The sequence below is a fragment of the Rattus norvegicus genome, chromosome 2, assembly GCF_036323735.1.
Source record: "Rattus norvegicus strain BN/NHsdMcwi chromosome 2, GRCr8, whole genome shotgun sequence".
In the NCBI taxonomy this organism is placed as follows: domain Eukaryota; kingdom Metazoa; phylum Chordata; class Mammalia; order Rodentia; family Muridae; genus Rattus; species Rattus norvegicus.
In genome coordinates, this window is record NC_086020.1 from 31,679,490 (window position 1) to 31,748,769 (window position 69,280).

General features: G+C 46.2%; 1 protein-coding gene across 3 annotated transcripts; it reads right to left on the reverse strand.

Moving 5' to 3' along the window:
• Window positions 1-15,561: 15,561 nt before the first annotated feature.
• On the reverse strand, window positions 15,562-59,330 carry Tmem174 (transmembrane protein 174). 3 transcript variants are annotated; one of them, XM_063282345.1, is made up of 3 exons: window positions 47,670-59,330; window positions 42,422-47,489; window positions 15,562-15,797 (listed from the first exon to the last, which is right to left on the reverse strand). In XM_063282345.1, the coding sequence occupies exons 1-2, from the start codon at window positions 48,293-48,295 to the stop codon at window positions 47,384-47,386; spliced, it is 732 nt and encodes a 243-aa protein (XP_063138415.1). In that variant the 5' UTR covers window positions 48,296-59,330; the 3' UTR covers window positions 15,562-15,797; window positions 42,422-47,383. The 3 variants fall into 3 exon arrangements, with proteins under 3 accessions (XP_063138415.1, XP_063138414.1, NP_001019469.1); XM_063282344.1 differs by having other exon boundaries at window positions 42,422-59,330; NM_001024298.1 differs by lacking the exon at window positions 15,562-15,797 and having other exon boundaries at window positions 46,791-47,489; window positions 47,670-48,322.
• Window positions 59,331-69,280: the final 9,950 nt, after the last annotated feature.

Here is a 69,280-nt window from a genome sequence, read left to right on the forward strand (position 1 = left end):
AGACAGAGAGAGACAGACAGAGAGAGAGACAGGGAGAGACAGACACACACACAGAGAGACAGAGAGACAGATAGAGACAGACACACACACACACAGAGGCAGAGACAGAGAGACAGAGTCAGAGACAGAGATTTACTATTGATTGATTCTGGGGACAGTTTTGCCAGTCTACATCTCTCCCCGGCAATGGCCTCCAAGTCCCTGTGCCACCTGGGTTGACACTGAGCCACTGAGCCATGCTGGAGAGCCGTCCACAGAAGGTTTATCTTGCTGCTCACTGAGCTTCAGTAGAAATTGTACATTTATTTTTCTCGGTGACAGTATAATTAGCTTCCTCCCTTGTAAGAAATGAAAGGGCAGCACGCTTCTGACAGCTGTGGGAGCTGCCTCCCTGCCCGGATGAATCCAGTCTGCACCGATGCTCTTACACCTGTTTAAACAAGGAACAGAATAGGTATTTATTTAAAGTTCAAGAGGCCATATGAGCCGTGGCCTAAATCTAGGCCTGGGTATAATTATGAAGATACCCCATCCTTTGTTCGGAAAGGCTTTGCAGCCCACAGTCTCTCAAAGGCTTCGGCAGTTTGCCTCAATTCTCAGAGTAGGTACCTCCCACAGCAAGAAAGATGGGGTGAGCACGACCATTTATGTGGAACCCACAACCAGTGAGCTCACAAGGACCCCGGACTGTGATGTCCCTTAAACTGTGTCAGTTGCTAGAACCATCCGAGGGGACACATGATAAAGGTGCCAGGAGCCAGGCCCTCTTCCATTCATTTGTGCTTGGAATGGGGCCCTGGAGTCTGTGTTTTCTAAAGTTCTCTAGCACCATCCAGATGGCTCATTGAGTGGAAGGATCGGCTGCCAAACCCGACAGCCTGAGCTCACTCAGGTTCCTGGGCCCCAGGTGAGAAAGCTGACTACGTACACCCGAGACACTAAGTAAATAAGTTAAAAGAAGTCCCCTGGGGTAGTTTGGACCCCTCTGACCTGGGACCTGAGGGCAAGAGTGGGAGTGTTTCTGAGACAGGACAGGGACACTAAAGCAGTAATTACCACTTTCTGAGCATGCACACACACAAGTGCCTCTCATTAGGCCACTTGATGAAACAATTGGGCTTTCACGGGCTTCTCCATCATATTCCAGCAGACCAGGGTCAGGAGGTTTCCCTGGTTTTTAGGTCATAGCTCATTTGAGATGAAAGAAATCTCTAAACCCTCTTACCATAAAGTTGTGTGTGCCAAAGATTTTGCACAATTCAGAGGGCTTGTAGAGCCCCCTTAAGCCCTCTTAAGGGTTTCAGATTGAGAATGGCCGTCCTGGAGGACAGTCCCTCGGGGTGTCCATACACAACAGCCTGAGTTGGAGCGTTTGAGCACTTCCTGTATGCAGAGTACATGAGAACTGCTGTAGACGCAAGAGGGGATGACCCTATCTCAGAAAATAAGGGGGACAGAAACTGGAGGAGGCATTCAATGTAGACTTTTGGCATGTGCTTGCGTGTGAGTGTGTGTGTGTGTGTGTGTGTGTGACACACCAATTTCCAGTTCTGACAAGACTCAACAAAGTTGCATGAGATGAACTTGTTGATTCTCTTGCTTGCTGACGACAGCAGAAGCCTAAGCTTGCAGCAGTTTTGGGGGGGGAAGAGATGGACTTTGAGGTGAACACTGCACACACCCCAACATATACCCACTATGGAGTAGCTGGAAGTCTGTACAGGAGTGTGTGTGCGTGTGTGTGTGTGTGTGTGTGTGTGTGTGTGTGTGTGTGTGTGTTTGTGTGTATGTGCGCGCGCATGCTTAAGCCTGGGGGAAGGGGGGTTCTCTCTTGAGAAGTCTCTAGGACCCTAAGAATTCCCTTCTTTATCCTGTAGAGGGAGCTGTTACAGTTTTGAGGTCTGCCTTTGAGGCCTTCCAGGGTAGAGGGCAGGGAATAAACTCTGTGCCAGGAGACCAGCCGGGAAAGAAATGCAGAGGACCAGATGCAAGGAGGGGCTGGCCAAGGGCCAGGAGAGAGCAGATCCCCGGTGAAGATCTATCCAGACCCAGGAGCCGGAGAGAGGATGGGTGGGCAGGACAGTAGCTTTGTTAGAGAGTGGCTAAGCCCATAGAATTTAGAGGGTCTCATGGTATACAACAAGCTCTGAGGAGTCATATGAAATGGGGTGTCTGTGTGGTGTTGGGAACCCATGCTGTAAGGAGAGGCCACTGTCCAGTTGGCACTGCCACTCTGAGTGATATTCAGACTCGGAGACATATCTGCTCTCTTCAGCTGTGCCCAGGACCTAGAACTATAATGTGAAGCTTGCGTATTGAAGTGGGCAAGGATTTCAGTGACCCCAGGCTCTTTGCAGATCTATGCAGTGTTTTAATAATGCGCAACACATGAAAGTCAACTTAAGAATAAAGAAGGGTGAACTTGTACTGGTAGGTGTTGAAGGAAATAGGGAAAAGTGTTGCCTAGAACAGGCCTGAACTTTTGGGGACCCCCCACAGGACAGCATTGAGGAAGTGTGGGATCAGACGGAAGGATCCCAACCTGGTCCAGGTCAGTAGGAGTGCCGTAAATGTATATCATCACTGTCTGGAGAGAAAGCCAACTTCTTAAGCAGAATATAGTTTCCTAGTTCAGAATGTAATGTCTTTGCATACCAATGAGCTTACTAAACAGACCCAGAAGTTGTTACAAGGTTCTACAGCCCTTTTAAAACAATGGGAAACACACCACAAATATGATTTTCCTGTTTAGACAAAGCCACACGTTTCAAGAGCAGAAGCCATGGAAGGTTCACTTAGCTCTGTTCCCATTCAAAAGGACACTGTTGTCTTCATTCATGAAATTCTATTACTGGGTTTCATTCTCTGCTTTACATGGGCATCCCTTAGTGGCCAAACGGACGAGGAGGTTTTAATTATCTACTTTTGTTTTCACTGGTGAAAAGAATCCAATTTCATACTGACTCCTCTAAATCAATCAGCAGCACACAGATGGTCTTCCGTTTGCTTTCCTCGTCAACGAGAGCCGTGCTGGAGTCCACGGGAATCACTGCGGTCTCGACTCTGAGCTTTTACTGGCTGTCAGTCACCGTCCTAAACGATGCACCGTCACGAGTCACCTAACGACAGGAATTGGGGATCATTCTGAAGCGTGTCATTAGGTGACTTCATCATTCTGCAAACATCATGCAGTGCACTCTTATACAACCTAGAAGGCACAGGCCACTCATGAGACACGGGCTCCTGGTACAATCATCAGGAGATGTGGTAATCACGAGATGCATGAAAGCACAGGCCACTCACGAGACACGGGCTCCTCCTGGTACAATCAAGAGATGTGGTAATCACGAGACGCACGAAGCTGCTGTTGGGAGAATAGGTCATACACCTTTACAATCCACTTTTAAAACTATAAGTAGTACTCCACTGTAGATAACAGGTAAAGGAATGGCAGTTCGGAGGCTGGGTGTGGGGCACACACCCATAAGTCTGGCATGGTGTGCGACTAGGGCAAGGAGAGTCAGGAATTCAATGTCATCCTCTGATACGCGCTGAGTTCGAAGGGTTGCGTCGAGCTCTGTAACAAATGAACTATAGTGGAGACGCCATGAGAGGTCTGGTAGCACAAACCCTGAATCCCAGCACAAGCAGGTGTATCTGTGTGAGTTTAAGGCCATCCTGATAGGGGTTGGGGATTTAGCTCAGTGGTAGAGCGCTTGCCTAGCAAGCGCAAGGCCCTGGGTTCGGACCCTAGCTCCGAAAAAAAAAAAAAAAGAGAGAAAAAAAAAAGGCCATCCTGATGTACATTTAAAGGTCCAGGATAGCCAAGGCTATATGTTAAAAGCATATCTCAAAGACAAACAAAAAGGAAAATTTATAAAAAAAAATCAAGCATGATAAATGCATATGTCTGCGACATAGATGTTCACGGTCGTTGTGAAGTATTATGGTCTGCATCTGCTATACTTTTACACAACCAGCAGTGCAATTCGCACCACAGCACTAAGGAAGTGTAAACAATGAGTCCCTTGGCATGATATCGATGCCATCACTGGGAAAAGGAACTTACCAGTCCCTTATAACCTGAGATCACCACAGTGTGCGGGGGAGACACTATTGACCCCGACGTTGGCACACTGTGTGCTAACATTTCATCCTCAAACAAAATCTCAAGATAGCAAAAAGTTATTAAGAAGGAAAATATAAAGGAGGAATATGAATAAAATTATGTATATATATATAAATTTGTGAATGATGACTAGTAATTAACAAGTTAATTCATCTAAGAAGTTTGAGCTGACAGTATTAAGCCATCCTCAGATGAAGAAACTGCATAAAGTCAGAGAGTCAGTAAATGGTGGGCTCAAGGAAATGTTCAGAGCCTACACCTTGACCACCGCTCTTGTCAATCATGTAGTCTGGTGAAAAGAGCTAGACTCAAGCTCAGACATGACAGAGCCAGTGGTATTTGTCTTCTGTTGAAACGTGGCCCTGAAATGAGTGAGCAGGTAGGGTTCGATCATTACCGTACCTGCATCACTAGGCATTTGATATGGTGTCCGATGATGTCTGCCACTCCAAACCCAAGAGATGCTCTTAGACCGCTGGCACTGTGAGAATCACAGCTTAGATCTAACACAGGTTCAAATGTCAACACATGTTCTTCCTGGTTCATGGGAGCTTTGAAGCAAGGTGCATGGTGGCAGTCACATTAAGGCACAGGTAACTTCTTCTCTGCCAGATCCCCATTGGGCTTCTCGGAAAGCAGTCAAAGATGCTATTTTAATTCTTTCCTTTTGATACTCTACTCTGTATCCAACATAGGAATGGCTACTCGTCAGAGGAACAAGGACAGTCAGTCCAGATCCAGTGATTCAGTGTAGAGATTCCAGAACTTCTGTAACGTTCCAAAGATGATAAGAACCTCTTAAAGCCCGGGGCATAGGCTGACCAGAATTTCTTTATTGGGTGGCCTCAGGTTTCTTCCTGTAGGGGACATGCTTACCACCTCACCTTCCTGGGCACGACATACCTTCTGCTTTCCAGAACTGTCATAGGTAGAGACCTGTATGCGAATGAATCTGTCCAATAGAATGTAGTAGAGATGTTATGTGTTACTATCGAGCCAAGGAAGTGAAGACCGAACTTTTCTCTTCTGTCACGGCTTGAATAGAGGCCTTAGGTTGAAGAGGGGGGATAGCACAGTATCTGGAGAGCCATTTGAGTGTGCAAGGGACTTTGTATAAATGAAAAGAATAAATTAGCATTTGTCATTAAAGCACTAAGATCAAGGTGGTGGTTATCGCAGTAAGAGCTAGGCCACCCTGACCAATAGAGATGCCCGTCTTAGTTTTCTAGGTTTCTTTGCTTTGCTCTGGTAATGTATGGGCCCCTAATAGTTTTTCAATACAGATGACTCGTATGGAGCCAAGAGGTATGTGGGAGTGCATCTAGATTTCTTCTTCCTCCCCATCCCTTTTAACACAAAATGCAAAACAACAACAATAACAACAACAACAACAACAACAACAACAACACACACACACACACACACACACACACACACACACACACACACCCCTTTCAAATAGCAACAACAATAACAAATCCATAAGCACTCTAGCTCTACCACCCAGGAGCCACAATGATTGAACTGTTGTCACCGTTGTCACCGTTCGCTTGCTTGAGTGAGCCTTTTGTTTGTCTTGTTTTGCAACATCATGGGCTGGAACTCTCTGTACAGACCCAGTTAGCCTTGAGCGTGCTGTGATTCGCCCCACCCTCGCCTCCTCGGTACTGAGTTTACAGCACAAGCCACCTCACCCAGCTTTCAGAGCAACCTTTTGAGAAATTAAGTAAAATGTTAGGGTCTCAGCTGGAGTGCTCACCATTTACCACCAGCCTGCCTAGTTCTGTTATTGTCACAGAAGTGACCCTACTCTTGTGCCTGGAGTAAAGGGATGTGGATGAGGGCACACACACACACACACACACACACACACACACACACACACACACTCACACAACACACTCAGACACTCACACATACACTCACACACACACTCACACACTCACACACTCACACACACTCACACATTCACACACACTTACACACACTCACACACTCACACACGCACACACACTCACAAACTCACACACACACACACACACACACACACACACTTGCTAATTATGTTGGCTCAGTATTAAATCCTAACCTTTGCCACAGGATATGTGGATACACATATTAGTTTCTCAGTGAGTAGCGCATCCCACGGACGGAGCACATTTACCATCCTGTTCCCTGTAGAGGGTGCCATTGCCTCCAGTTCCCCACCCTAGGCTCAGTGCTGGGTGACATCTTTGCAAAGAGCTGCTCTAGGGTCAAAGAGGAGCATAGAGATGGAGCTGTTTGGGGCAAAAGGAATACGGACGTTTGGTTTTCCTTCATGCAGTCTTGTGATTCTTTTTACAAATAACTCATTTTTGAGATTATAATATAATTGCACTATTTCTCCTTTCCTTTGCCCTTTCCTCCCTCTGAGCCCTCCATATACCTCTGCCATACAGTTCTTAAAGAGCCAGACCAGTGATTACCCCTGGAAAGGTGTTTGAAAAGCTCCTGTGTGTACTCACATCTTGATCCTGTGGCCCGTTACAGAACAAGCTAACGCACTTCATGCTTGGAAAACTTCTCAGCTGACCTCACTTGTCCCAGATGATTGCATTTTATGATGCTTTCAGGCATTAAGGGTTTTCTTTCTTTCTTTCTTTCTTTCTTTCTTTCTTTCTTTTCTTTTCTTTTCTTTCTTTCTCTCTTTCTTTTTTTTTTTGTTTGTCTGAGAGTTTTTGTTTGTTTTGTTTTTGGGGGTTTGTTTGTTGTTTGTTTTTGTCAGAAGACATATTCATCATAAAACAATTCCCAAAGGAACAAAGAGTTGGAAGTCACTTAGCACAACCGTAAGTGCCTTCCAGGCCTTCCTGATGGCAGTGGCTGTGAGTGTCCCACACATGGGAGCTCTGCTACACTCCAGTCTTCGTTTTTTTTTTCACCCAGCAGTATGTTAGGAACATGGGACACAGTTCTCTAACACTGTAAAACCTGTGTTTGCTTTGGATTGAAGGTTCTTCTAGGTTCAAAGCTGAGAGAAAGGGAAGAGAGGTTCCCATTTCTCAAATGACTCTAGCCCCATGTCATGCTGACATAAAGTTAGGCAACACAATGTGTTGGTCCATTTTGTGCTGCCTGAAGCTAGGCATTGAAGCAAGAGGGTTACTTAGACCACAATATGGAGAACTGAAAGCCTGAAACAGGAAGCGGAGAATTCAAGAACCAAACTGTCTCTGTGGCAAGCATTCCCTCTTGCAACAACTCATTCATGCCACAACAGCAGCATTAATCCCTCCTGAGGGCCACGCCCCGGTGAGCTCATAGCGTCTCACTAGGCCCCACCTCTTAAGTTCTATGCTCTCATGGTGATAAAGCCTCCAGTACATAAATTCTTTAGGAACAAATCATAACCAAACCATGACAGTCACCCAGCCAGGAACATAAAGCACCACATACCAGTAGGCGTCCAGGATAGTGGGGAGAGAGTGACCTAATTTTTTTCGGGCTAAATAGTCTTCTATGAGTATTTTGCCTGCATGCATGTATGTGCACCAAACATCCATCCATCCGAATTCATAGTTCCCAAGGGGGCCAGAAGAGGATGCTGGATCTCCAGAATTGAAGCTATAAATGGTCGTGAGCTGCCTCATGGCTGCTGGGGACCAAACTTGGGTCCTCTGCAAGAACAGGCACTCTTAACTGCAGAACCATCTCTCCAGCTCCAAGCTGGCCTTCCGAAAATATTAAATTACATTTTACTTATTTATAATTTCTTGTACATGGTGGGGCCGCACTCATTCCGTTCTCCAATGGTTTTTAAAAGGTATTTGTTTGTTTGTGAGAAGGGCGTACACACACCACAGCACTGAGCCATCTCACCAGCCCCAGGCTAAATTTTGTTTTGTAAACATAAAGCAATTTGCCATTTCTTGAACTTGACTGTGTGGTTCAGAGGTGGAACTGACGCCATAAGACCCAGGTCATCCCACTCGGAAGAGCTTCGAGCTCGGCTCCATCTTGAAGCTTTTCGTTGTTTCAGAACAGGCACTTTGTGTTTTCATTCTGCAGATCTGTGGAAGTGCTAAGCACTGAGTCCATAACACTCTTCATAAGCAAGCTTATCTTCATCAGTGACCTCTGGGTGCATCTTTGAGGTTGTTTGCAAAGAATATTCTCCCAGGAAAAAGAACCCAAAATGAGTGTGAACGTCATCATCCCACAGGCTGACATCCAAGACTGCACAAAAAAAAGAGAACGTAAACAGATCACCAGTACCCCCCATGGATCTCCAGCACCCTCCCCGCCACGGGTCGCCAGCAGCCCCCACGGGAGCACTGGCATCACCAACGGATAGCCAGCAGCCCCTAGGAATCACCAGCACCCCCCACAGAGCACCAGCATCACCCACAGATAGCCAGCTTTCCCCACGGATCTCCAGCACCCCCCCCAACGGGTTGCCAGCGCTCTCCCACCGGTTGCCAGCACCCCCACGGATCACCAGCACCCCCCACAGATCGTCAGTATCCACCCCCCAGCACCGGCACCCCCCACGGAGCACCAGCACCCCCCATGGAGCACCAGAATCCCCCACAGATGGCCAGCATCCCCCTCCTTGCCCCCTGGCTGCAGACTCGATGAGACTAGCTGTCTCATCCACCTGCCACTGAATCCTCCCTGCTGTCATAGGCTCTATCCTCTCTTTTCTATTTTCTTTGTGTGTAGGAGAACACAATCATGGTGTATGATTGGAGGTTGGAGGACAACCTGTGGGATTCAGTTCTCTCCTTCCATTATGTGGGTCCTAAGGATTGAACTCAGGTCATGAGGCTTCGCTGCAGGCTCTTTACTAACAAGTAAAAATGAGCCTTCTTGGGGCCCTCCCTGTTCCTTCTTCACCAGATGAACCCTTCGGTGCTAAAGCTGACTGACTTGGTCAGGTATTTTGTTACAGTAACAACAACAAAAAAAAGTGACGAAAGCTCTACTGTGTCTGAAAAAAGCTTAATCGCCCAGTGAGATGTGGTATACACTTTCCCCAGAAAGCAGAGCAAAATGTAAACAGCATGTGTCGTGAAGCTAAGTCTTTCGGACGGAAGCTCTCCAGCATAGTATCAGATGTTCGAATACCTGGCTCCCAGAGTGGCCCTGTCTCAGAGAAGTGACATGGTGGCTTTTCTGGAGGAGGCGTGTCACTGGGGTAGGGCTGGGAACTCTGAGAGCTTAAAGACTCACCCCCGACTTGTTTGCCTTCTGAACTTAGTGCCTAAGGTTGAGATGTGAGCCCTCAGCTCCCTGTTCCTGCCGCCATGCCTGCCACGGGCTCCTACGCTGTTCTGACCAGATGGAACCTTACCGCTCTGGAACCATTAACCCAAAGAAACTCTTACCTTCCATAAGCCACTTTTGCTCATGGTGGTCTGTAGCAAAATGTTCAGAACGAATCACGCGATAGCGCACAGTGAAGATGTCCTAGACAGAAACAAAGCTGTTCCTGGGGCCACTTTTGAGTGCAATCCAGTAACAAGAACTCTGAAAGTGTGGAGGAGCCCTGAGAGGTAATCGAGCCCTAACAACAGCCCTTACCCAGCATGTACAGCGCCAGGGTGTTTGCCCAGCACAGCCAGCACTATCCTGTTCTGTGGTCTTTCCTTTGCACAGATCTGTAGGAGCCGTGAGTCCGTCTGAAGTCTTTGTACATATTTGGGACTGAATAATTTCCATTCGAAGGTTCAGAGGCTTAGGGTGTCTGTGTTGCTTGTTCCCGGGCTCTGTCACAGAGCAGGGATACTTCTTCCCATTTTGTGACACTTGCGTGTGAGGTCTGTGGCGGTGCATCCAGGCATGGGGGCTCATTAGATAAAGGGGGGCCATGAAGCAAGAGGCTGGGGCGTTCCTCCCCCAGTACAGTCACTGCTGTGCCCCCCCCAGTACTCATTTTCCTCCACCACACACAGCTCTAGCCTTCTCTCTCTGTAGCAGACAGAGGTACCATCCGTCGTTCACCAGATCTGCACTCAAGCCGCTGCCTTGGCTGCCTTTGGACAATCACCAGCAGTTCTCCTGGGCTAACTGACGGCTGTGAGGTGAGCCCACACTCCCGCAACACTTCCTTTAAAGGATGAAGAATGAAGGTCACCCAGAGCCTCCCCAGTGTGAGTTACATGCATGTACCAACAATACCTGATGGCGAGTTCCGATTGATCTCCCTGAGATTTCTGCAGCTCCTACCACGTATGACAAGAACATGCTCTGTGGTTTGAGCACATCTCTGTGCTGCTGGCTAGTCAAAGGGAAGTATGGTAGCTCACACCTCACAGGCTTTGCCTAGGAGTCAAGGGTCAGGAAGCACCTGCTGTGGGGAACACTGCTGTGTGCTCTCCCTTCTGTCTTCCTCTGCACCCTCTGTTTCCTCCTCTCCCCTCCTCCCTTCATCATTCATTTTCGTTTCTCCCCATCTCCCTTTCAGCCTCGGCCTCTCTCCCCTTCCCTCCTGAACACTGGTTTCAACTATCTACTCCACACCACCACGGTGTGGCAGAGGAACCAGCACTTCTCAGACTCTAGTGTGCATGCGAATGACCCGAGGACCTTGGTTAAAATTCAAACACTGACTCGAAAGGTCTGGAGAGGAGGCCAAGATTGTATTTCCAACAAGCTCTGGGTGATGCCAGTTGCAAGTCAGCACGACACTTGGAGACATGAGTACCATGATCCCTTGATGTCCTTTTAGCATTTCCAGGACTAATGAGCCCTTGAGCGTGTTCAAATGCAGTAACTTTTCTTTTTTTTTTTTTTTTTTGGTTCTTTTTTTTTTTTTTCCGGAGCTGGGGACCGAACCCAGGGCCTTGCGCTTCCTAGGCAAGCGCTCTACCACTGAGCTAAATCCCCAACCCCTACAGTAACTTTTCTTCTGGATTACCTGTTAGGTAGCCTAGTGCCCTGTCCCTTAGGAAACATAATCCCTTACTTCCGTGGGTAAGGTCCTCTGCCCTCTGGTGCTTCTCTGAAATCATGGCATTTGCAATCATCGCCTGGGGTCCCTGGTTTGACGGAGTTTTGTATTTAACATGTTAACATTCACGTCCAGACGCCTACACACAGCCAGACCTGGGTGTCAAATGAGGGCTGCAGACAACAGAGAGCAAGACTCCAGAGTCTACTTTAAATTCTGCACAGAACTGAGGCCCAAATGATGACTTTGAAATGTGGAGGGTGAACACACGCTCCAGATGCGGGGACGGCATCCATATGGCTTAGCAGGACAGTGCCGTCTCTCCATATATAAATACACGCTCCCACAGGACGTGGGATGTCTCGGCGAATCGTCAAGTGTTCAGAGCTACGCGTTTTACTCATTCCTCATTGGTGGAGCGATCTCTGGGCTGTGATGTGAACCCACTGGGACACGAACACACAGGCTGCGGGCTGCTCGGCACCACCGTGCCCACCATTTAAGCAACATGTTTATCTCATCTGGCTGCGTTCTGAGGGCTCGCAGCCCCTGCTCTATTACATCTGAAGACTATTATTTGTCATGGAAACATTGATGTGAAATGGAAGTGGGTGGGGCTCGGGCCATGAATAAACACAGGGTACTTCATCCCACGGGGTGCAAGTTATTATTGGGTCTAGGAGGTGCCGGCTGTGTGGGTCATTCCTCACAAGCTTTGCGTTTTGGGTGGCACAGTCTGGCAGCCGGCAGGGTGGCTTGCTTAGGAGAAAAATGTATGTTTAAGTAGCAGGAGCAGCTTGGGATGAGTGTATGGGCCCAAATAAGACACTCTTTACCCATGTGCATGTGGGCCTGTGTATTGGAGGCTTTCCACGGAGATGTCTGGCTTGGCCAAGTGCGAGGGTTCAGGCGAAGGGGAGAGAACTCAAGCAGGGAGGGGGAATTGCGTCCGTCCGCTGCCCGCGGCCGCCTCCGCTGTCGGTGCAGCTCCACCCCCATCTCCGATGCAGCGGTTCCAAGATGTCAGCCCGCCAGGGGGGCTGACTAGCCAGGGAGGGGTGCAAGGGATCTTCCAGCGGCAATTTTGGGAGAGCAGATCTCTTCCCCAAGCAGCAGTGTCACAGCTCTTATGTCAGAAGCTCTCAGACGACGGCAGAGTAGTTTTAGAACACACGTATTCCTTCTGAATAGGATTATTATATACAGTTTTGGGGTGGGTCAGGGTCTGGCAGTATGTACTTCCTGTTGGCTTGGTCTGAGAGCTTGGGGAGACCTCATCTACATGTGGGGGTGCTGCTCCTCCATGACCAATGGTCACAAACCTCTCTACAGGGGGCTGTAGCTACGTGATGGGGTCTGGTTTCCTGGGAGTTTAGGGAAATGCCTACCATCCCTTAGGGTCACCAGGGTTTCAAACTTCAGCTCAACATGGAATCAGGATATTTTTCACAGTTCACCGCCCCACATGTGGACAAGGGAACAGAGAGCAGTGTAGGCTTAGATTTTTCAAAGTCTACTTTAATAAGGGTTCTTAAATGCTTTAACCTCCCTTCTAGCCCACTACCCACCAAAAGTAGTGGAAAGGAAAGGAAAGGTTAGTAGAGCAAAGGGAGATGTGGACCTGTTCTTTGGTGTGATTCCAATCTGTGTTATCAGGATACCTGCAGCTTAGTGCACATAACTCCAGTGGGAGTTCAATCACTTGGCAAACACTATTTATAAATCAGCAACAATGGCAGTTCAATCCAGAAGAAACCTCAAGGCTCTGCCAATCTGCCCAAGTCTGTGTAGAAGCAACAAGAAGACACCAGAGTATCACGAGTTCTTGAATGTGTTTCTCTGAAATCACAAGTGATGATCTTCGAAGATGGTGAGGTAAACCAATTTCACACAGCATCTTTAGTGAAGACCGGTGTCAGCAAAGACCAGTAAAGAGTGGCAAGGTGAACCAATGCCACGGCACCGTCCACTGTCTGTTGGGTTATACGTATACGCTTTCCAAACATCACACATCTTCTCACACATCCAGCAAAACACCCTCTCATAAGACAGTTTCCAGGCAAAAATATCCCCTGACACAACTGAGTCTCCAACAAAACCAGAAATTTCCACTTCAAAGCAGAAAGATAACTTGAAATGATTCTAGCATTAAAAGAAACTTTGTTCATTTACTTCTTGCTAGTGTAAATGTGAGCTATTTATACACATGTATATGTATTTTCACCTCTGTGTGGGTATATGTGCAGGCACATGGTTAACACTGACTGTCTTCCTCCAACTTGCTGAATTTGAAGCTTGCTGTATTAGACTACTCTGGCCTCCCAGTTTGGTCTGGGGATTCCTGTCTTACAAGGTAAGATTACAGGCAGGCCGCCATGCCTATGTGACTTGTATGTGATCTGAGTTCCAGTCCTCACAGTCGCTCACTCTTCACCAACTGAGCCATTTCCACAGCCCTGGTTCTAACAGCTGACCATCTACTGCTCTACGTGGCGAGACAAGTGATCAAATGTTACAATCGTTTCAAAAAGGACTGGTGCCTCTCTTCCTAGGCACCAGCCCTTCCATCTTCCTCCACACCCTCTGTTTGCTTTTACTAGATTCTTGAAACTCACAGCATGGCCTGGTGTCAGAGGACCCATCAGGTCAGGTACCCAAGCCACCAGTGATCAGGCTCTGTCTTCAAAAGTGGTGGCAAAAAAAAAAAAAAAAAAAAAAAAAGTCACAACAGACAATAGCACCCATCGCATCTCTCTGGTCACCTACCTGGGCTCCAGGCCTATTTAAGCCCTGAGCTGAGCTGACAGCTACAGCAAGGGGCTGCAACTATAGACTCCCCTAGGCAGAGAGATCATAGAATCAGACATGTGACCCTTTCCAAGGACATTTCCAGATCATTCAGCTTGCACTGAGCAGACTCTCTTGGTATCAGGAGCCAGGTCTTGTCTACCCTACTTCAATGCCTATAGACAGAGACACAGTGGCTAGAGCTAAGCGTGAGGCCACATTCACACTCCAGAAGGGGGCTTCTACTTGCTTTTGATGAGGTGGAAGCAGGCTGTGGACAGAACAACATCTACTGAATCAACCATAGAAACACACAGGGCCGGAGTTTAGTGATAGAACCGGACATGTGCAAATCCCTGGTTCCATTCCAAAAACAGAGGGGTGGGGGACCAGGGGCGGGCAAAACTACAGAACCATCATGTGTTCAGCTCTTTTGTGGCCACTCTCTCAGTCCCTAGAATCTTTCCTTCTGCCCACTGTCTCCCGGTATGTTTTCCTCATGTACCATTCGCTCATATCGGCTTCACCGAGCGTTGTTGAGTGTCCCCTTGAGACACACTCAGAGCCTTTGTTGGGATGAGCAGTCCTACCTGACCTGGGTTCCTTGAGGGTGCAGTTCAGCAAGAGTGAGACCACATCGCAAATGTTCATCTCATCCCTGTCCCCCTCCTCCAAGTCTTTCCCTAGGAACTGGAGATTCAAAGGAAGAGAAAAAAAGAAATCTCGTCACATGCCATGTGTGGGGAACCCTCTGTGTAGACACTCATGGAAAACCTCAGTTCTCATGGTGTGTCATAGCTGGGGACAAGGGCTTTGCCAGCTGGGCAACCCTGTGAAGAAAATGGACATGAAAAATGCTTTACAGACTCTGGAGGAAGACTTGGGCCCCGGCTATTGTTTCAATTACGTACACAGTTGGGGGTTGGAGTGCTGTTTGTGTGCATGTGGAGGCCAGAGTTTGATGCTGCGCGTCTTCCTCGGTTGCTTTCTATCTTATGTTAGGTGGTGTGTTTTTTTCTTTTTTTGTTTTTTTGTTTTTGTTTTGTTTTGTTTTTTGTTTTGTTTTTTATTGTGTTGTTCATTTGTTGTTTGCTTTGGAGACTGTCTCTCCCTGAACCTGGAGCTCACACATTCAATTAGGCTAAGCTGGGTTCCAGAGATCCATCATCTGCCTATCTGTGCCCTTCCCGTGCCAGAATTACAGAACGGTACCTCAGCGCCCAGCTTTTTACATGGATGCCGGTGGTCTGAACTCAAGTCCTCACCCACAGCACAGCAGGTATTTTACTGAGTGAGTCACATTCACAGCCCACCACCAATTACATAAAGCACCTCTCTTTAAACACAGAGTGGGTGGGGGAGACAGACAGAGACAGAGACAGAGACAGAGACAGACACACAGACACACAAACATAGATATACACAGATAAACAGACATACACACACACAAATGGGAGAAATTTCAGAATAAGCAAAGTTGAAATCATGCAAACCACAGAACTCAAACCATGTGTCTGTCCGGGGCTTAGATCTTTCAGTTACTCTATGGGCAGCACTGATCATAGGATACAGGATAGTCAACTTCTGAATTACTTCTCAATTTATTTTCTTTCTAGAAGTCATCTCTTTCTCCTACCACTATCTCTTTGCTTCTCTACCCTTTCTTAGTCAGGGTTTCTATTCCTGCACAAACATCATGACCAAGAAGAAGTTGGGGAGGAAAGGGTTTATTCAGCTTACACTTCCACATTGCTGTTCATCACCAAAGGAAGTCAGGACTGGAGCTCACGCAGGTCAGGAAGCAGGAGCTGATGCAGAGGCCATGGAGAGATATTACTGGCTTGCTTCCCCTGGCTTGCTCAGCTTGCTTTCTTATAGAACCCAAGACCACCAGCCTAGGAATGGTGCCCCGACCCGCAGGACAGTCGACGAGGGTCTGGGGTCCACCTAGGAGAGAATGGGGGACAAGAGATGCAAAGAACGGACAGTAAGTCAAGAAGTCTGATCAAGCTGACAATTTCTAATTTTTCTCGGGCTGAAGATATACTGGTAGAAGCAAAATGTGGGGAGGGGTTGGGTGACCACAAAAGAATGGGCCTGGCTTGATAACCAGGATATTGGCTGGGTAAATCGGCCAAGCGGGGGAACAGCAAAGTGGGTTGCTTAGTGACTGACCACCAGTGCCTGACCACCGGTACTCAGTGATCTGACACCTAGATTTATGCTATCTATTGAATTTATGTAGACCTGCAGGTGCTGCTTTGATCTAACCTAAGGCTATTGCTTTTTGTTCTAACATAAGGCTAAAATACAATTGCTTTTTAACTTGAAGGCTGCATTCGCCATCTCAAGATTGCTCCCAACAGAATGGCACCACCCACAACGGGCAGGGTCCTCCCACCTTGACCACTAGTTGAGAAAATGCCTTACAGCTGGGTCTCATGGAGGCATTTCCACAACTGAGGCTCCTTTTCTGTGATAACTCCAGCCTGTGTCAAGTTGACACACAAAGCCAGCCAGTATAACCCCCGATTCAGAACTGCACAGCTGTCCAGCAGAAAATAGACCAGGATCCTTGTGAATTCAAAGATCGGCTCTCCTAACCGCAGGCAGGAAATACTTAGGGTGACCCTAAGCATTACTAGTGTTCTGGTGTCCCCTTCATATAGTCAAATTTTATGGACCTAAGATGCACTCTATAGAAAATTTTTTTTATTTTTTCCATATTTTTATTGGTTATTTTAGTTATTCACATTTCAAATGTTATCCCCCTTCCCAGTTTTCCCTCCCCAAACCCCAAGCCCCTTATCCTGCCCCCTCAAAGAGGGTGATCCACTATCTGCTCACCCACTCCCACTGCAGCACCCAAGCATTCCCCTACCCTGGGTCCTTGAACCTCCACAGGACCAAGATGCTCCCGTCCCATTGATGCCAGATAAGGCCATCCTCTGCTACATACACAGCTGGAGCCATGGGTCCCTCCATGTGTACTCTATGGTTGGTGGTTTAGTTCCTAGGAGCTTTGGGGGCTCTGGTTGGTTGATATTGTTGTTCTTCCAAGGGGGTTGCAAATCTCTTCAGCTCCTTCAGTCCTTGCCCTAACTCTTCTATCGGGGCCTCCATGCTCAGTCCCATATTTGACTTTGTGCATCCACCTCTGTATCGGTCAGGCTCTGGCAGAGCCTCTCAGCAGACAGCTATATCAGGCTCCTGGCAGCAAGCACTTCTTGGCATCAGCAATAGTGTCTGGGTTTGGTCTTTGCAAATGGGATAGATCCCTAGGTGAAGCAGTCTCTAGATAGCCTTTCCTTCAGATTTTGCTCCATTCTTTGTCCCTGCATTTCCTTTTGACAGGGGGAATTCTGGATAATTATTTTTGAGGTGGGTGGGTGGCCCCATCTCTCAACCGGGGGGCCGTGCCTCTCCACTAGACATGGTCTCTACAGTCCTATCTCCACTTTTTTGGGGGGAGGGTAATTCAGCTAATATCCTCTCTGTTGAGTCCTGAGAACCTCTTGGGTCCCTGGCATCTAAGACTTTCTAGTGGCTACTCCAGTTCCCCCTCCCCAGTTGCTTCGGACCTCCTTTCAAATACTGACCCTCTGTACTCCTTCCCCATCTCCTCCAGGTAGAGAGGGGTCTGGGAGGGAGAGAGGAGGGGGAGAGAAAGGGAGGGCAGTTCAGATATGGGTTGGAGATTTTAAAAGCTGACTTAGATTACTCTACCATGCAGCCACAGTTGAGAATCGTGGAGCCAATGCTATGAATGGCACCCACTGGGGACATGTGGTCCTCAACCATCCTTGAGAGGTGTTACCGGTATGTGACCTGTGTAGTCCTTCCGATTGTCTCTGCTCACCCCTCTGGACCCTGCACAATCCCCAGTGACTTAAGAGATCACAGCCTGAATGCGTGGTCAGGCCTCCCTCTCTCCCCCCTTGGGTTGGAGCTGGGGTTGAAGACAGTGTAGATCTGGAGGCTCAACCTCGAAGGATGCCCTCTGCTTCCTCTTCCTTTCTGACAAAGGAGAGGCGGGTGAGGGTCAAAGACCTCTGAAAACTCGGAATCTTTTCAGGCCCTGTCTTGGAGGCCACCCAGTGGTCTGCCCGGGGTGAACATGCTGCTTTGATTGCTTGACGGAGAGTGATTTAGGCTCTGGGAAGAACCTGGCTCATTTCCCCTGGTAGCCAGGTTATTCGTAAATCAGCCACTCATGCAGCTGCATTTTCCTCTCAGGCCACAAGGGAACTGTGCCTTTTTTTTTTTTTTAACTGAATTAGTAATTTAATTGCACTGAACTCAGTCTTAAAACCCCGGTGAAGTCCTGGCAGCTCCCCAAGGTGTCTGGCCTCCTGCCCTTCCCTCCTGTCACCTCCCCAACCCAAGGAAGGAGTTAAACTCTGGAAAATCAGAGCCCATTGGATCTCAACCATTGGAATAGTCTTTATTCTGCGTGTGTCAATATCATTGGATCCTACCACACGGATGCTAATGACCAGATGGAGGAGACCAAAATCCCACAAGAATTCAGCAAGACGGGACAAATATGTGACACAAACAAGCCCTCAGTGTTGCGCTGAGTCAAAAGCTGGCATTCTACAGTTTATTTCTCTGTAGCTCGCTGATGTCCTTAAGCTGGTCAGTGAAGCTGTCGTTGAGAAAGAACAAGGTGAACCTTCTCAGTTAAAGTCTCGAATCTGCCGTGTTTGTTTATTCTCGGCATCCCTGGCATCTCAACTGCTGTTTTTGGTTCAGCGGTGGGATCAAAATCAAACTTTTTCTTTTTAAGTCCCAAATCCTGGAGCAGATATTTGAATCCGGACTGAAGTAGAAGAGACACAGAGAAAGGGGAAGAAAAGAGAATGCTAAGAACGGGGAGGAGAGTATCCGATGCCTATTGGATACCCAGGCAACTCTGTGTAGCAGAACAGTAACAAGAAAACACGGTTTTTCCAGACTCCCTTGCAGCTTAGTATGGTTCCTCAATAAGGAAGAAACAGTAGTACAGTTATTCTTGAAAAAGAGAAAGGGGGATTTATTTCTTTTTATTTTATGTCTAAAAGTGTTTTGCCTGTGTGTGTATGTACATATGTATATATGTATGTATTTATGTATATATGTATATATGTATGTATGTACATATGTATATATGTATGTATGTGCACTATGTACTGTCTGGTGCCTTAGGCATTTAGAAGAAAGTTCTAGATTCCTGAAACTATAGTTACAAATGTTTGTAAGCTGCCAAGTGGGTTCTGAACCCCAGTCTTCTGCAAGTGTTCTTTACAACTGAGCTGTTTCTCCAAACCCAGTGTAATCAGTCATTCTTCAGTATGATAGGGGATTGATTCCAGGACACCACACGGTAGTCAAAAATGCATAGATGCTCAAGCCCCCTATTTTCCACAGCACAGTATTTAACCTGCAGCTATGAGCAGAGTCCTTATGCTTTAAATCACCTTGCATTACTTATAATGTCTAGGACATACACTCCATGTAAGGAGTTGCTGAACACCGTGTTTAGAGAAGAGCAGCACGGCAAAGGAGACAGCCCACCATCACTAGTAACAGATTTAAAACATATTCGTGATCTGTGATTGGTTCGAGGGTATAGAACTGACAGACTCATAAAGCCAAGTCTACAGTGTGGAACTTTCAGGAACACTTTCTGGCAGAGTTGACTCAGCTGTAAGGCCTACCCTTCTCCTCATCCATAACTTAAAATGCAGCGTCAGCATCTGTTCCAGACTACGAGGTTACTTTGAAGAGGAAAGCCGTATGCTGAATGAGGGTGTAGTGAAGAGACAGGAGCCTGAACCAGCCCGTGGTGTGTTTCCTTGACTCCTTACCTGTGACAGAAAAATGAAGTTTCCTCACTTCAAGTTATCTGAGGCTTTTAGTTGCATGAAGTAATTTGAGGGTCTGGCGTGTAACTCTGTAGGCAAATATTTTTGCCTGGCAAGCACACGAAGTTGGATTTGATCCCCAGTACCAAAAACAAACATCAAATTCCAAATGATGCATTAGGTTAAATTTTATTATTTAAAAAAGTCATATTAGTTTATATAATTATACACATACATATATATGTATGCATATATATGTATGTATATATATATATATAGAGAGAGAGAGAGAGACAGACAGACAGACAGACAGAGAGAGACAGAGAGACAGAGAGATAGTTAGGCAGACAGATTATATACTAACCACAGTAAGGGGCACAAGAAATCTCCTTTTGTATGGTTAGTCAGGGTAGGCCAAGTGACTCCCAAAACAATGTAGGCTATTGCTGTAGTCCTTGGTGGCCTCTCAGGGGTTGAGGGTGGCTTCCTGTTCCTGTTCCAGGATGGGAGCCGGAACAGATCTGAAGGCCTCCTTCCTGCAGTCTAGTTTCCTGGGTACCAGAAAATACTATACGAGCTGCCAACGGAAGGAAGCAAATAACAGCCCTACCAGCCGCGACACCGATGAACCACAACAACGACCAGCGTGGCAAGATATGTGTAAAGGCTCAGCAAGAGGCACTCACATGGTAATGGCGACCAACAGCTCTCTGATTGGACTTAGGTCCTCTCAACAGGAGGGAAATGATGCTTGGTGCTGGGAGCCACCTAGGTTTCCAAATCCTAGAAGAGAATCTACTGCTACTACGTTGCTAGAGCAGGGAACCTCCTTCCTCCGTTCTAACTCCTATACCCACCGATGAACGTAGCTACAGCCAATGGAGACTGTCGCATTAAACCACAACTGGATACAGTGCAGAGATCAACAGATCCTGGGGAGCCCAGCCCCAAAGGATACATTTACATCACAGTCCCTGCATCTATGGCTTAGAAGACACAAGGAAGAGAGAATAGAAAGATGGTAAAAGCCAGAGGGACAGGAAGTCTTCTGTGAAACTGTGTCTCGTAGAAACCAGAACTGGCTGCATAAACAAGGCCAGAGCACTGGCAGTATCAGGGGACATGCCAGTGTGGAGGGGACAGCTCCGTGGAATTCTGCACCTATACAGAGAACTGTAGACAACTAATGATTGCTGGGAGAAGAATTAGCCTCTCCCAGGGGTGAGCCCCCAAATATGTGGTCCAACGCAAAGTGGTCAGCCCTAAGACCGCAAACACACAGACAACAAAACCAGACTCAGCAGGGAGTACACATATATGTGTGCATAGGTGTGTGTGAGAGATAGAGAACTCAGAGATGAGATTATCAGCTGCATAGTGGGGAGCACGGGAGGGGCTGGAGATGAAGAGGGAGGGGGAAGTGAGGTAATTCTATTTCAATTAAAAATATATGTGTATTTTTTTATTTTTTTGTGTGTGTATTTTTTAAATACATCTCTTAAACTATGCTAGAGTATTTCTACTCATGTTAGCGGCTAGAATGAACAGACTCCTTTAAAAATCATGTACTTAATTATTGAGCTCAGTAAGACTTACTTAAAGTCACCCGGTTAAGGAGCAAAATAGCTAAGCTGTAATCCATCCCATGCACTGGCTTGAATTTTGCTTAAGAGTAAATGCCTTGCATAACTGCAGCTGACACGCACAGCGCCCCGAGGAAGTTGAGTTTTTAATGAACACATACTACCATGTTTAATGCTTACGAGGCTGCGTGTAAAGACTGGATTCAGGGCTGGAGAGATGGCTCAGCGGTTAAGAGCTCCGACTGCTCTTCCAGAGGTCCTGAGTTCAAATCCCAGCAGCCACATGGTGGCTCACCATGAAATGAGATCTGATGCCCTCTTCTGGTGTGTCTGAAGACAGCTACTGTGTACTCACATACATACAATAAGTAAAAATCTTTAAAAAAAAAAAAAAAAAGGTTGGATTTACCCCAACCCCATACAGATTCAAAACATCTAATAGCTATTTCTGGGGTTGGTTGTTTTCAAAGATCTCCCTTCCAGATTCTGCCAGGGCATCTTTTTTCCTTCTGGTTCTCACCCATGTTGCCTATGCTGGCTGGTTTTTTTATGTCAACTTGTCACAGGAGCCATCTGAGAGGAGAGAACTTCAAGTGAGAAAACGTCTCCAAAGTACTGGTTCTCAGCCTTCCTAATGCCGAGACCCTTTAATACAGTTCCCGGTGTCATGGTGACCCCAACCATAGAGTTACTTTGTTGCTACTTCATAACTGTAATTCTGTTACTAATATGAATTGTAATGTAAATATCTGATATGAAGCCACCAAAAGGATTCGGCCACACAGGTTAAGAAAATACAAGCAAGCCTGTAGGCTGTAGGGCATTTTCTTAATTAGTGGTCAAAGGGGGGTGTCGGGCCCATTGTGGGTGGTGTCATTCCCTGGGTCCTGGGTTCTATAAGAAAGCAGACTGAGCAATCCATGAGGAGCTGTTTGCAAGCAGCACTCCTCCATGGCCCTGTATCACCTCTGTTTAAGGTTCCTGCCCTGTTTCAGTTCCTGCCTGACTTCCTTCAACAATGAACCAACGTTGAAGTGTAAGCCAAATAAACCCTTTTCTCCTCAACTTGCTTTTGGGCCATGGTGTTTTATCATAGCAACAATAACTAAGGACAATGCCCCAATTCATTAGTAACAGCCCTTATGAGCCAGAAGAGAGGAGACTGTAGGTGTTGGTCCAGTGCTCCTTGTATTTAAACACTAAATCCTGACTCTCAAGCTCTGGTTGCCCCCAACGAGCAGATCCTCATATATACCAGGTGGTACTATATAAACCTTGCTCCCAAACTTAAAACTATTAATTAAATAAAGCTGGTGATAGCTATTTACTGAGGGAAATAGAAAGAAGTGGAGTTTGAGTTGCTGGACTGGGGTCTCAGGTAGGCACCATGAGGAAGAGGAGGGAGAGAGAGAAGGAGCACGGAGAAGAGTGGTGATGGGCTAATGGCATGTGCCAGAGTGATATACCTCCCTGGGACACCAGACTGCTAAAGCAGAAATAACTCAGAGACTTTCAAATAGCAAGTGTTTGGGGAGCACAGCTGAGCCAGTAGCTAGACGATCAGTAAGGGATTGTGATTAGGGATAGTCCCCCAGTAATTGCACAGAGCTTATTAAATAAATATCATAGTTTAGGTCCTCATTTACTTAAAGTTAGATGGGAATAGGGTTAATAAATATTTAACATGAGGCCACCTAAGCTTCTACACAATATCATACTTGCTTAGAGAGTTTGGCTTTCTGGGTGGTTCCCATGGTCAAGGTTGACTTTCTAAGACTACACTTGCACAGTCAGCCAGTTACTGTGCTGATAACGTCTCAAGAGGTGCAAGAGAGCAAGCAAAACCCAACAAGATCATCCGTGAGATTAGCTAGGGCAACCCGCCAGCGCTCAGGAGAGCCTCTGCGTTTATTTGAGCTGAGCTCATTCCTGGAGTGATGATGAAATTAATTCAGGAGACTTGGTTTGGGGGTAATTCTGGCATACAGCTAAACAAGCATAAAACACTGAGTTTTGCTTGTTCTGTCCCCAGCTTCTGTAACAACGCTTAGGGCATCTGAGTCACTCTTTCCATTTAGAACAGTACGCTATCTTACTATCGGGCCTGAGCCATGCTGGGCCCTGGAAGGGAGGTGAGTACCCCATGGACAGCAGAGCTGGGAGAGCTAATAGCTCAGAGCCTGACTCAGCCTGCCCATCACCCAGAGTCCTTAGATGTTCTTCAGACAGCAGAACAAATGTCAGAATCCCTCTAACACTAATCTTCAATGTTCTTTCAACCTCAGATTGAGACAGTGGTGGACATGGGAATAAAACCCAATCTTAAAAACACATAAGACCGTATAAGACTGCATCCTGGGGCTGGAAAGAGGGCTCAGTGGTTAAGAGCATTTGTTGTTCTTGCAAAGCACCTGTGTTCAGTTCCCAGCACCCACATGGTGGTTCACAACCTTGTGTAACTTCAGTCCCAGAGGATCTGATGCCCTCTTCTGACGTCTGCAGACACCAGGCACACATGTGGTACACAAGCATTTTGCAGGAGGAGCAGGAGAAGAAGGAGGAGGAAGAAAGGAGGAGGAGGAAGAGGAAGAGGAAGAGGGGGAGGAAGAAGAGGAGGAGTGGGGGAAGGAATCAAATGTAAAAATAGCCAGGTCATTTGTGTTGTTGTGAGTGTATTTGCACATTTAAGGAAGTGCACATAGTGCAACTGTGTTCTAGTGAGTGCAGTTCATAGAGAATAAAATGATGTTGGTTTAAACAAGATTTACTGAATAAACAAGTTTGTTTTTCTGTACCTTATCAGAAGCCTGGGGTAGGCAATCGGGCAGAATCAATATTATTGAGGTAAAGGCCTTTCATTTTTCTTCCTTTTGCTGCTTAACAATCGTCCCTTGGCTACTAGTGGCTCCTGGGGCCCCCTGCTATGACATACAAGCCCATGTTCTCCGGCAAAGGCAAAGTTTCTCAGCCCTTCAGGTAGGCATTCAAGAAGTCTCATTCCCAAATTTCACCTTGTATCCAAAAAAGCCAGAACTAATCTGAAGAGCCAAGTGTAGCTGCATTTGGGAAGTGTAGTCTGCTGTTTGTTTGTTTGTTTGTTTGTTTGTTTGTTTGAGACAGGGTTTCTCTGTGTAGCCCTGGCTGTCCTAGAACTCACTCTATAAACCAGGCTGGGCTTGAACTCAGAGATCCTCCTGCCCCTGCCCCTGCCCCTGCCCCTGCCCCTGCCCCTGCCCCTGCCCCTGTCCCTGCCCCTGCCCCTCCCCTACCCCTGCCCCTGCCCCTGCCTCTGCCTCTGCTTCCCAAGGGATGCACCACCACCACCACCACCACCACCACCACCACCACCACCACCCAGCAAGAAATGTTGCCTTTAAACTGACACATCTCACCTGTCTCCCATTGTTTTGGGGGGACATAATCTTAGAAATATTTCAAGGTTTAAAAGGTATTGAGGACTGCCAAGAGGCTTTCCTTGTGAGTAATAACCTTCAATTATTTACCATATTAGAGTTTAAAACAAGACACAACAAAAAATAGAAAATAGTTATTTTTAAAATAAAAGATTATTTATATGTTTGAGTTAGCAGGAGTCCGTCAAAGACCCTTACATCTGCTTTTACCTTTAGTCTGTTGTGATACTGTTTTGGTTAAATTATATTAAGTGTTCTCTCCCCCACACACAATTGCACGATATCATAGCTCAGTCACACAGAAAACATTCGTACTTCAAGCCGTGCAGATCTTTCGAACCCTGACACTGTTATGTTACAGGTGAGTCCACTAGGCTCCTACCAGGGGACCTAGCAGCAGCTTACGTCATCATCTGCCACCGCCAGCCAGGTGCACCAGGTGTGGGCTGCATATAGGAAGACTGCCCACCACCCCAGCCCCCAGCCTGCTCCCTCTGTTCCCACGGTTTTTTCTCTCTCTCTTCCCACATTCTTCTCTCTCTCTCTCTCTCCACGTCCTCTTCTCCTTCACCAGCTCCTCACTCCTCTCCCATTCCCTCACTAAATCCCCTTTATACCAGATCTGTTGCATGGTGTAATTTCTCAGGGGGACACCTTGGCATGAACCTGCCAGGTACCCCCTCACCCCATTATATTTTACAACATCGGTGCCAAGACTCAGTAGCCTCCCCTGGTGCTTGTGGTCCTTCTCGTGGGTCTAAGCCACACTCCAAGACTCTAATTCCCAATCCACTGCCACCGGCAACAAATCCGCGTTCCGGCTCACTGATCGCTCAGTGCTGGTCCACTAGCGACAATTAGTTAAGTTTCCTTTTTAATCTGTGTAAACGTTTCCCAGAGTCCGTGGAAGTGGCCTGACAATGTCTGTCACCCCTCTGTTACTCTTGGAGTCAGAGGCACTCCCAACCACGCCTTAAAGACTGAGGTGCACCCTCATCGCCTGTCCCATTTACCATCCTCGGAGCTGCAGCCCTGCAGCTGAAACCCTGTTTCCTTAGGGTACTGAGCCCCTCCGGCCCTGTTCTACCACCCCCCACTTTGGAGCTTTGCACATACCACAGCCTTCGATGCCCTCGTGGCTTTCCTGATGCTGTTCCTCAATCTTTTCCTGTGAATGAGAGCCTACTACTAGAGCTCGGTGTTCTTCCTCTCCTCCTAGCCTCTATGAAAGCTCTATGAAAGACTCCTCTGGCTTACCGGGGCTAAGCCGCTGACCCCGGTTGAATGTGGTGATGACCCACAATGAACAGCTTGGTCTTCATTTGGTCCTTCCTGAGTCCTGGGGACGCCCATGACTGCAGGCTGCAGTGACATTTTCCTTCCCCTCATCCATGGGTCGGTGTCCAGGTCTTCTCATTCCTTCTTGAGATCCCTCTTAGAAAACTTGAAGTCTCATCCAAAGGGCCCTAAATTCATTTGCCTTTCCAATCAAATTCCTAGTATTATTCCGGACCTTCACAAATCCTACGATCAATGAGAAAATGAAAAGGGATTCCCTATTTCCCTTTTCTCCAAGCCCTGTTTCTTTCTGTCTGGTTCTTCCCATGCTATTTAAATACCTTGTCTGTAATTGCAACAGGTCAGGGCCAGGTGGGACCAGGGACTGACTGTCTGTCTGTCTGTCTGTCTGTCTGTCTGTCTGTCTCTCTCTCTCTCTCTCTCTCTCTCACACACACACACACACACACACACACACACACACACACTTCCTTCCACTGCAGCAGCTGCTCTCAAATCCACTCTTGAAGTATATTAGGATCATTGTGTGTGGAATTTACTCCAAATTCTAGCTAGAGTCCAAGTCCTTCACTGACTCTGACTCTCAGCCTCCCCATGCGGTCCTGTGTGCCCTTCCCTCCTGCAGCTGGCCTGCTCTGAGCCAAGCACAGTCTAGTGCACCCCTTCAGGAACTCAGATTTTATTAAAAATTGGCACACCTGCTTTCCAGATTCTCACTGACATAGTGAAATGATTCCCAGATACCTAAATTCTCTCTGCCCTATGTTCTCTAGGTTTCTTAAGTGTAAGACTCTACTTCCCCAGTCTTAAAAAAAATCTTTTATCTCTTGATTTCTTTGCACTCCACTCCCCCAAAAAGTATATCTTAAGAGTATGCTGTAAACTCTTCTCTAAGGATTTATAGTTTGCTCACTGGGTATGGTTTAAAATATATATAACCTCCAATGATGTTTGGCTTCAAGCTTATATAATAAGTTAAAATTAAATATAACAATTAAAATTATGTATAGAAATTAAAATCTACCAGGGACTAAGCCACTACCCAAAGACTATACATGGACTGACCCTGGGCTCCAACCGCATAGGTAGCAATGAATAGCCTAGTAAGAGCACCAGTGGAAGGGGAAGCCCTGGGTCCTGCCAAGACTGAACCCCCCAGTGAACGTGATTGTTGGGGGGAGGGCGGCAATGGGGGGAGGGTGGGGAGGGGAACACCCATATAGAAGGGGAGGAGGAGGGGTTAGGGTGATGTTGGCCTGGAAACCAGGAAAGGGAATAACAATTGAAACATAAATAAGAAATACCCAATTTAATAAAGATGGGGAAAAAAAGAAATTAAAATCTATACATAAGTTCAACTCTTAGGACACATGTACATACATATATATGTATGTATGTATTATGTATGTAACTCCATGTATATGTGCATGTAACTTGAAAGCAACTCTCATTTTAAAATACATATCTATAGAAACACAAATGTTTTTAAATAGCAACCATGTTGGCCACATGACTTGCAACCTACCATGTGATTTCGCCGTCTTACGATGACCACAGAGTATAAAGCAATGATTAGAAAACGTCTCGGGTCTACTGAGCCCGTAGTTTATTATTATTCTATCTCCTCTTAGACTTAGAAACCAACAAATTTCAAATACTTTAAAGGAATATGGATTTTTATACGATGGTAGAAATCCAAAGTTGCGTCTTTACAACATGCTGTGTAGATCATTTAACCCTCGTTTAAATTGTTCTTTATATGACGATGACATTTCAAGGTTAAAAAGGGCCTGCTCTCCTTAACAAAACCTAATTTAAAATGCACGTCTAACTATTTCTGTCTTCTCTGACTGGTCTTGAATGCATGAATAAATGCTGTTTCTTTTTTTTTTTTTTTTTTTTTTTTTTTGGTTCTTTTTTTCTGAGCTGGGGACCGAACCCAGGGCCTTGCGCTTCCTAGGCAAGCGCTCTACCACTGAGCTAAATCCCCAATCCCATAAATGCTGTTTCTTTCTCCTGCCGCCAGCCACCACAATTCATCTCTGAGCTCTCCGGCCACTCCATCTAATAGAATAGGGATTAAATACTCTCTAAATAGGGATAATATTAAAGTTGTTTTATACCGCTCTACTTTTTTGCCAGCTCTGAAACTGGGATCTCGCTCAGCCCTTTCAGATCCAGGCATGCTTTTAAAGTACACAGTCAAAACCAGGATTACTATGGTTAAAACTCATCACTTGGGGGTTAGCATTTGAAAGCTTGTGCTTGATAATCTTAAACCATGTGATATGATTCTATCCTGAGATGTTAACAACACACGGCTGGTTGCCATCTTGACTATGGGATAGAGAAGGTGACGTCATGGCTCCACCGCCATCTTGGCTAAGAGCGGCAACAGGTGGCAAGAACTGGCCAAGGAAACAGGTCTCTAAAGGTGCTTCATTTTAATATTACAAAAGCACAACCGAGAGATTTTAAACATCTTTTGAAAATTTTGGAGGTTTGCAACATTGAAAAGGCTAAGAATCACTGCCTTGAAAACATGTTTAGCCTTGTTTTTGCTAATGTTATTAAGCTATAAATATAGCCTTAGACTAAGGACTGCATGCTTACCACTGAGCAAGACTGCCCAAATGCCTGAACTGTGGACAAACAGGACACCCAGAGAGTCAATTGTCCCATGTTACTTAAGATAAGGTGGGATGAGTCTCTCCCATGTAATTCCTCCACAGAGAAGCCTCTCATCTTCTGGACCTGATGGTCAAGAACTGCTTCTGCCCACAGTGAACCTGTGACAACTGTCTAGGAAACGGACTATGGACTAGTCTCTGTCATCTTAATTAATGTATGGGCCGTTAGATTATAATTTGTCCTTCTCAGGTGTCCTATCATATTGCTGCGCTAAGCTGATTACAGCTTGACAGCTAGAGAACAGGTAACTAGTTCCTTACCTCGAGGTAATCCACCACTGTGTTAGTTCATTAATCAATTAGTTAGCTAGTTAAAACTACTGCGTCTTTTGTTTTAAAAGGCAAGCCGGCTTTTTAACCTTGCTCACGGGCTTCGTGTTAAAAGATAAGCAGGTTTCAAATGCGACTTTTTACTATTCCTTTATCTAACGGAACTCACTCTACAGTCATCTCTCCCTGTAAATAATTGGATAGGAAAAAGATGTAAAGTTTATGTAAGCCCTGAAGACACAGAAGCTTAAGTTACGAAGAGCTAAGAAAGTCTTTTAGAGTCTGAGAAGGTGTTTTAAGGCTGGTAAGTACAAGTGAAAACAAGCATGATAAAAAGTGGTTTAAGCTATGTAAAAAAGAAAATGAAAAGGTGCATCAAATCTCTTCCCTTCGCTATGCTACTGTCATAGTAGGACTTCAAAAGTTCTGAGCTTTCACACTGATCAATGAAACTCTGATAAATTATTAGCCTAATTGTGGTAAAGCCTTCCACTTTCATACTCACGAGTTTGAGATTTTATATTGCTTTTGTCTATTAAGTAGAGACTTAAAAGTGTTTCTCGTTATGCTAAATTTATACACATCCAGTCTTCCGGAGAGCGGAAAGAAGTCCCTCTTTTACGGTCTGTAGTCATATTGAAAGCTGAGGTCAAGTGAGCTTTTGCCCCTTCTGTCTTCCCTGGGCTCACCTCAAAGAGTGTTCAGGCTTTTAACTCAAATATACTTGTTCCAGGGAGTGGCACTATTGGGAGGTATAGCCTTGTTGGAGGAACTGTGTCACTATGGGTGTGGGCTTTAAGACCCTCATCCTAGCTGCCTGGAAGTCAGTCTTCTCCTAGAGGTCTTTAGATGAAGATGTAGAACTCTCAGCTCCATGCCTGCCTGGAGGCTGCCATGTTTCCTGCCTTGATGATAATGGACTGGATCTCTAAACTTGTAACCCAGCCCCAATTAAATGTTGTCTTATAAGAGTTGTCTTGGTCATGGTGCCTGTTCAGAGCAGTAAAACCTAAGATAAATTGTTTCCTAAGTCTCTACTATGACACAAAGATGTATGTCTACTGATTTTTTTCTACAATGTGGTTTTCAGTGCAGATTACAAACAACAGTAATGCTAACGTGTCTAACAATGTATCTCTTTTTGTAAACTTAAAAAGAGTCTTTTAAGCCACCACTCATGGGTCAAATGGACTCCAGATAAGTGTCTCCAACCAACAGCCTAAGTTTCCTACCTATTGCCTATTGATATATATATTCCAGTATCCTGCCAAGTCCAGGTGTTTCCTGGAGGTCTGCATCCAGTACAGCTCTAGAGTAGCTACCCAAAGGTGCTCTGGTCTAACTTCAAAGATGCTTCAACTGGGCCTGCCCTTTCCTAGCTGCAGATATTCTCACAGATCCTGGACAGCAGTGAAAAACAGCCAGCTCTCCCAGGACTTGGCGAGCACCCCAATTTTCTTAGGGTCCCTAACAATGTCACCCTAGACAGCAGGATGCAGTCTAAAGAACACAGCACCCTAACTCCTGCCCAACCACCACCCCTTTCTAGTTCCTCATTTTTAATTAAACAAAAAGAGAGGAATGTTAGCTTACAGGCTATTCCACCAGGCTTTCTTAGGGACCTAGCAACAGGTTCTGTCATCACCTGCTCCCACCAGGTGTACCTGGTTTGGGCTGCATATAAAAGGGTTTTCTCTCTCTCTCTTTCTCTCTCTCTCTCTCTCTCTCTCTCTCTCTCTCTCTCTCTCTCTCTCTCTCTCTCTCTCTCTTCCTGGCAGTCTCTCTCCCTTTCTGTCCTCTGCCTCTGATCCTCATGGCTCTGGCCCATTTGTCTGCCTGTCTACATGTCCACTGGTCTGCCTCTATCCGTTCTCCAGGTCATCATTCCCTTCCCACCCCCACCTCCCCACCCCCCACCGCTGAAATAAACACCCTTTATTTCAGATCTGTTGCATGGCATGATTATTCAGGGGCATACCTTGGCACTGGCCTGCCAGGTACCCCCTTGCCATATTATATTTCAGAACAGACACATTTCATTGTATACTATTTCTTAAATCACATTAAAAAAATCACTTCTGATCCTCAAAGCTAGGTCTACTCTGGGGATGCTGTCAAGCTGATGGCAAACATTGGTTCTTGACATTCTTGTTTTTGAGTAAAAGGTTCAGTTATGGTTAGTCACAAACACTGTCAAGCATTCCATGTGCAGTAGCAGATTCATTGCTCACAGTGTCTCCAGACACAAGTCCGAGTTACTAGGAGCTACCTATCAATCTTTGCATTTTTATTTTTAAAACTAGCTTTTACCACACAGACCAGACTGGACTTGAACCCTTGATCTCTGTACCTCTTCATTCTGAGTTTTGGAATTACAAGTATGAGCTGACACCCCCTCCCCCCCGTCCAGTCAACATTCTTTAAGACAAATGTCCCTCCAGAGAGACGCTGTTGGCTCAGCAGGCCATTCAATCACAGGTCTGCCTTCTTCAGAATGACACACAACAGAAGTGTGTTGTGTGTGTATGCCTTCTCCCAGACTACTAAAAAGATATGCTCTTGATGGTTAACCCTTTCAGTGAGGCGTTTTGTAGTGAAACTACCTTTTGGATCCCTGTAAACTGAGGACTGACCCTGAGGCAGCCATGTGCACTGCCCAGCTGGATCTCCAATGTTTTTCTTAAACTTTTTATCGTCAAACAGGTTCTTACTAACAGACCTTGAACTTTTTTTTTTGGGGGGGGGTTTCACATGGAAAGGTTTAATGAGAGAAGAAGAGTAGAGGAGGGGAGAAGTAAAGGCTGGCCATGAGCACGGGAGGGAAGGGGGATGGGGGGTGGGAAGAGAAGGGATAAAGAAGAAGAGGGTAAGAGAGCAGAGAAAAGAGAGAACCAGACCTTGAACTTCTAGCCCTTCTGCTTCCTGAGTTGGGTACAGGCTAGGTTTAGTCTTTCTTTGCGCTTACTGTAAGTACTGCTGAAGAAGAGAGCTATTTTTAAAATATAATTTAGTTCATTTGTTTCCTCAGGTTTTGAGACATGGTCTTACTGCATAACTGTGGTTCCCACCCTGCTCTCCTTCCCTGAAAGGCACGATTGCCCGCCATCAGACCTGAGAGGAACAGCGAGATGAAAGTAGCCAGGGGTGATGGAAACCTCAGGTCACTGTGAGCTCTACAAGAAACAGACTTCTTGGGAGGTAGGCTTCATGGAGCAGTTCATTTATTTGGGGGAAACAAAGCCTATTTAAACCTCTTGGGGGGGAGTAGGATCTATGAGGTGAGTGTGTATCACTGATCCAAGCCAGGACTCTGAGGATGTTCAGCATGGCCTTGGTAGGGGCGGAATGGTTCCCACCCCTGGGACAGGGCCAGCATGCGTGGGCCTCCATGAGTATTGATGGCCACAGTGGAATAAGGCTTGTTCGTATAATAATGTACATATTTCATGTTCCTTTGAGGAATGTCCTCACTACTAATGTTAATGACTCCATGATAGTCAGAGAACATGAATCCAGGAGGTGAGGGAGAGTCTTATGCCACAGGAAAACCTTCAGAATAGCCCTTAAGGCTGTGAGAAAAAACTCTGAAAACATGAGTTCGAAACTATATAATTTCTCAACTATGCAAAAATATAAAGATGCAATATGAATTATTTGAGGGGCTTCATGAGTTTAAAGGAACAAAAGCAGCTATGCTGTGAGCCAATATGTCAGAAATATATTAAGGAAGGTAATAAAGAGATCTGGGGAGTGGTGGTTGCAGGAGATTGCACTCTGCTAAGATTTTTATGCTTATAAAGGCAGACAGATTCCTGAGTTCAAGATCAGCCTGGGACAGAGGGAATTTAGGTCCAGAGCTAGACGTGGTAAAAGTGGTCATTTCAGGGCAGGCTTCTACCCAGATAACTTATCATCTGTGCTTAACAAGGGCAGACAGATCTCTGGATTCTTTTGCAATGTTTAAAAAAAGAAAAATGTGTGTGTGTTTGCTGTCTCCTAAGAATCAAGGGCCAAGGTCATGGGATGATCAAAAGGGAATCTGGGGTAATGACTAAATTAATATGTAAAATAAAAACCGGGCTTTAGATCTGCAAGAGATGAGCTATCCATGGAGATTTTAGATTACTAAGAAATGGCTGTCTTTAACACAGCAGACCACAGAGAGAGAGAGAGTCTGGAAAGCTGTCTCAGGCAGAACATAGACTGCCAGCTTGGATATCCAGGATTTGACTTGGAGTCATTTGTTTTGTTGCTCTCAAACACCCCTTCTTTTAAAACCCCTCTCCAGGCTGAGGCTGGTCCTTGGCAGGATGCCTCATTGCATGAGGAGAAATTCCAGGTGCTGCTGGGCATCATCTTCTAAGGGAAAAGGAAGTTTAACAGGGTTAGCAGGCTACTGACCCCTAAGGTGGGGCAAAGGTGGGGACGAGGGTCTACATGTGTGAGAAATGTCAGGCCCGGGCAAGGAGGGAGGAGGCCTACTCCTGCCAATCTCGGGATGGAGATTTCCAGAGTTTGGATGTGCCTCAACCCTACTCTTATTCCAGGACTGCTCCATACGACTCCACAGCTCCCCCAGGCCCACATATAACCCAGATTGGCCTTAAACTTAACAGAACTCCTGCCACGTCCTCTTAGGTGCTAAATTACAGGTGTGCACCACCACATTTGGTTAAGAATATAGCTACTGCTTGGTATCGTGACACTCATTACTTTCCTGTGCTTACTCAACAAACTACCACAACTGGGTGTCTTAAAACAACAGAAACTTACTATCTCACAGTCAGAATCAACATGATTCTGGGCCCCCTCCATCTGGAAGTTCCTGGGGTATAGTCTGTTCCTTTCCTCTTTCAACCCCTGGTGGCTGCTGCCATTCCTTGGCTGATGGCCACATCTTTCCAATCTCTGCCAGCATTACAAGTTGGCTTTTTCTCTGGCTGAGAAAAATCTCCCTCTGTCTCTTTTGTATAAGGAGACCTGTGGTAAGACTCACTCTGATGACCCAGGATGAATAATATCTCAATCTTGAGGAGTTTAGATCCATCCTATCTGCTTAGACTTCTTTTCCAAACAAGTTAAAGGTGACAGGTTTTAGGGGCTAAGGTCTGATGTCCCTTTGAGGAAGACAGTTTTCAGTCTAGCACAGCACAGCTGCTTTGGCTGGTGCCAAACCACTGATATTCTGAGCCACTCACTCTGGCTTTTACAGCATCAGTGAAATGGCTACAGGATTGAAAAGAAAATGGATGTTTTGGATGGATTATTTCATTAAATTTTACCCCATGAGGTCACTGCTCCATCAAAAGAAATGTGTGTGTATGTGTTTCAGGGAAAGTGTCACAAGAAGCCCCAGGAGGCTGTGGAACATATTCTGACAAATGCTGGTATAGGTGAACAGAGAGACAAAATTTCCCCATAACAGCAGCCAGGGAAGGGAATTTTGTCTTTGTACTGGCTTTGGCGGGGAGTGGGGAGAGGGGAGAGGCGAATTTCCACAGGACACATCCTCCCCTGAAGGGTGTGAACAGTACGTAGGAGGATCAGAATCAGATTCTTGAAACAATCAGGTCAGTCTGGGAAGGAAAGCTTCTGGTTCGAAAAAGATGGGCTGGGCTAACAGAGAAGACAGAGCTGGGGATGACCAGAAGCCTGCAAAGGACACAAGAATGACGTAGGCAGGGTTTGACCAAAGTCATAGCGGTCAGAGGGTTAGCCTGTCCTGTGCACCCTGCCCAAGCTGTTTGAGAGATAAGGCTGTCCCTTACAGAGTAGCCAGGGTCACACCAAGCCGGGAAATGTCCTGGTTGGTTCAGCCAGATTGCCTCTCGGGTGCCCCACCCATCCCTATCACTCCTCTAGGTGTGGAGTTAATTACCCAGCAGCTCCGAGCCTACAGAGGAGTCCAGTTGCTTAGGCTTCTCCCAGCTTCTCCTCTCTATGCCCAAGGTCATGGCTCGGGACAACCCAGCTGCCGCTGGCACCGCACAGTTTTCCAGGGTGCAGCAGGGAAATGACCAAAGGAAGAACCATGCATGATAGGTCCATGTGACTTTCCCAGAGCATGCGGCTGTTGCCCTGGACATGTCGGCAGAGAACTCCAGCCACATATGCACATGGGGAAAACCAGACATAAGCTGCTCATGAGACCGGGGTCTCTGACTGTCGTTAAAATTGCTGTGCACACCATGGGCGCGGCGCTGTGTATACATCGGTGTATGTCACTCTTGTGTCTACGTCATCTGTATTTCTACTCCATAGACCGCAGCAGTGGCCACAAAAACTATTCATAGCAGAACTCTAGAAGAGACTGGGAAGGTTGCACGGATCCAGAAACCCCAGTATTTCCCCGATCTGAGAATGATAGGCGTTTCATCTACCCTTGACCCGGTACCTGTCCTGGAGCACGTGACCATGACACTCCACTTGAGGATCATGATCACAGGTCGCGTACGTAACACAGAATTCTCCATGCAAACCTCTAGATGGTCCGGCCCTAAAGGGTTAGCCAATAAGCTTCCCTTCTCATACATTCCTTCCTGCAAACGGCAACTCAAACACAGCTATTTTCCACTGCGAATGATGAATAAACAGTTCAGAAAAGCAAGGACTGTCTCTCTCAGCAAGAACTGCCATGGGGGAAACCTTCATCATACAGAGCCAAGCCACCTAAGTCACCCACTAAGGGCCCCTTCGTGTTCCGTATTCCAGACACTCACCCCTGAGCTAAGCCTGAGTTCCCCCTTTCCCTGATCCAGACTCATCGCTGGCCCACTCAGGACCCCTCCCTCCCGATTCCACGCGGTTCCCAGGAGCGACTAGATACCCAGGAGTTAGGGAACCCCTGCCTCCTCGACCTCAGCCAGCACAGTTTCTCACCCAGGCTAGGGGCCCCCATCTTAGACTGCGTTCGGCCACCGGGTACGGCTATGGTAGTGAGGTTGGAATGTAGCTTAGCGCCCTCCTGTTTCATCGGCCTGAGCAGGAGTTCATACACCCCAGCCGCTAGGCGGAAATCACAGGTCAACACTGGGTGTTCACAGAGAGATGCCATTCTTTTTCTTCTCATTTGCTCTGGTTAGTTTTTTGCCACCTCAACACACACTAGAGTTACCTGAGAAGAGGGAATCTCAACTGAAAAAACGCCTCCTGTGTGCAAGACTGTGACTGATGTGGGAGGGCCCAGCTCACTATTGGTGATACCATCCCTAGGTGGATGGTCTTGGGTTGCATAGAAAAGAAAACCAGGAGCTGGAGAAATGGCTGTGTGGGCAAGAGCAGACAGTGTTTTGTGACAAGGACCTGAGTTCAATTCCCAGTACCCACATAGAAGCTGACAAACTCCTGTAACTCTAGCTCCAGGAGGATCTGACATACTTACATTCACTTACACACACACACACACACACACACACACACACACACACACACTTAAGAATAAAACAAAGGGCTGGAAAGATGGCTCAGCGATTAAAAGCACTGACTGCTCTTCCAGAGGTCCTGAGTTCAAATCCCAGCAACCACATGGTGGCTCATAACCATCTGTAATGAGATCCGGTGCCCTCTTCTGGTGTGTCTGAAGACAGCTACAGTATGCTTATATATAATAAATAAATAAATCTTTTTTTAAAAAAAAGAATAAAACTAAATCTAAACAAAGGGAACCAGCCAATGAGCCAGCTTATTGGCCTTCCTCCTCTATCTTAGAGATGACTATAAATGGATGATGTATGAATGTAATTTTGGAAAGTCAGTAGTCACACCGCAATAACATGAAAAATGAATCTTCCAGTTTCCACGCCAGAAATAATCATTACCAGCTTTTATATACAGTTTAAGGGATTTTCAATGTATAAAAATATTAAGTATATGAAAGTATATTGTCATATTTATGCATGTATGTATGTATCTATTGGGTTTTTTTACTCACAGGGGAAATGAGAGAGTATAGCCCAGGCTAGCTGAGAACTCATGATCCTCCTGCCTCTGCATCTTCAATATGTCTACCGGAGCATGCCACTACATTGAGCTATTAATGTGCCTTTGAGGTAGAATGTCTCTGTGTAGCCCTGGCTTTCCTGGTCTAGAACTTGCCTGTGCCTTCTTAGTGCTGAGGTGACCAGCATGCATCACTCTTGGGTCCATTTTGAAAAAAAAAATTTTTTTTTTTTGAAGAATGAGAAAGTTGGACTGGGAAAATATTCCTCTCCTTCCACCTCATGTTCAAGAATAGGCTGGAGAGCACATTCTAGTTTGAGTCTGTGATTTACACCCGGGTAGGTTTTGCAACACAGGGCGGATTCCTTGTTAGAGGAAAACTTCGGAAACCTAGGGAACGGATTTCCTTACCAGTTCATCTGGTCATTTATCATCTTAAAGGCTCAAGACAAACAAAATTCCCTGTCTGAGACCTCTGAGGCTTCCGGGGGCGGGTGAGAACGGGTCCCGAGGCGGGTGAGAACGGGTCCCGAGGCGGGTGAGAACGGTCCCGAGGCAATGCTGCCTTCTGGTTTGTCATCGGATCTTCCACAGCAGACCCCGCGAAGCTTTATTCACTGCCGCTTTCTGTTGATTTTACAGCCAACTGCTGACTGCTTGGGGCATAAAAATCTTGATGATTTACAAGCAGTAAGTGGGGAAGAAATCTATCAATCAGACGGCATAATAAGAGAATACAGGTGGATGGATGTGTGCGCACCCCTGAGAGTCCGACACGCAGGGCAGTATTTTAATAAAGGGTGAGCGAGAGACTTGACTCCTGCTTTTGAGGCGCTCAAAAGAGTTTTATGATTCATAGACAGAGATTTTTAAAGAAAAAAAAAAGTTGTATTGACCAGGTCAAAGACGTTGAAGCTTGTCCAGGGTTTCTGATGCTCCCCGAACTATCCTGTGGAAGATAATTCTCTAACGCCCCAAATCCTTTCTCTTGTCATGGATCTTGTAGAGCTCTGTTGGGACAGGGAATCCAAGAATGCATTTAAAGTAGGGCTCAAATCTACAGACTCCATAGAAACCCTACAGTTCTCGAAGGCTGACAGATAGGAAATGGAAAAACTTAAAAAAAAAAAAAACCCAAAAAACAAAAAACATTTTTGTTTGGAAAGCAAACTCCATTTGCCTCGACCTCCACCCAAGATGGGGTATAAAACAGCTAGAGGTTTAGGTAGGTAGGAGTTGAGTAAAAGCATCTTATTGTATTGGGGTGTATGCAAGTCAAGGGAAGTGTCACGATTAGAAAGAAAAGAGGAGGCAATTGTTTAAGGACTAGATGCTTGATGACCCCAGGCAGTTACACACTCTTAAGTGTGATGAGGGGTGTTTAGAATATTATAGTTGTTTATGAGTCTGTTCTTTAAAGATACACAATAAAAAATACTTTTTTTTTTGCAGTCTTTCAAGACAGGATTTCTCAGTGTAGCCCTGGCTGTCCTGAAACTCCCTCTGTAGATCAGGCTCTTGAGCACAGAGATACATTATCTTTGTCTCAAGACTGCTAGGATCAAAGGTGTGAGCCACCACTGCCCAGCTTAATAAAATATTTCAGAATAAATAATTTGACAGATTTTTTTTAAATATCCAGGTGACTGTGCATGGTGGTGTAAGCTGATAACCACTGAGGTTGGATAATGGCTACCTGGATTTCATAAACTATTACCACCACTCTTCTGCTTGTTTGAAGATATTAATCATGTTAATAAAACAGACAGACCAGATGGAGTGACACCTACATATAATTCTAGCACTCTGGAGGCTGAGGCAGAGGGATCATGAATTTGAGGCCAACATGACTATATAATAAAAGCCTGTTTAAAAAAGAAAAGAAGGAGGAGGAGGAGGAGGAGGAGGAGGAGGAGGAGGAGGAGGAGGAGGAGGAGAAGAAGAAGAAGAAGAAGAAGAAGAAGAAGAAGAAGAAGAAGAGGAAGAGGAAGAGGAAGAGGAAGAGGAAGAGGAAGAGGAAGAGGAAGAGGAACAAGAACAAGAACAAGAACAAGAAGAAAAGCCAAGAAGGGAAGGCCTGGGAGATAGCTCAGCTGAGAAAGTGCTTACCACACAAGTATGAAGACATGGGTTTTAGCCTTAAGCCCCCAGAACCAATTTTTAAAAGGCAGACTTGGCAGGATATGTTTGTAATCCCAGAGAGGGAAAAAAGGATGGGTACATGCCTGGGATTCACTTGCCAGCTAGCCTAACCTACTTAGTGAGTTCCAGGCCAGAGAGAGACCCTGCTTTAAAATAAATATGGTGGATGCCAATTGAAGAAAAATATCAGAGATTGAGTGACCTCTGCCCTCCCTAGTCTCACACACACACACACACACACACACACACACACACACACACAAGACAGAGCTCCAGAAGCCAGGTGTGAGGGTTATACTGTAGTCACATCTAATACAGCGCTAGTGGAGGGAGGGAGGGTGTCACTTGAGTCCACAAATTCAAGACCAGTTGGGGCAACCTAGCGAGACTCCACCTCAAAACAAACAAAACCCTGAGAACAACCGAAAGGCAGAGCAGCCACCTTTTGGGAGGTTTTTATACACTCACCTCACACCTGCTGCTAAACAGGAGCAGAACATTGGCTATATGCAGGGCCGGCGAGGGAGGCCCCTGTGGGTGCTGATGGCCCGTGGTCATTAAATGGTATGCAGGCTGTTTGCGATGGGTGTGAACAACGCTGGGATCTAGACCATATCATATCCGATGGACGGTGGAACCTCTCAGCTCATGGGTAAGAGGTTTCTATGTCCTGGCTTTGGATACAGACACCCCCACCTATTGAGGTGCGGTGAAATCTCACTCCACTGATCTAACTGTGAACTAGGCCAAGGCGAGTCCCACAGGGCTGAAGGCCGAAAGCAGACACCCAAGGTCAGACCTGCACACACAGAGGCTTTATTTTCTACTGAATCAAGAAGAGCCAGGGGCGGGGGGGGAAGCTGAGAGGACTGTTTTTGTGGCAAAAAGCCACGAGGTGAATTTGGAAAGTCACTACATACCTGGCTCAATGGAAGAAGGGGGAGGTGACAGGGGAAGTGACAGGTTCCTCCACCCTCCCTTCTTCCACCCCCTCAACTCAGGGGACCTGCACCTGCAGAAGTACTGCCCCACATTGATGGAGGGATCTGCCCTGCCCAGGCTAGGGAGAGAAAGGATATGTCCTAAGGGCTCCGTGGAAGCCCAAGGTGGGGGAGGGGGTTGTCTGGCCTTGCTTCTCAAGTGCACATGACTGCTGCCTGCCCCACCAAAGGCATCGACGGCTAACAGCTTTGCTACCAGAAGACCCAGCCCACATCTGCTTCCAGATAACGTTAGCTTCTTCTTTGTTAATTTTTGTTGTTGTTGTTGTTGTTGTTGTTGTTTTGAGACTTAGCCTAGGCTGGCTTAAAAATCCCTGTGTAGCCCAGGCTAGCTTTGAACTTGTGGGGATCCTCCTGCATCAATGTCCCACCCTCATCCCCAAGTGTTGAGGTTACAGGAGAGAACCACTGTGCCCATCGAGGAAATTCTTAAGGACTTTTCCCCGCCATGCCATCCTTGGGCCCTCTGCTGGGAAATTAGGCCCGAGTCTTTGACAGTTCCCCTTCAGTCGTGTCTCCCCACTACTGTAGATGCAGGCCAGAGCCTCACACCTGTACCTACTAAACACCTTAGACCTGCCCTCAGTGTGCAGTAGTGACAGGATCTAATCAGAGCTGTTCTCAGTGGTGCTACCAGAACCTTTCCCATCCACAGGATAATTGAGAGGTGATAAAAAAAAGAAAGGGTGCAGGTCTCGCATCAATAGAACAGTTGAAGAGCCTCTGCCCAGCCCAAGTGTGGCAGACGGCTCCGCTCTGACAGGCCTTGCCCTTCTGCCATTCCCCCTGCCTTCCTAAAAAAAAAAAAAAAAAAAAAGTTACCTTACATTGCATTCCTAACACTAGTTCCCAAGGTTTATTCCTTTGTTCAGTCACTTCCTCTTCCTGGGGCTGACCCCCTCAAGGTCCAGCTATCAGAATATTGTGGTCCAGTGATCAAAGCCCGCCTTGGCTCACCTAAGTAACATGCCCGATCAAAATTAAATACCTCATCCTATGGTGGGGTCTTCTCTTGTACCTTTATTAACCACCATTTTCCTATAGGCCAAATCTGCCTTTGTCCCTCTAGGACAAATACCCCTTCTCCTTCTCCCTTGTCCTCTGTCTCCTGTCTGTCTCTTATCCCTGTCCTCTGTCCCTCTGGGGCAAATAAATCCCCTTCGTGCTGAGAACTTGGTATTGGGGTCTTGAGCTGATACTGTTCCCTTACAGCTGTGTTCTTTTCTTGGTATTTCGGTTTTTGGTTTTGGTTTTTTACTGTTTAAAAAAAACTTTGTATTGATTCTTTGTGAGTTTCACATCATGTACTCCAATCCCACACATCTCCCCGTTCCTTTGTATCCACCCTCTACCCTTGCAACCTTCCCCCACAAAGGAAAAAAATTAAAAATAAAACAAAGCATGAAAAAAATCTCATCGTGGAAGCTGCAGTGTGTCCCAGTGTGTCCCACAGTAGAGATACCCTTTTGTCCACACAGCTCTACTTGCAAACATGCATTACAATGAGTCTAGTTCGAGGTCTGGTCGAGGCCTCTGGCTTCTGCTGCTCCATTGATACTGGATCCTTACCCGGACTCCTCTAGGGTATCCCGTTGCCCTGTGCTGTAGAGAGCCTGCCCTATGGGATCAGCCGGACTGATTCCTTCACTTGTTCCAGCCATTTATAGAGGACAACTCTGAGCCCTAGATCTGGGCCTGGGTGGTAGCTGAATTGGTCAGCCTGCCAGCTCTCCTGCACCCACAACACCAGAATGAGCTCCCCCACACTGCCTCAGCTCACTCTCCCTGTGCTGCAGCCGACAAGAAGTAGGGTCAGCTCTCCTGCTCTCTTGCCTCAGGGCCAGCTCACCCTGACTTATGCCACTGAGCCCACTCTATTGTACTACTCAGGCGAAGTGCAAGGCCTACCCTCTCAAGCACTGCAGCTGATGAGGGACAGGGAGAGCTCACCTGCTCTTGTGAACCCCCCTGTGGGGGGGTGTCTAGCTCTCCTGACTGTTGCATGTGGCAAGGGGGAAAGGAATGGAGAACACCAGCCCTGCTCCCGTGCCACCTCATTGGAACCAGTTCTCCCCAACACCTCTGCCCCAAGGGCCAGCTGCACTCTGATGTCCCTGGCAAGGGCATCTCTCTCCCAAGTGCTGCTCCAGTGAGAGGTAGGGACCGCTCTCCAGAGGAGCAGGGCCAGACCTACACAGCTCTTAAACATCTATGTGGTCCCAGGAGGCAGCCCAGACAGAAATATACACACGGTCTTTAGTGGTAACATGGGTCAGGGACGTCGACACTGACCCCTGCTGCTCTAAGGCCATGGACCCAGACATGGCCCTCAGTGGCAGCAAGGGCTGCGACTTCACCATAGGCTCAGACAGCAGGGCGGGATACTCACAATAGGTTCTTCCTCTCTTCCTCTCCCCTTCAGGTCTCCAGTCCCATTGCCGTCCACAGTGTTCAAACTGACCTGCTTTTTCCTCTTCCGTCTGTTCACCACACTTGCACACTGTAATGGCTCCTGCTGCAGGCAGGCAGGCCTTCGTGTGTCCTCTGCCCACCTGCACCATGAGGTGTGACCTATGTTTTTCTTCAGTGACGTGTTCTGGATGTTTCTATAACTGCCGTTACAGGTCTCTTAATGCAAACATACATTAGATATAAACATATATATATTGAACTTTTGGAAACTAGCTCTGATGCCAACTTTTGAAAACAAGTTTGCCATGTTGAGTTCGCAGGTACAGGAACGAACGGCTTTATTAAAAGTGGTGAACTTACATTTTTTCTAGCTGTACAGAGGTAACAGAATTAAATCAGAAAGTCTTATCTGTGTGGGATTATAACAACTAATAAAGTATTCTACAAAACAAAACAAAAAAACCCACCCCCCCCCCATAATCCAAAAGCCTTTTCAACAATATTTTGAATTCTCTGTAGGTGGCCCACCCACATAACCCACTGGAGGCTCAGGGTGGAGGGAGGAGGGACGGCTGGATCACAGTGTTCTGGTCACTTGGCTTCCATTGTACCAGCAAGGTCGCTACACCCCAGTATGCCTTCTGGGTCTTGGCCTAGCAGGTCACGAGTCGCTCTTCTTTAAAACACTCCCACAGAATCCTGAATTTCTAATCGCTGAGTCACCACTCACTTGACAGGCCCACGGGAGCCAAAGCCGTACTCCCCACACGGTCCTTATGCTGAAAGAGGCTTCGTGTGAGAGCAGACCTCAGGCCAGACCCCACTGCTCTGCCTCCTCCAGCCCGCATCTCCGCTAGCACCCAGCAGCCAGGTCCCACGGCCTGCATCACAGCCATTAGAGCCAATGTGGCTAGAGAGCCACCCACTGGCCAGCACCATCTCTGAAGTGGAGGGAGACCTCAGAAGCTGATGTCCCCATCAGGAGCCTCAGGAAGCAGCAGCATGGCAATCCTTGCTTTTATGAGCTAAGATAATTTTTGAGTGATGGTCAGTGATGGTTTCAGAGAGGTGCTGAGGCCATGTCAGATTGCAAATGAATTAGTCTAACCAAGTTCACCGCTATGCTCATGCAAATGACTCTAATGGAACTCAACGAGTCAAACATATGACACATGCACACACACACACATATACAGTACACACACACAACACACACACATACAGTAGACACACAACACACATGCATACATACAATATACACACATACAACACACATATACAATACATACACATACAACTCCCTGTAATACACACATACAATACACACACATATACACATAACACAATGCATACATACAATACACACATACAATATACACATACATACAATACACATATACAATACATACACATACAACTCACCTGTAATACACACACATACAATACACACATATACACATAACACAATGCATACATACAATACACACATACATACAATACACACATACATACAATACACACATACATACAATACACACATACACCACACACACATTCAATACACACATTTAATACACACACATACAACATGCACATACATACATATAACCACATACAATACACACACATATGACACACATATACAACACTCACATAGTTGGAGAAGTACTTGGTGGAAAGGAGGATTTCAGTGGCACTGTGGGAAGGCAATAAGAGAGTAACTTTTTAAAGTTCACATTGAAGAAATGGAAAATCGGACCTAACCACCAAGTTATTTCGTCTCAGAAATGTAATCACTGACGAGAGAATAGGGTCCAAAGCTAGAAGTTAATTAGTCACAGCATCAAGATGGTGTAGAACTGGGGTCTGGGAAAATAGAGTGCCTCCTTAAACCATGTAAAGTTACTATTCCTGAGTTCACTAGGATAAAGTGACTTTCTTCCAAAAAGATAAAAATGAAACATTCTTCTGTCTTCCCAGTGTTTTCACACAAAGCCCAAACCCCTGGCAAACTGAACACTGGATTACTTTCATGTCTTCTCAGAGCCAGGCTGCCTTCCCAACAGATCATCTAAGGAGGAGACAGCAAAACAGGAGACCGGCTCCAGCCCACTGCGCCCAGATCAGTCTCTCGGTCACCCTTGATAAGATAGAGAAAGATCAAAGGCGACCATCTAGACAGCAACCAGAAACTATTAGGAACATATCCTGGCTGGCCAGGAGTCCAGGCAAGGGGCTGGTGGCCACAGGCCCCGCGCCCCTCCGTGGGTTTCCCATATTTCAGCCATTCCCAAATACAAAAACAGAGTGGGATTGTCTCACAGGAAGAAAATTAGGGACCTTCCCTTTAAAGGAGTAGCAGATGGGAAAGACAATTTCCTCAGCGCACACGGTGTCTCTTCTGCTGCCTTCTACACAGCTTCACCAGGCTTCTCCCTGTGTGTGCTCTCCTCTCTTCCTTTTCTAGTGACTAGGAACGCTCCTTCAGGTCCCTGTCAATATTAGTAGCCTGAGTGATCTTGCGAACAGCGCCCTCTATGGTCACCCAAGGCAACAGCCTGACTCGACTTCTCTAGGATCCCTCAAAGGAATCTGAGAAAAGTCACCAGTGTCTATTTCCCCACCAGACTGGAAGCGATCTGAGAGCAGAGCTGTATCTGCTCTTTTCTTGGTTTGGTTTTTCACGAGTTTCTCCTGGCTTCTTGGCTGCCGCGCCAACACAAAGTGGATGCTCAGTCAGTAAGCACGACTTGTAAAAACAAATTCACACCCTTAACTCTTGCAATAGAATCTGTGTATACCAGCTGGCCTCAGACTTGGTCTATAGCAGAGAATAACCTTGAACTTCTGACCCTTCTACTTCTGCCCCAGAGTGTGCATTATTGCGGTGGACCACTATGCCCAGTAGATGTGGCGATGGGGGTCAAACCCGGGGCTCTGGGTATGCTATAGAAGCATGACATCAACTGAGATTCATTCCCAAACCCCAATTTTCTGATCCTCCAGCTATGGCAAGCCTCACCCACACTTTGAACTCCTGAGAACATGAGTCCTGCAAGAGTGCTTGGAGGCATAAACGAAGTCCAGGCACAGGGACTGGAACAGTGCTGTTGAATGACTCTGTTGCCTAGAGCTAGAATCCCCATCCCTGAATAGCATCCCATCTCAGCAACACCGAGACAACTGCCTGCCTTGTCCAACCCAGCTTGGTACGCACGCCCTTTTCTGACATTTTTCCTTTTGATGATCATGATGGTGCATGAGTCTAAAAGGAGGTGCGGATGGGAAGAGAAGGGGTGAGGGAGGCAGGGCTGTGCTGTTTGTCTGTCAGCGTGGCAATAATGATGCTCTACCATGGCCTCATCTCCTAACTTCCTCCCTAAGGTCAGTGGCCTTTAGCTAAGACACCCTTAGCTAAGAATTGGGGATTTTGCTGGTCATGGTGGCTCACGCCTTTAAACTTACTACACCTGGAGGCAGAGAGGCAGGTGGATCTCTGTGAGTTTGAGGCCAGCCTAGTCTACATAGTTACATAGTGAATTCCAGGACAGTCCATATACTGAGTATCCAGGATTTTATGAGCATATTGGATGGAGAGTCAATATACTGTGTATAGAGATGTCTAGTTTTTATTGCTAGTTATTATTGATGTGAAAAATAATTATAAAAGCTTTTATTCCTCAGCCATAACATGAATCACAATAATAAACCAAGATAATTTTACTGATATCCTAGGAAAAAAAACTGGACTTTTCTGATAGAAAGTCAAAGTAACTCCACATATAAGCACAGTACCAAAACTTTCAAGACCTGCTAATTCCTGTGTCTTTCTTGGGGGCAGCCACCTTTACTTTGCGTGGCCTTTTATCTTCGTAAACCTGTTTTCTCCAAGTCCTTAGACACCTCCTAAAGTTTGCAGCTTTGTTCTGTGGTTGACGACACAGCTCAGACTTACGAAGCTGGAGGCTGCCAGCTTTTCTTCGCTCAGGAGAAGGTGAGCTCTTCTCACCGTGGAGATGGGTCATCTCCACGACTCACCGCTCTGCAGTGGCACGGCAGCGTGGCTGTGTGGAACTGACCAGAGGCATACCTGGATTCCCTAAGCCACTTGGCTCAGACAGTTTATGTCTGCGGGTGGAACGGGGGCTGGGGGGTGGGGGGTAGCGGGTGCTCACTCGTGTGCAATTTGCCTAGAATTTCAGCCTTGCAGAAGAAAAACATCAGGAGCAGGGGTCACTGCAACTCGGTGACGGCATACGGACTTATACACTATCTTCCTGTTACCTCTTCCACAGTCTCATCGGCCATCCAACGCTATTCTAACGCGAGGAATTGTTTTACCCCACTCTGTTTATTCATTTATTTCTCAAGAGATTTCGTTATTTCTTTTTTACAGAGTTTTTAAGATCCAAAGGGAGACCAGATTACAGCCCAAGTTGTTTGGGATAATTCACTCCGCTGTGGAAGGTCCAGCATGGGGCAGGGAAGTTTCTCCCTGAACCTATTCTCTTCCCTGCTTGCTTACCAGCCTCCTTCCGTCAGTCTGAAAGCTGCCATGATTGCAGATAAAACTAAGACACTAATACCTTCAAATGGATATAGGGTGGGGGATGGGGGAAACGGGCGAACTTTCTTCCTGCACTTTACTTAGAGAGGTCTTGTTTTCGTTTTTGTTTTCTGCCTCTCAAGATCGAACCCAAGGCATTGCGCATGCTCCACAATCACTCTACCAGATGCAGAGGATTCAAAACTGGAGCACAGGGGAATTTACCCAGGGCAGCTTAATTTAGCAACCTCGGGACACTTCTTTCCCACCTTGAATGACATCTGTAAGATCGCCTGGGCTGCTTTGGCATCTAACTTCTGAAGGTTACAGCAGAAAACTCTCCAAGTATCACGTCACGGGGCTGAAATGTCCGTTCCCACAGCTTTGCAGTCTCTAGCGAGGTAGGGCGTATATCTCCTCATAGGGGGGAGGAGAGAAGCACACACGTTCCTCCTCTCCCATCTGCGTCCCTTCTAGCTGGTCTGCATCAGAACTGGGCCTGAAACATGAGCAGGGAACACGGGTGTACTCGCCAACATACATTGCTGCCACTCTGCGTGGCAGGCTGCACAAAGGTTTACGGTCCCTATCGCCTGCTTGGAAGTCCAAACATAGCCATAGACCATAACTGTGATGCAGAACGGGAGAGGGGTGGGGAGCAGCCCGGGACCCAGCATACCTGTCATGACCAGCACCCACGAAAGGAGAGAAGCCCTCGCTCTCCACAAACGCAGCATTGTCTTGAGGGTAGATGGTGTAGTACTGTGGGGGACTCGGTGTGGCAGCCACTGCTCCGCTAGAAGGTACGAGACCGCAAGGGTTCATCATGGGCTGCAGGTAGGTCGTGTTCATTCCCAGGGGCTCCTGAGAACCATAAGGAGGAGGGATATACTGCACCACGGTGGCCCCGTGGAAGGTGATGGGCTGGTTGATGCCGGTGAAAACGAACGACTGTCCTCCGGAAGTCTGGTCCGAGTCCAGGACCCTTTCCTCGTTATCTGTGCACAACTGGCAGGATAACATTTTGAATTTGCACACAGAGATCAGGATGAATGTCACTCCGACCGACAGAAGGATGGGTCCGAGGAGCTGGGTCCATTCAAAGTGGGAGACACCCTGGTACTTGATCCAGCCCATGACAGTGAATGTGATCCCCACCAGTCCCAGAAAGATCCCTGAGAAAAGCAAGGTGGCCCCCGCCTTGTCGTCGTCGGACACCTGGATGTCGGCGGTACTGGGTGTGTACGGAGTGACGGAGAACACGTTAAGCGGGAAGTCCTCTGGGCGATTACTGCTCTGCTCCATGGCTCCTCCACAACTGTCCAACGTGAGAGGAAACAGACTGTGGGAGCAGGGAATGCAGGCTCGGGTTAGTTAGAGGAGGACCTTTGGGCTTCCGTGGTTAACAGAGTATAACAGACACAGGGCCGAACTTTGTTTAGAAGAACAAAGGTCTAAGAAACGATGCCTGAAGTTTGGTTGTAGGTTTTCAGAAAGTGGGGGGGGGTGTCTCTGTTTTACGAAACAATAGTAAGCTGTCCTTCTATTTTAAGTTCATCCAGACATATGATAATAATAATGGTGGTGGTGATGATGATATTATTATCATTATGATGGTGATTATGAGGATAATTTAATGATGATGATGGTAGTGGTGATGACGATGATGATGATGACAACGATGATGGCCGAAACAGAGACTGTCATGTTAGAAGGTGCTTTTTCTATAGTCACTCATGGCAATGTGCTGTGGTCCTGGTTCTGTCCTACCAAAGCAAGGTGTGTGCGAATGGCAGTGCAATATGGAGGGAGTCCTTGTGGGATGGCTCAGAAGCAGGTTCATACACTGTATTTTCTGTCTTAACCATATAAGGAATTCCACTTCGGATGACAAATCTCTTAGGCCTTTTCTAACAGGGAACCACAGACTAAGTTGTTTGCATTGAAAAGAGAGGTTCCCCACCCCCACAGTTCTGGAGGTTTCTGGGGCCAATTTCAGCATCTAGTGAAGATCTTTCTGTCCCATCCCCAGCCCCAATCTGATGAGGACACTACAGTCCAGCACATCTCTCTTCCTCTCAGAAAGACATTAGCGCCATCCTGGGCCTCACCCTGACCACCTCATCTGTTCCCAATTATGCCCCAAAGGCCTGACTTCCACATGCCATTGATGCAGGAATTCAGCGGATGAGTAACACACCACCTTGGTGTCAACTCAAGCCACATCAGTACTTAGTCCTTAATGTCAGCTCTCTACATGGCTCTGAGACCTTGTTATGCCCTGGCCTGGGACCCATGTTTTCCTGGCTCTCTGCATCTGGGGAATACACTAGTGATGGGAAGGAGAGAACACCCCGGGACTAGTTTCTGTGTGCCATGCCATGCTGCTGGCACACATCTGATGGTGTGAACATCAGATGTTGTGAGATGTTGCCTGGACACAGGCTTCAGGCCCTGTCTCTGGTGGCTGTATAGTTCCTGGTCTCCAAGGTGAGGCAAACAGCTGTCTTTCTGAACCTACCCTGTTTGGCAACCAAACCCAAGCTGGTGTAAAAAAGACAGGCTGATCACCAAAGATGTTATCTGGTTTTTATGACTGACTATACAATTTCCAAACAGACCGGTGAACTTCTTCCTCCTCCAAACAGAAACTCTGGTCTTGTTCTTTTCCTGGATAGACTTTGTCCGAGTAGCTGCCCCCTCTTTGTTGGTTAAATATTACATCAGCTTCCTTTTGCAGAGGCGAGAGAGAGAGCTGCCCTTTTGTCCGAGGCAGCCTTCTTAAACTTCCTCTGACACTAAAACTCACCAGGCCACTATTTTCTTTTCCATAGATGCTGGAGATGGAGGCCAGGCATCCATCACATGAGGTGAGGTAAGGGCTTATGCTGAGCTACATCCCCAGCCCTGGGCTACTTTTTAAAAGAGGAAGATTGAAGTTTCCAGCACAGACCAACATACCTGAACTATCCAAGGAAGAAGCTCAACTAAGTGCCTATGACAGCTAATCCTCACCACAACTTGACCAAACTTAGGAGACACAGCTCTGGGTATGTCTAGGAGGGTGCGCACAGAGAGATTCAAACAGAGGCAGAAAGTCCACCCTGAGTGTGGGTGACTGAAATGAGGGGGGGGGAGAGGGAGAGGGAGGAAGAAGAGGAGAAGGAGGAGGAAGAGGATGAGGAAGAAGAGGAGGGAGGAAAGGAAGGAAGGTGAAAAGGCAGGGAAGAGAGAGGGCTGGAGGGAAGGAAAGAGGGCTGGAGGGACGTCTCAGCAGTTAGGAGCATGTGCTATTCTTGCAGAGGACCTAGGTTTGGTTCCCAGCACCAATTCACAATCATCTGTAACTCAAGTTTCAGGAGGTATGATACTTTCTTCTGACCTTCCTGGGCACAGAGTACAACAACACTACATATACATCATGCAAGCAAAACACTCATACATATAACAATAATAATACAATACATCTATTTTTTATGGAAAAAGTGAGCTGAACAACTGCATTCATCTCTCTGCTCCCTGACTGTGAATGTCATGTGATCGGGTGGCTCACGTGCCCCTCACCCCACTTGTCCCTGCTTTGATGACTGTGTACCATCAAACCATGAGCCAAAACAAACCTTTCTTCCTTTAAGTTGCCTTTGCCAGAAAAGCACAACCCAATTTAATTCCGAACAAGCTCAGAGACTTGTTTCTACTCATCCAAATGCCTGTGCTTGCTAAAAGACGTGACCTGGGAACTCTTGCTTCACTGTCAGGCACGTGGGAAAAGCTCTATGGTGACCTCAGAACTTCTCAAGGAGCCTCAAAACAGCTAAGATTGGGCCTTCTTAGGATGGATGTAGGAGGGAACATCTTTCCCACTGAGTTAGATTGAAGCCCCAGAGTCCACAGACCTGGACAGCTTTCCAACACCAACCAACTTCTCTCCTTGATCAAAACGTTCCTGCTCTGCCAGTCTGACATGCTTACAAGCTCTGAAGCCTTGAGTTAACAGTCAATATACTCTCCACCATCAGGAGACTTCAGGCTCTGTTCTTCTAAGGTATATATGTTTCCCACTTGTCTTTAGTTATAATAGGCATCATATATTTACAGCATGTTGTAACCAGTTACTCGTTCCAGTGCTGTGACCAAATACTGGACACAAATACGCCTGGGGATAGGGGGAAGGAAGCATTTCCTTTGGCTCGCAATTTGAAGGTACAGTCCATCACAGGGGAGCAGCTCCCACAGTTTGAGGGTACAGTCCATCATGGGGGAAGCAGCTCTCACAGTTTGAGGGTACAGTCCATCATGGGGGAGCAGCTCCCACAGTTTGAGAGTACAGCCTATCACAGGGGAGAAGAGCTCCCACGGTTTGAGGGTACAGTCCATCATGGGGGAGCAGCTCCCACAGTTTGAGAGTACAGTCCAGAAATCAGGGGTGCAAGCCCTCAGCTGCAACGCTCCAACCCCACCTCTTTGTTCAACCCAAGACCCCAAACCAGGGAACAAAGCCCACAACTCCTGCCTCAGTTAAACTTCTCAGACACTCCCAGCTCTTACCTATGGTGAGGTGTCAATCATTTTACTGGTAATAAATCATAAATCACCTTACTTTAAAACAAGGCTTTGGTCTACACATAATTTTACCATTTGCTAGAGGTAAAAAGCAAATTTGCATACAATGGAGTGGATCATTTATTTTGCATGAAGAATTAAATTTTGATTGACTACTTGGTACCGCAGGACACAGAGTATCTCGTGTTTGTCTGCATTGATTAGCGCTTTGATTTTGTAATCATCAGTGCTGAGAACACTGCTTGACTTACATAGGTAGGACAAAAATGACAGGTCGTGTTGAGGACAATTTCGACGTTTTTTTTTTTTTTTAAATCTGTCTGAATTCCAAGACAAAACTGATTCAAAAGGATGCTTTATGATGCTCAAGTCCATCATTCTAACACAGTATGAGCTAAAGGTACAAGCACTGCATAGTCATACGCAGAGCAGTAATGGAAGAGCAATATTAAAAGTCGCTATATCCTGGAACCAAATTGGGTTGTTTCTGCAAGAGTAGAAAATGTGTATGCACAGCAAAGCTACTGCAGCTGACAGCATACAACAGTCTAGACTCTAAACTTGTCGTGCAGGGGGTGACAGCACAGGTGTTCGGACCCAGGGAGCAGTGGCGTGGAATAATACAGCCGACATGGGAGAGAGCTGTTGCACATGAATCAGATCTATTTTGCATTTAATTTTGAATTAGTGTTTATGCATTGTGCACCCAGAAACCTTAGCCAAGCTTTTCACAGCTCCGCATACAGTTATGTGGCAGTCACAGCCCAAAACTTAAATTGTGCTCTGAAAGATTGACAGCTCATATAGGTTGGGTTTGGTTGGTCGGCTGGTTGGCTTTTGGAATGGGGAGGTGGCTAAGTGAGTGAAGCACTCACCACACGAGTGTGAGAACCTGAGTTCAGATCCTCAGCCCGCAAGTAAAACCAGCCATAAGAGTGGACATCTATATTCCCAGCATTCCTACAGGAAGCTGGGAGGCAGAGTCACTAGGAGCTCATAGGCCAGACAGCCTGGTGTACAAAGAGGCAAAGAGGCCCTGACTCAAAATAAGGAAGAGTGTAAGGACCAACCTGTAAGGTTGTCCTCTGATCTCCACAAATGTCCATTAGCACACACGTTGCTTCATCCTGGGGCAGCAGCTCCCACAGTTTGAGAGGGTGCAGTCCATCACAGGAATGAATGTGCCCACATTCACACATGCAAACATGTAAACACACATCACACAAACATATTTACACATCTTGCACCTCCCTCCCCTATCTCTCTGTCTCTGTCTCTGTCTCTCTGTCTCTCTATCTCTCTGTCTCTCTGTCTCTGTGTGTGTGTGTGTGTGTGTGTGTGTGTGTTCCCAAATAAAACTTTTTTGGGAGATTCTAGGAACTTTAGAATTGGGAGCCTAGCTGAAGAAGGTAGGGACTGGGGGGCAGGGACTGGGGGCAGGGCCTTGGGGTGTGGTATCCTTACCTCTCGCTGTCACTCTTGGCTTCTAGTTTAGCCAGGCAGAGACCAGCTCTCATCTACCACATACTGCTACCACCATGATGTCCAGCCTAGGAACAGGGGACTAACCAACCATGGACCAAACCCTGAAACCAGGAGCCAAAAGCAATCTGTTGTTCCAGAAGTTTCTCTCTGGTATTGATCGTAGGAACACAAAAATACCAACATTCCACTAATGCTGGGATCTTATCATTATAAATTCTCTCAAGTGACTGCCTTGGTGGCCAAGTCCATCTCCTGCTTCAACTTTCAAACCTTTTCCTTAGATAGACGTAACATAGCATTATATACCACCACATATAAATCACATGGCACTTTAACTGAACTTTCCCTTACAGTAATTACTTGAGAATATGGAGCATTAAAACTTGACTTTTTTTTTTTAGCTAAATGCATTTCATGGGCAGCATTGCAATTAAAGAGAGTAATTCTACTCACTTTATCCCTAATTTGACCCCGCATCCGAGAAGACAGTGTTTTACTACAGAGTTAGTAATTCATCATGGGTATACAAAGGCTGCCTGTGTTTCCCTATGTCCGCTGTCTGTCTCACATCTGTCGAAAGCACCTACATGGACACACTATTTCCTTTCAAACAAAATCTACCACTACTTACCTCCCTTATATGAATGAAAACAAACAAACAAGCAAATCAAGTCAGCACAGCACTGGGCATCTTGCAGTCGCAGCATGTGGGGGGAGGGGAGATAGCAAGTCTGAGGCCACCAGGCTACATGGTGACACCTACTTTAAAAGGCCACAGGAAGACAAAAAGGGAAGGAAGGCAGGGGGAGGGATGAGAGATGAGGAGAAGAGAAAAAAGAAAAACACCAAGGCAAACTTTGGGTTGCGTTCTCAATGAGTACAGGAGCCACTGAAGATGGGGAAGAACCCCATCATATTGAAAATGTCTTCCCATTATTGTCTGACCAAGCGTTGCCCTGCCTTCACAGAGAGCATGTGTAGAAGCTGCCCTCTTAAAGGGGGATGGGTGGGCTCCTCCTCTGTCTTCAGTTCCAATGACACATCGAACCCAGTTTACTAACAAGAAATACTCAGAACAAACAGGTGGATGGAGGCCACTTAGCGAATCAGTCATTCAGCAAGATGACTTGGATCTCTTTTTGCATACATTTTAAAAACATCTATAAAATGGCTACATTGTTGATGTCTGTGCATTTGTGGAAACATTAAAAGTTTCAATAGTCTTTTGCAAAGTTTCAAAAACAAAGCACATTGAAATGCACCTATGAGATGCCGGGCAAGTTGGCACATGTCTGTAATCCCAGCACTCGGGAGGTAGAGGCAGAAGGAGGAATATTTCAAAGTCATCCTTGCCTACTTAAGGAGTTTGAGGCCATCCTGGTCTAAACAAAAGCCTATCTCAAGCAAACAAAACTGTACTTCTGGTGAGAACCTCCTTTTCATTTTGGCTGCCCTTGACCTAAATCTGTCTTTAGCTACATGTAGAGATCAGGGTCTCTTCCTTTTTAAAGAACCAATTACAGATGGTGTTTTATCGGCTGAGTTACCAAGGTTTACCACCAGGAGGGACTCACCTTCTGCCTTTTTCACATAAAGAGATCACATTAACTTTATGATCCTTCAGTTTCCTTTTTCTTTCATGTCGTCCTTCCAAAGCTCACACAATGTAACTCAATACTTTGACAAGAATTAATGGTGCAGTTAGAGCCGGGAGTTTCTCAGATAAGAACTAAGACAACAGTGAGCTACCGAGAATTCAGCTCCTTCACTTCACGGCAGCAAAACCCAGAGTCTGAATGAGGATTCAAAACCATCAGTTATTTATAGGGTGGTAAAGTATATTTTGGCAAGAGAGTAGTTGTAGTGTAATTAGGAATATGACGGAGCTGGGGGTTAAATGCCAGGCCTTCTTCTGTGCTAGAGAGTGCTCTGACACTGTGCAGTCCCAGGCCCCCTTTCACTTTTTATCTTGAGATAGGGTTTCAGTAAGTTGCCCAAGATGGATTTTGAACTCAGTACCATTGCCCAATTTGCAATCCTCCTGACTCAGTCTCCTAAGACATTGGAATTACAGACTACACCACTAGTCCCCACATAATTTGTGTCTATCTGTCTGTCTGTCCCTCTGTGTCTCTCTGTCTTTATTTCTGTCTCTCTGTTCTCTGTTTCTCTCTGTCTCTGTCCCTCTCTCTTTCTGAGAGAGAGGTGACAACCTAGATAATTTCACTATATATATATATATATATATATATACATACATACATACATACATACATACTTATGTATGGTGTTGTATATGGCTGAGGCAGGAGAATTATGAGTTACAGCCCAGCCTGGGGTATATAATTAAGCTCTACCTCAAAGTTAAAGGCATAGAATGAGAGGAAAAGAGAAAGATTGTATTATGGCCAAACTATATTCTATCCCTAGAATGTTATTGGAGTTAGCAGTTAACATGGGCATTGCCCCCCAAAACAGCACCGTGTGGCTGCATTTGCATAAGATATTGGAAGAGAAACCTGAAAGCAACATTGAAACGCACTCATTATAAAATAAAGAGACAGTTGGGTTACCTTGGCCAACCCACTGGCTGTGAGAACTCTTTGCAGTCTGTGGGCTAGTGGTATGCTGATCTTTCAAGTGTCCCCACCCAGTTGCCATGTTCAGGAGGTTTCTTCTCTACCTGTTAGGTGGGCACCCTGAAGGTTCCTGGCTTGTTTGTACTCTCCTCCAACCGGAGAAAAAGAACTCAGTAAGTGCAACTCTTTTGATACTGAATATTGACAAGACATTTTGAAATAACCAATTCCTCCACAAAAATAAAATAAAATAAAAATAAAGAGAATAATCACTCACAAAAATACGCCTACGTATATCATTCCTAATATTCCTTTTTAAACTTTATTTTTATGTGTATGGGTATTTGGCATGTGTGTATGTATGTCTATGCATTGTATGCATGCCTGATGACTGGGCAGGCCAGAAGAGGGCATTGGATTCGCAGGAATTAGAGTTACAAACAGCTGCGAACTGCCATTTGGGTGCTGGGTACCAAACCTGAGTGTTCTGAGAAATCAGGGGGGGATGAGGGGGTGTTTAACCAGTGAGCCACCCCGCCAGCTCATTTATTCTTTAGACAGCTTCACGTGAATATTCACCGGAATGTAGAACAAATCACTGTAGTAACTAAGTTTGGGTTGGAGATAGGAATCCTAAAGATCTGATAGTTTCCTGCTAAAGACTACATTCCCCAGCTTCCCTTGTGACTACAGAAGTCATGCCCACCCCTATAAGGGCCAAGTCCCGATTTCTGTAGGCATTTTGGCCATCCTCATACTTGGATGACTTCCATATTCCATGAGGGAAGCTGGGAATTCTTTGTGCATTAAAAAAAAAATCCTAATTCTGAGAGGGTATTAAAAAAAAAAAAACATAGGGCAGGAGTTTTCCAGCTGAGGAGGGTCTTGATGGGAGGGAGTAGTTCTGGGTCCTCCAGTCAGATAGCAGGGAAGGGTCCTAACTTGATTGGCTGCTCTGGGTCAGGTGATTGCGGTCCTGTTTTCTTGAAGAGCCTTGGAAAATAATTAGTGGAGGGCTGTAATCAGATGATTTGGTTACAGGATAGAGCTGGAAGATTTCCCGAGAAGGTTGGGATAAGAGGGGAGGCGGGAGAGACATAGTCGCTTAATGTGAGAGAGCGTGAAAGCAGACAGAGAGTTGGTTCAGGGTAGCGGAAGGAAGGGTGTTGTGCTGAGCAGCAGTTAGAGTATCTCAGAAGAGAGTCTATGATAAAACGTAACAGTTAGCCAAGATCCAGAGCGTTAAGTTGGGAGTTAATAACTGTGCGGCTCTGTAGGGAACATTAAGAGACAACGTTGCAGCTGGACCAGACTTTAATCCCAGCACTTGGGCAGGTGAGGCAAGAGGATCTCTGTGAGTTCAAGGCCAGCGGTCCAACAGATTGGACTGTGTACCAGAGTTCCACAGAAGCAGAAGGGAACTGTGATCAGCTGTTTGTTGCGTCAGACTCCTGCAAGAGGAACAAGTACCTGGAAGCTTTATAAAAGAAGTCAGTAAAAGTCAGCATCTAAGGAATGAGGCTGAACAGAACGTGTCTAAGTGGTATCTTGTTTCCAAGGATAATGGGCTTGGTATATTTGTTTTAAATATCAAAGATTGGGACTACTAACTTAAATGACCATGTCAGGCTATGTAAAGAGAAAATTTAATTTTAAGTGTATTCCCCTAAAAGAAATGATTTTCAATTTCCAATTTAAATATTCCCAGAGACCAGGTCTGCCTTTTCTAGAGTAAATGATTTCTTTTACTAAGCTTTTTAAAAATTAACCCTATTAACGGGACCTTTTTAAAATTCTCTACAATATTCTCATTCCACATACTCAGCCAACAAATGAAAGATGAAAGCAGTTAATTATATCAAATCTATAGTAAATAATTCGCATGCCACATAAACTAATTAACAAAGAATGCTAAAGCCAATTCTTTATCCCTGCCCATGTAAGGGATCTGCATTCTGTCTTCTTCTGTAGGTATTCTGGTCATCCACACATGTGGGCTTACAAGAGCGCACTCTCAGTGCAGAAATACAGTCCAGCCTAAGGTCAGACCAAGCCGCTCCAACTTGTCTCTCTATAGCTGCCTTTTAATAAGCTAACAACACCCATCAATGGTTGACTCGCTGAATAAATTATAGTGATAATTTATTACTCAGTTTCTTCAGTAGAATATATATTGCATATATTACATATAATTTAATAAATATACTCTTATAAGTTATATATATTTATATATGTTATATATATCATATTATATAAGTTCTATATATTACTTATGAGAGTACATTTATTAATGTTTGATTGGCTAACACAGTTTCTAAGCTGTCCCACAGTGGCGATCTATAGATGGGAACTGACTTAGTCCAGGAAGTTGGAAGCTCAAAGGGAACCAGTAACACATTTCCAGTCTGAGGCTAAAGGCCTGAAGACACCCAGGAGAAACCCTAAGCCCATTCTCAAAGGCTGAAGCATCTGGAATCATATCCATGGGCAACAGCAGCAACACAAACGGACCTACTCAAGTCTGGGAAGACAGTGTACAAACGTCCAACCTCCTCCTCTTTCTCCTCCTCCCCCTCTTCCTCCTGTCCTTCCTCCTCCTCCTCCTTTCTTGTCCCGTCAGACCTCCAGTCTACTGGGTAGTGCCGTCCATATCTCCCCTCTTGGTTCACTGACCTACATAGCAATCTGCTCAGCAAACACTCTGTCACTGCCCAAAGATTGTTTACCCATCCTCTAGGTGTTCCTCAATCCAGCCAAGTTCACAATCCAAACTAGCATCACTCTATTGAAAAATGAATCAGTTCTGGATGAACAGGTCTGGCAAAGTCTCCCAAGATTCACTGTTGCCTAAAGGGATCAGAAGCAAAGTGAGCAGTGTTTACTGTCCTGCCCTTCTCAAAGGGAAAAAAGTATGCTCAACACTCAGTGGGTGCTTAAAAATTAAGGCTCAATGGATACACAACTGGGAAAGAGAACCAGGGAAATGTTCCCTTACAGCAGGTTACCCAGCTTTGCAAATCCCAGAGAAACTTTTCCATTTCATTGCACTGCTCAGTGAGTAAGCCAACCCAGACTGGGCAGAAAGGAAGGTGATTCTTCTTTGCTATGAGAGGAATGTGAAGGTCACATTGCAGACAGACCTGTTGGTCGGGTGATTAATATAGCTGTCCAATCCCTCCACAGAGGGATATCTACTTCTGTGTAGTCCGTGATATTGCTTCGATTTCTGTTCACTTGGGCACCCAAGAGCACGCGAAGATTCAGACTGGCCGTGTGTATACGCACTTGTACACTGGTTGTTCACTGACTTCATCTCCCTTCACTGGCTCAGGCTCTCAATGTGTCACTATGAGTGACCAGCCCACCCATCAACAGTGCCGAATCGTGAAGCCTCCTGAGTTTCCCACTTATTTTCACTGCTTTTCAAACTTACCCATCAAATGTCCTTTCAGACTTACCCATCAAATTTCCTATCTGCAACCACCAACCACATCCCTGTCTGCAACCGCCAATCCACATTCCTGGATAAAGGTACAGTGCTGACAAGGTGACAGATCAATGACAGATAAATAGGCAATGGGACAACCAGAGACAAGCAGGAGAGTGTGTGTGTGTGTGTGTGTGTGTGTGTGTGTGTGTGTGTGTGTGTGTGTGTGTGTGATTGAATGCCTTTAAAAAGCCTTTAATCCCAGAGCTCAGGAGGCAAAGGCAGGTAGAAATCTATGGGTTTGAGGCCATGAGTCCAGCCTGGTCTATACAGTGAGTAATTGGCCAGCCTGATCTGCACAATGAGTTATGAGCCAGCCTAATCTATGCAGTGGTTAGAGGCCAGCCAAGGTTACATAATCAAACCGTGTTTAAAAAAAACACACAAACAACAACCAAAGAGTTCAATAAGGGGGCTGGGGATTTAGCTCAGTGGTAGAGCGCTTACCTAGGAAGCGCAAGGCCCTGGGTTCGGTCCCCAGCTCCGAAAAAAAAAAAAAAAAAAAAAAAAGAACCAAAGAGTTCAATAAGACAAATTTGAGTTTCAAAACTCTAGCTGCTCAGGACTTGCCTTTGTAGTGTTTTCGCAGCACTGTGGGCTGCACTCACGAGGGTCTGACCACCCGAGGAGAGCTACCAACCATCTGACAAATTTAACTTACTAGAAGTTATTTTTTCTTCGAGTATACTCTGGTCTCCCCATTGTCTCCTCCCAGAGCCTTCCAAACTCCTCACTCATCCAAATCCATGACTTCTCTCTCATTTAGAAAATAGACAGGCAAAAGAGAAAACAACAAAAGCAAACCAGAATAAGATAAAACAGAGGAGAGAAAAGGAGAGGAGGAAAAAGCACTAGAAACATATTCGCACGAAGAAACACACACAGAAAGTCCATAAGAAAACACAAAGTTGAAAATCATGACAGACAAGGTGAAAGACAAGGAAGGTAAAAAAATGCCCAAACAAAAACATTGTGAGACAGGAGCTCTGAGAATTCCAGAGTTTGTTCTGCGTTAGCCATCTGCTGCTGTGCAGGCCTGCCCTTCAGCGTGGCTCGTAGATTTAGGGCGACTCTATTGGAGAAAACGGATTTTTTTTTTCCTCTGTGAGTGGTTGTCAATTGGAGACCACTGGGTTGGGGATGTGGATGCGTGCACGTCCCATCTCGGTCCTGGGACATCTGGCTGGGACCCGTGCAGGCTCTGTGCATGCTCCATTGTCTCTGTGGGTCCCCATGTGTGTCAGTCCTTTTGTTGACAGAAGGTGCTGTTACTTTGATGTCTCCATCCCCCACTGACTCTTACAATCCTTCTGCCCTAAGGGGGGCGGGGAAGGTTATAATCATTTTTTAATGTTTGATATTTAAATCATATATAGTGCAGTAAAATAAGATAAACTCATGCACTTTGAGGACACAGAAAAATGGGAATGACCGAGATTGAACGTCTCCCCAACATGAAATAGCCCTATGTGACTTCCTCTCTCTGAAGCACACGGTGTGCAGAGGGGAGAAAGAGAAGCTGTAGAGTAACCACTGCTCAGTGCGCTGGACTCGCATCCACAGCCATCATCAGCAAACAACAAAGTCACAGAGGTGTAGACAGGATGGCCAGGTCTAAGGAAAATTGACCTGTGGGCTCAGCTCTGACTCTAGATTGACATGGAGAGAGAGATACTCAATATCCAAATTGAGAGCTCGGAATCCCAGGAACTAGACAGGTTGCTACCCTGTCCAGACCAAGCGTCACGACCTGCCTGGTCCCTATGTCTATAGCAGCAGGCAGATGCCAAACAGAGCGGTGAGTGGGGTCAAAAGAATCTTTGTATGCCCAGCTCTGTGCCTTCATGGGGTCAAGGATGAAGACCTCCCGGGAGTCTAAGCAAAGATGAGGAGACTTGTGCTACCCGCCAACGTCTGCACAAGGACTTTCAGCAAAAGGAACAATGCATTAAGCACACACTAGAAAACCGCACAGGCGCCTGAACCCTGAGAAGAGTCTCCACTTCTTGCGAATGCCCAGGGTAAGGCATTTGGCGGGGCACACTTGAGGGTAGTCACGATAGTAGGAATTACGAAGGAACCTGTTTTATTTATTGAACTATGTCTGACTATGGCAGCAAATGAATATCAAGATAAAAAGAGAAGCTCGTTAGCCCATGGCTATATTGCTGTAACTATTCAAGTGTTGTTGAAAATGAAAAACATCCCAGAACTTTTAGACACTGCCTTGTTTAAAGGATGTCATAAACCATCAAGTCAGGGGCATCTCTCTGTGAATCCTGCCTGTTCAGACTTTCCCCTGATTCAAGCTTCCCAGGCTCCTGTCGAGGGGCGGGGCCTCCACATTCTAGGTGATTAATCTCAAAAGCAGGAAGGGAGGTGTTTGCCTGACTTAATAGCAGATGAAGGGTGGTGGTCTGTTTCCCTAACATGTTTTTGAACTGCTCTTCCATGAAGGGTGTCTGCCCATGTTCACTTAGGGTGAGTTGGTCAGGTGGTTTCCAGCATGTTCTGACAATGTTTAGTCCTTTCCCTTTATTGACCTCCATGTTAGCTTGATAGAACTAGAATGTAGATCACAGTCACCCTGCACGGGCAGAGCTTTGGCTCTGAGGAACTTCCGGAAGGGGTAGGTCTACACCCTGAGCAGCAGCTAGCTTTGGTCTTCAGGGATCCATGTATGCATACATCAGCAGGACAGCTACACACTTCTGGGCTCACAGCTACGGAATCAGACCTGGCAGTATTTTAAATTCATTCCCCAGCAGATGTTGGGCTGGGTCCCTTCTAATTCTGGTAGCACCCAGTCTTTCTCACATAGCCCTCTGCAGCCAGAGCCAACACAAACTTGGATGACTTCCCCTGACAGCTTTATCCTTCTGCCTCAAGAGCCATTGAAAGTTCTCTGGTTTCTATATGATTAAATCAGTCTCTCTCTCTCTCTCTCTCTCTCTCTCTCTCTCTCTCTCTCGCTCCCGCTCTCGCTCTCGCTCTCGCTCTCTCCCTCCCTCCCTCCTTCCCTCCCTCCCTCCTACTCACATACACACACACACACACACACACACACACACACACACACACTCATGGAGGTGGATTTCTGGTTTCTTTCTCATTAAATAGCTCTCTCTCACATATATACATACTGTCACACATATTTACACACACTCAAACACGGGGATGGGGCTCTGGTTTCTATGTGATTAAATCTCTCTCTCTCTCTCTCTCTCACACACACACACACACACACACACACATACACACACACACACACACACACACACACACACACACACACACACACACGGCATGGGGGTTTGGGGGACATAGGGAATGACTTTTTTCCTGGAGGAGGCACGTTTAAAATTCTGTCCACCACATGCAGGCTCTGTTACTGAGTTCCAATTGGAGTTCCTGAAAACGAAATGCCTCTGTTAAAGGAGATGCACTCGGCGAGCCTAGCCAGGCGGCACCAGTTTTGTCAGACAATTTAAAGAACAGCACTGCAATGAGTCACATGGGTCCTTGGCTTAGGTTTAGTTTGAATGTGGCCGCCAAAGAGTCCCATGTCGGGCTTGTCCCTCCAGGTGGCAACATTGAAAGGTGCTGGAAAGTGTTTAAGTCATGGGTGGGGGGGGCCATCACCTTCAAAAGAGACAACAGTGATTCCTTGGAGCAAACCAATTCTTGCAAAAGCGAGTCCCCGAATCCCTCTGGCTTCCTGCCCTCCAGCCGGCTCTCTTCTATGTACGCTTTGGTCTCCGTATGCTATCTGCCATGAGGTCCTCCCAGAAGCTGGAAAGGTTCTGGCTGCCTGGTCTTGGACTTCCAGGGTCCAAAACTGTGCGCCAAATAAATATTTTCTTTCTAAAAGAACCGAGCCTCCAGCAAGCGCTTATAGCTTCAAAAAAAAAAAAAAACAAACAAACAAACAAACAAACAAACAAATAAATAAATAAATAAATAAATAAATAAATAAATAAATAAAATGGACTAAGACAGTTTCTGAGGTCAGGTCCCCAGACCAGTAACACCAGCATCATCTGGGAAATTAACCAGAGATGTACATCAAAACCAGTAACACCAGCATCATCTGGGAAATTAGCCAGAAGTGCACATTTTCAGGCCTCGGTGGACACTGAATGTTGAGCTTTGTGCTCCAGCCGTGCCTGAGATGATGCCTTTCACCCTTTATGAGTGGACCTCAAAGTAGTGAGGAACCAGATGAACAGTCTGAAAAATGACTTTCGATTCTGCGTCACGAGCGATGGCACTGTTTAAGTCAGGGCACACATATACAACAGTGTGTAGGCGTGCACGTGTGTGTAAATTTACACACATGCGATAGTTACCAGCATGGGTTCTAGAACATCTACAGTGAACCCCCCCCCCTACTAACTTCTAGATATGGAACTGTATCTGTTGCTTAGACTTTCTGAGCTTCAGTTTCCTCGTTTGGGGAGTGTGGGTTCCCAAGCCAGATGACAGACAATAGAGAACCACCCATACCCTGGACAGTGGGCCACTCCCTACCCAAATCAGGCTTGGGAACCTACTCAACTCCATAGAGACAAAGGCCATATCTTGATAAACCCAGTTAAGCTTCTGTTTCCCAGATAGAGAATTGACTTCTCAGAAATCATGTGACCAGCAGTCTGCTACTCTAGCTGATACATTTGAAAGGTCCCTGTCACCTTGTCCCACTTCCTTTCTTGACCTTTTCCTCCCCTCCCGGATTCGAACTCGAGCTATCTAAGCTAGCCCCACTATTTCAATAAACCATCTGTCCTCAGTACAGTCTCCAGGGTCGGTTATCACTGCCGCTCAAGACTGGTGCGTGGGATCATGGAAGGACAATACCTATCTCATAAGAAATTGAGGATCGAGTGAAATGGCAGAGAGAACACAGCACAAAAAATGAGTGACAATATACGGTGCCGGGAACCCAGCTTAAGTCCTGTGCAAGAACCCCAAGTACTCCTTACCCCGTGATTGCGGCTTTAATGGATTTATATCTTCACAATGACCAGAGTGCAACGAAGGTGGGTTTCTGTGGTGTTTGAATGAGGAAGCACACCACTTAAGGGACACTGGCCCTCCCCTCCCCTCCCTTCCCCTCCCCACCCTGAAATCACAGACTGGAAGAGACCCGGCCAATAATTGCTGTCAGGCTTGGCTTGATACAAAATCCTGAAAAGGAGAGAGGCCATCCCGAGAAGGCCCATTTCTCGGGAAGGGAGCTGGGCTCTCTTCCGGCTGCGCCTGTGGTACTGATATGGGACCCAAGGCTCAGGCCACCCAGTTTGAACTGCTGCTGCCTGAAATGGAATCTGTTCTCCTAGCTGTTGACAGTGACGGAGGGACTGAGACTCACAGATGCTCTCCACCCGTGCTCGGTTCCCAGACTCCACATGGCTCCGTAAGCCTCAATGCCACCAACCGCAGGAACTCTTGGGGCGGAAGCCAACTGGTCTTCTTGGCTGCTCTGAGGCACATATCCTGGCTTCCCCGAGGGAGAGCAGCAAGGCCTTGCAGACATGTGCGTGATTTGAGGTCAGCCTCTGGCTGGGGTCTTAAACAGCTGCCAGACTTTTCTGTGCCTGATGAAGTATGAGGGAAAGCAAGGAATTCTTCCTTGGAGAATATTACCAGCTTCAAGCAAGTGACGTCCCCACGGGAAGAGCAGCGGACATACGACTGTGGATCTGGTAGTCTTGGAAGCCTTCCTAGTCCAGAGGCGGAGGCCTAAGGATGCATTCGAAAGTGTCCTTGCGATTTGCAACCCAATACCCTATTCCCTGTAGTGTCTGACATCTGAAGAATTCAGTGGTTCCTTTTATGCAGACCACAGCTGGACAGCTGTAAGGACGGTACCCTCCTGTCCCTTCAGGAGTTCCAGAAAGCCCACTAATAATTAGATTCAGATATCAAGAACTCTGCAATACTGCACAGTGTACTACACAGTGCTCATCAAATGCCACAGTAGAGGAAGCCTTGAAGGCCATTGGCCAGCACTGTAGAGATATTTTTTTATATGGTTCTGAGGGGGGAAAAAAGTTAGGAATGAGGGAGGACGCACATACATGAGAGCAAAGTATTTCATAAAGTGTGTAAATTAAAACTGTGCTCATGCGTTACAAAACTCTGTGTGTGTGTGTGTGTGTGTGTGTGTGTGTGTGTGTGTGTGTGTGTGCACGCAATGATAGTACCCATTGCTGTCATCATATTCGGGGAATAGAAAGATGCATGCTGGAAAGAGAGAAGGAAGGCAAGCGGGAGAGAAAGAGGAATAGGAGAAGAAGCCAATGTAAGCATCCAGTTCTCTGGACCAAACTTCTAAAATGGAGTAAGAATGGAGTGCAAGGCTTTGTCCAGTCTTCTTCTCATCCAGTGCTCACGCTGACTGGGTTGAGGTGGGTTTCTAGCACAAGGGCTGCCCTTCCACTTACACAGGAGCTGAGGACTAGGGAGATCCCAGGATGCTGGGTACCCTAGCCAAGAAGTCTTAAAGCCCGCTCATTCCAGCTTAGCACTGCAAAACTTGGAGTCAGCTCCACGTTCAGAAACAAGAGGAGCAGGTGGAAGCTGTCGGCCACCGTTGAAGTGGCACGGTGTGAAAAGGAGCCAGGATTGCTGGAAGTAGCCATGTTGATCCTCTGAAAACAGAAGCTGGTAGAGCCATGTGTAATATGCCCATGCCTCTAGTCACCCAAAGCTTCCGTCAACAATCCTAATTAAACCAATTGGTTAACACACACTCATGTGAGCGCACACACACACACACACTCACATGTGCATGGACTCACACATGCATGTAAAACAAACACACATATACAAGGCGCACACACACAGGCACACACATGCATACACATGTACATGCACACAGGCTCGCACAGTATGCAAGTGCAAGGCGCTAGTTAGGGAGAGGAGAGGGTGGGTGGGAATGGGAAAGGACACGGGAGGATAATGGGGATGAATATGACCAAGACATGATTACATGTGTGAAGTGTGGTCATGAAAGCCATTGCTGTGTGTAATTAACATATGCTAATAAACAAGCCCAAGGGCAGAAACTTTAACAAGAGGACACTAGTAAACACAGACCTAGTTTTGTTCAGGAACTAGCTGTATGCCTCCATGAGTGAGCGTGCAGCTGACAGGCTACGTCTCTCCAGTTCTCCTCTGTGGCCTGCTCATCACCTCTTACACGGAGCATCCGCAGAAATGCCGCCATTGTTTTCCCATCTTTTGGCCCAAACAAGGCTGAGCAGCGTGATTATATTTTAGGAAAGCTGGCTTTCAGTAGCATCTTCCTTTAAACCACCGTGGCCAATTTCAGATCCTTACACAGACACTTTCCAGACGCTTCTGTTTGCCATTGCCACACTCTCTCTCCCGTTGCCAAGGGAATGGTCACAGGGGAAGGCACTTCTTCTGGGAGCACAAGAGCTCTCTGATGCTTCTTATTTTCCAAGTTAAGAAGAGGCATAGGACAAAGTCCAGCTTCCTCGGGAATTTTGAACTGGAAGACCCAAGAGTGACCTCAGTGACCTCTGTGAGTCTTTGATGGTCATGTGGCAGCCATGTGGGGAAGGCTGTCTGTCCCTCGTGGAGGTGCCATGGAGAGGCACATATCTCTGGGCATACCTAGGGACTATCCTGTTACACCACAGTAAACTTGATCAATTCTGTTCCATCTAGTGTGTGTGCATATTTTCCAGGTTTTGCTCTGGCAGCCTACAAATGTTGGTAACAAAGTGCCTACTATGGCAGCCACCAAAAGAACTTGCTATTGGCCCATGGCTGAAGTAATGATGGGTCCCTTCAGCCTTCAATCTGTGCCATCTCCAGATTGAAAAGCCTTGGTCCAGAGTACATGTTAGAGCATCCTATCATGGTGGCTAGAGCACAGCATACTATGCTAGTCCGCTTTCCATCACTGTGACAAAATACATGGGATGAGCAACTTAAGAGGTGAAAGATTTTGTTTGTGCCAGTTTCCGTCACAGTTGCTTGCTTGTATTGCTTTTGGTCCTGAGGCAAGGCAGAACTTTGTGACTGAAAAGCGTGGTACAAGTGACCTACTCATGGGTAGCTGAAAAGGAAAAAAAAAAGAGAGAGAGAGAGAGAGAGAGAGAAGAACCAGGTACCCAAAATATCTTCCAAGAACACCCCCAATGACTCCCTTCCATTGATCCTCACCTCCTAAAGTTTTCATCAACCCCCTCCCAAAAGTGCCACAGGTTGAGGATCTTGTCTTCGACACATGGCCATTGGAGCCATTGGATGGCCCTGGGGACCATCCAAGAAGGCCATGAGGTTAAGCACATTCCAGCAAGGTGCTTCACCACAGCCCAACCTGCCTGCTCATATGCCTTCTGTGTTTTGTCCCTTCCACTCAGTGAAGACGGAAGAAGAGGAGGAGAAGGAAGAGAGAAGGTAGAGGAGGTGCTGGGGGAAGAAGGAGGAGGAGGAGGAGGAGGAGGAGGAAGAACAAGAACAAGAAGAGCAAGAAGAAGAAGAAGAAGAAGAAGAAGAAGAAGAAGAAGAAGAAGAAGAAGAAGAAGAAGAACAAGAACAAGAACAAGAACAAGAAGAACAAGAAGAACAAGAAGAACAAGAACAATAAGAAGAACAAGAACAAGAAGAAGAACAAGAAGAACAAGAAGAAAAACAAGAACAAGAAGAACAAGAACAAGGACAAGAACAAGAAGAACAAGAAGAACAAGAGCAAGAACAAGAAGAAGAAGAAGAACAAGAACAAGACCAAGAAGAACAACAACAAGAAGAACAAGAAGAACAAGAACAAGAACAAGAACAAGAAGAACAAGAACAAGAAGAAGAAGAAGAACAACAACAACAACAATAACAACGACAGCAACAGCAACAAGAGCAGCAACAAAAAGGAGGAACAGGTTAGTAGTGAGGAGGCTTTGAAGAAATTTTACATTTAGTCGCACCTTTGTGTCATCTTTGGAGGGTGAACTTGTACATACATGGTGAGCAGTAACGCCTCAATATTTCCTTCTCCCACTTATTATCTTGGGATGTTGTGAGGAGTCGTTGAAAAAAAATCAGAAACATTAAAAGTGTAATCAACACTTATATTCTACCATCTTGAACTTACCACACTTGTTCCGTGTGTGTTTATGCACACAGCCTCCTTGGTATGGTACCACTTTATGTACGAAACTATTTCCAAGTAGCTTGCAAGCGTCTTAATATTTTATTAAGTTGGATCTTAATATTTTATTCCTGAAGATGGATCTACCAACAGTAGAAGGGAGATGCTTCTATTTAACCCACTACCATTACCACACTACAAAGGTTAATAATACGTCTATAATATTATTTAATAACCATATCACATTAAAACATTCTCAGTTGGGCCTGGAGAGGGGACTCAGTAGTTAAGAGGATGTGGTGAATGAGAATGGACCCCTTAGGCTCATGTGATTGAATGCTTGTTCAGAAGTTGGTAGAACTGTTTAGGAAGAATTAGGTGTGGTCTTGATGGAGAAGTGTTGATGGGCTTTGAGGTTTTAAAACCTCGGGTCATCCGTGGGATGGATATAATCTCTTAGCCGCTACTCTGCTGCCATATTCCTGCCATGATGGTCATGGACTCACCTTCTGGAACTTTGAGCCCCAAATTAAATGCTTTGTTTTATAAGTTTTCTTGGTCACAACATCTCTTCAGAGCAACAGAACAGTAACTTAGACAGAGTACACACTACTCTTGAGAGAACCTGAGTTTGATTCCCAGCACTCACACAAGGCAGCTTACAACCATCTGTAACTCCAGATCTCTCTCCTAACACTGAGGGCCCAGGCACTCAAGGGCAAACACTTATAGATGCATAGTTAAAATGTAATGAACTTAATCTTTAAAAAAAATTCCCAAGCACCCTAGGATATGTATCGATTTGTTTGTACCAAAGCAACATCAATTAGGGGCCACAAATTGCATCAGGCTATTTTCTCTCGGTCTATTAAGGTTTTCTTATCAGCCAAAGTCAGCGTTCCGTTTAAGGTAGTAAATTTTAAGTGTATGGTTCAGTGGGTTTAAAATTCTCTTATCATCTTTATTACTACCACCTTCACCAAAATATAGAAAAAAACTCATTCATTTTCCTTTTATAACCCACTACTCCCTCTCTTCCCACACTCCCACCTTAG

What these genes read in the sequence shown, in the direction of transcription:
- Tmem174 (XM_063282344.1), bottom strand. Translation starts at nt 48,295, where the DNA reads ATGGAGCAGAGCAGTAATCGCCCAGAGGACTTCCCGCTTAACGTGTTC.